Here is a 71,231-nt window from a genome sequence, read left to right on the forward strand (position 1 = left end):
TCTAAAACTAAGAGCATTGTATTTGGTACAAATCATTCCCTAAGTTCTAGACCTCACCTGGATCTGGTAATGCATGGTGTGGCTGTTGAACATGTTGAGGAGACTAAATTACTTGATTCTAAACTGTTATGGTCAAAACATATAGATTCAATGGTTATACAGATGGGGAGAGGTCTGTCCATAATAAAGAGATGCTCTGCTTTTATTGACACCACACTCCAAAAAGCAAGTCATGTGTCATGTGTCAAGTCATGTGTGGTCAAGTGCTGCAAAGAAAAACCTAGTTAGCTGCAGCTGGCCCAGAACAGAGAAGCACATTTTGCTCTTCATTGTAATCAGAGAGCTATTTTAAATACTATGAATGCATTATTGCATGGAACTGCCTTCTATCTCATATTCCTCAAATGAACAGCAAACCTGGTTTAAAAAAATAGATGACGTAACATCTCAAGGCACAACGCCTCTCCCCTATTTGGCCTAGATATTTTGTGTGTATGTATTGATTTGTAGGCTTCAGTATGTGTGCCGTTTTAAAAAATGATGTAGTTCTGTCCTCAAGCTGTTCTTGTTTATAAATGTTCTGTATTATGTCATGTTTCATGTTTTGTGTGGACCTTAGCAAGAGTAGCTGCTGCTTTCGCAACAGCTAATGGGGGTCCTAATAAAATAGAGATTGACTTCATCACTACTTGTTTTTGTAAGAAGTGTTGATATGCCAAATGCACCAAATGCACATGCCAAGATGCCTGTTTGAGCTACTAGTTACATGATGTATTGTTTTTCCATATCTCCATCCATGGCTAATTTAGGAAAGGGCCAACTTTAGCTAGCCAGCCACCTGAGGACAACAACACAAGATGCAACAAGTCAAGTTGTTTCTGTCAATGAAGTATGCTCTCAATGCGATTTGATAGGAGTGAGGACAAATCCAAACTGGCTTCCCCCTTGACACTTTTTTTTGGTGTGTCAGGGCCTGTCACATTTGAGCTCGTTCAGTTCAGCTCGATACTGATTGGCTATTATTTTACACCTGTTTCTTTTTAAAGAAAGGCCAAATGTTTGCTGGCTTCCGTTACATTCAATGCTAGGGGTGGCAACAATGTCATAGTCTTTTGGACCAGACAGCATCAGATAGATGGCCTACACATACAGATGGGCTCTTGTGAATGTAAGGAAAATTATGAAACCCAGAGAGACAAAAGATAAATAATTGTATTTTTTTTTTCTTGGTCATTTTTGGGGGAGGCCTGCTTCCCTTGGCAGCCATGAATTACATGCCACTGTCAATAATGCCACGTTCAAAACAACTCGGAATTCTGAATTGGGAAATATCTAACTTCAGTGCGTTCTCTGGAGAAAAAAATCGCGTTCCGACTAAACTAATATTTGAAAGTCCATCAAACTCGGAATCCCAAGTCGGAAACTCGGGCATCTTTCTATAGCCCCCGACTTCCCGACCTGAAAATCACCGACGTCATGGTTTGACCTCGTTTTTTCCGAGTTGTCTTGAAAGCACCATTAAAGTAGGCGGTGCAAGTAGTAGAAGGTTCTGGAAGTTCATCGCCAGGACGGGGGTGTTCTAAGTTAAACAAGGCCCTTTCTCTCAACGGCCGTCTATTGTAACAGGTAGCTAACCACAATTTAATGGTGTTTTCATTCTGCAAAAAAAGTAATGTTCCTAATTGGTATAGTAATAAACTACTGGCTAAGCTACTACTATCAGTTAGCTAGGTCGTGGATAGCTGGCCAGCTAACGTTAGCCTAGCTAGCTACCAAACCAAGGTAAGTTACCTAGCTGGCTAGATAACTTAACTTTATCATGTTGGATACGGGAAACTAGCTAGATGGGTCTCTTTTGTTGTTTTGTTAGTAATAATGTAACGTTAGCTAGCCACGTCATTAACGCTGGCTAACGTTCGACGCTAGCTAGCGCTTCTAGTATTGGCAAAGACCGTAACGTTAACGTGGAACCATGACTTTATCTTTCATATCAGAGAAATAACGCTAATAGTAAAACATTAATGTTAAATTGATACACACCATTTTATAGAGTTCCCATAAGCCCATGTTACAGCGCTTGTTTACAGACAGAAGACAGTAGACTAACGTTATCTGTGCAAATTAATATCTAGCTATCTGCGTCTGAGAACACCTAACGTTTACCTGTGTGTAAACTGAAGACAAACGCCACAAATGTGTCACTGAAAAATACTATCCTCTGCAACTGTTAAACCCGGTTAAAACGGTATACAGTAATTGTGTATTTAACATTTGAAGTTGATATGAGAGTACAGGGATTTATTTTTCTAGAACCGTACCGCAATTGAGAATCGATTCACGTTTATTTGGTTGTTTCGGCTTCCAGAGCCCTTTAAACCTAACATAATTTAGTCCAATATTGGGCTCCCATAGCTATGTGGATCTGTGCAAAACTACTACAGTAAGTATCTCTTTATTTAAAGATGATTTCTTGCTGATGAAAGAAGAGCCATATGTTTTTAAAGCCGTATCCCAAGCGATGAATATTGATGCTAAAACACAGCGTCAGGATTGTAGTTCACATAAACCCGTCGTGGGCGAAGCTGAAAACAAGGGAGAAAGCAAATGTTTGTTAAAGAGTAGTGTTAATATCACATTGCACATTTATTAGTGACAGAATGCATTTTAAAATTCACGCACAGAAATACTTTTGTTATGACAAAAAAATTTTATCGATAGGAGTGGGGGGGGATACTTGTTGTGCACGTAAATCGGAATTAAGGATAAGAAAGATGACACTTCTATTTCACACCATAGCCTGCCGAATTTGCAAGATAATTTCTCATATTTTTATTTGTGGCATGGAGTTTGACTAGCCATGTACATTTACAAGCCTGCTAGAGTTGGTGGCATTTGGCCAAGCAATAAATACTGTTGTATGATGGAATAAGCCTGATCTGGAATGTGAAGCTGATTTTCTGTAGATACCCTGAGTAGATCTAGCTTGCTTTGTAGTAGGACACCCCTCTGGTCTGTTAAGCATGCGCTCACAGAAGTCTCACGCTGTTGAGCTTCTGGGTTCAGAAACTCTGATGTTAAGCGCTAACCCCTCATGTTGAAAATATGTTGCTTTTCACCAACTTTGTTTCTAATGCTATCTGATTGGGATATTTCTATCATGAAGTTGCAGTGGTGGGGAACTTGTCATACCAATAAGTGGTTTCAAATGCAAATAGAATGGCATTAGTGCTGAGCGATTAACTAATTGACCAACTTCGGTTAAATTATTTAATTTCCATTTTATTTTATTTTCTTTCTGAGTGCAATGCTCAGTTTCTTTTAGATCAGATCAAGCCCGAACTCTTCCCAACAGGCCAATATTCTACATTAAACTGCACTGAACATAATCCATTGAACACCTAGTTGCTTTGTGTGCTATCTACATGAAAATACATCTAAGATTTGATAGTTGGTGTTCAGCAGTCGTAAAGTATGCCATATTTACTTTGAAGAACTACTAAGATAATGATTTTGTAAGACTGCATAGCCCCCCCCAAAAAAAAAAAAAATCAATCAACGTTTTTATATATTTTATATATTTCTGAACCAATCGCACATCGCTCAGCACTATATGTCATACAGGAAGAGAAACTGACACTTGTGTGAACATTTTTTTTCTTCTGCAGACTGTAACCAACAACAATGGTGAAGGAAACCGGCTTTTATGATATGTTGGGTGTTAAGCCCAATGCCACACCAGATGAGCTGAAAAAGGCTTATCGTAAACTGGCCTTGAAATACCACCCTGACAAGAACCCTACGGAGGGGGAGAAAGTGAGTGGAAGTATTCAGGAAACCACTTTGCGTCCATGATGGTCAGAGTTTATTTTTGTCGTGCCACCTTTATCTTTGTGAGCTGTGTATGTTATAAACAAAGTAAAACTCCTATGAACAGGTTCTGATTTATGACTAGTGGTTGAGTGGAGGTAAGTTATTCATGCCAGTGTAGCAGAGTTAAGAGGTACAGTAAGCTCACTCCACAGCTAGCTTGACATTTCGTAGATGGATCTATACAATTGGTTCCTATTGTATAGCTCAAAAGTTTTTTTCACATTATCGAGCGGGTGGTCACGTGTGTTGGCAAGGTAGAGGACTTTGGTTCAAGCCCAGTCAGAGGCAAGTTCAGAGCGGGAGTGATGTATGCTAATCCAGCACATTGATGCCGGTTATGCCAGGTTATTTTTGAGATGAATATGGAAAATACATTGTTTCTACAGTTGTCAGAAAATTCTAGTAAGTTTAATATTTTTGAGTACTACTTGAGATTTCTATTAGTAGTTTGCACTCTGAGAATTGATCGCGTTTGGGCCAGTAACCGAAAGGTTGCTTGATTGAATCCCCGAGCTGACAAGGTAAAAATCTGTCGTTCTGCACCTGAGCAAGGCAGTTAACCCACTGTTCCCCGGCCGCCGAAGACGTGGATGTCGATTAAGGCAGCCCCCCGCTCCTCTCTGATTCATAGGTGTTGGATTAAATGCGGAAGACACATTTCAGTTGTACAACTGACTAGGTATCCCCCTTTCATTCAGTTTTTTTCTTCCCAGTTTAAGCAGATATCTCAGGCATATGAGGTGCTGTCAGACTCCCAGAAGAGAGAGGTGTACGACCGGGGAGGGGAGAAGGCAATAAAAGGAGGGGGCAGCGGAGGTGGCGGAGGTTTTGGATCCCCCATGGACATCTTTGACATGTTCTTTGGAGGAGGTGGCCGACTGCACCGGGAGAGAAGAGGTAAAAACCAAATGAAGTACAGAGACAAATATTACTTTCCACAGAAGACTTCAATTTCTGGCCTTTGTTTTCTGTGGTTCTTCTTAACTTCTCTAAAGCTAATGCTTTGCCCCAATGTGCTCTCAACCTAGGAAAGAATGTGGTTCATCAGCTCACAGTCTCTTTGGAAGACCTCTTCAATGGCGCCACGAGGAAACTTGCTGTCCAGAAGAATGTTATTTGCGAGCGATGTGAAGGTGCTACGTTACTACACATGTTACATTGTTGGTTAACATTGGTCTTGATCAGTCCCTTATTAAAAGGGATGGATGAAAATGACCAGTGTGGTAACCCTAAAGTCATCAGGTTGAATAGCCCTGTGTGTTCATGCATGGATTGGATGTCATTTTTACTTTCTTTACGTATCACATTATGAACAATTAACTGTTAGAGGTAAATGCCTCGCCTAGGGTAGAACATTTTTAAGATTATCATCGTACAATGCCCAAACTGTTTTGTTTGGTTCCATTTTTGTTGCTCTGACTATAAAATGCATACATAGATGTTCTTTCTTACTCCAAGTACATTTATACAGCGGATCATTAATCCACAGAATCGCTATCTGTTGACTAGCATTTACCGCCCTGTCAAACGCAGCATGTGGGGTTCTGTTTAACAGTGATGTAATGAGATTTACTGCTGCAAACGACTGGGGTGATGTGGACTGACATGGCTATGGTTTGGGTAGGTCGCGGGGGAAGGAAGGGTGCGGTGGAGATGTGCATGTCCTGTCACGGCACGGGCATGCAGGTGCGCCTCCACCAGCTGGGGCCGGGCATGGTGCAGCAGGTGTCCACCGTGTGCGGGGGTTGCCAGGGCCAGGGCCAGCGCATCAGCCACAAGGACCGCTGCAAGGCCTGCAGTGGACGGAAGATTCTGCGGCAGAAAAAGATTCTGGAGGTCCACATTGGCAAAGGTGAGGTGGTTGATTAATTGTCCATCAATTGAAGTCTTTCCACAGCTCACAATTGACAAACATATTATAGTTAATATATACAATAAATTAAAATGTTCTACCCTGAATGTTTTTTTTTTGTTGCTATAAGGTCCAACACTACTTTGACTCCTTTGATTTGTGTGGAGTACAAATTGTCAAGAGCATAGACTCTGCCTAAATTGTTCACCATGTTTGTGTAGCGGCGTGGGGGGTTGGGGGTGGGTTAAGCATGTTGACACGGGATGCGCCATGGCCCTGGGCCCTGTTGACACCGTTACCTGACAGACCAAGCTGCCTGTGGATGGGAATGCTAGACGAGTGACTGCCAATTTAACAGGTAAAAGTGTGAAGATTTTCTTTCTCCATTTTGAGGATGTAGGAGGTTTTAGATGTTTGTCCATTTAACCAGATTTTTGGATGTCTGTTATGTGATGTAACCTACATTTTCTTCACTTGTGGTCCTGGAGAGCTACACAGCTAATACATCTGATTCATGTAGTCAAAATCTTGATTAATTGGATCTAGAGGTCGACCGATTATGATACCGATTATTGGAGGACCCAAAAAAGCTGCTTTTATTTATTTGTAATAATGACAATTACAACACTATTGAATTAACTTATTCTAACTTAATATAATATAATTTAGCCTCAAATAAATAATAAAACATGTTCAATTTGGTTTAAATAATGCAAAAACAAAGTGTTGGAGAAGTGAAAGTGCAACATATGCCATGTGAAAAAGCTAGCGTTTGAGTTCCTTGCTCACATTTATTTCAGTGAAATACGGAACTGTTCGGTATTTTATCTAATGGGTGGCATCCCTAAGTCTAAATATTCCTGTTACATTGTACAACCTTCAATGTTATGTCATAATTACGTAATATTCTGGCAAATTAGTTCGCAATGAGCCAGGCTGCCCAAACTTGCATATACCCTGATTGTGTGCAATGAATGCAAGAGAAGTGACACAATTTCACCTGGTTAATATTGCCTGGATTTCTTTTAGCTAAATATGCAGTTTTAAAAATATATACTTCTGTGTATTGATTTTAAGAAAGGCATTGTTTATAGTTAGGTACAGTCGTGCAACGTTTTTTTCCGCAAATGCGCTTTTTACCCCTCTGGGATATGTGGGACGGCAGCGTCCCACTTTGCCAAAAGCCATAGAAAATGCAGAGCGCCAAATTCAAATAAATTCATATAAAAATCTAACTTTCATGAAATCACAATTTGCAAGATAGCAAATTTAAAGCTGCACGTGTTGTGAATCCAGCCAACATGTCAGATTTCATAAAGGCTTTTTGGCAAAAGCAAACGATGCTATTATCTGAGGATGTCACCATAGTAAACAAAAGAGAACATATTCCAACCCTGCAGGCGCGACAAAACGCAGAAATAAAAATGTAAATCATGCCTTAACTTTGACGAGCTTCTTCTGTTGGCACTCCAATATGTCCCATAAATGGTCCTTTTGTTCTATTAATTCCGTCCATATATATCCAAAATGTCCATTTATTTGGTGCGTTTGATCCAGAAGAACACCGGTTCCAACTTGCTCAACGTAACTACAAAATATCTCAAAAGTTACCTGTAAAATTTGACAAAACATTTCAAACTACTTTTGTAATACAACTTCAGGTATTTTTTAACGTAAATAATCGATAAAATTGAACACTGGATGATCTGTGTTCAATACGGGAAGACAACAAACTGACACTAGCTTTCTGGTCATGCATGAAGTGACCCTCGTTCAAGATGGCTGTACTTCATTACACAAAGGAATAACCTCAACCAATTTTCTAAAGACTGGTGACATCCAGTGGAAGCGGTAGGAACTGCAATCAAGTCCCTTAGAAATCTGGATTCCCAATTAACTCATTTGAAAAGAGTGACCTCAACAACAAAATTCTGAATGGTTTGCCCTCGGTTTTGCCTGCAACATAAATTCTGTTATACTCAAAGACGTGATTCAAACAGTTTTAGAAACTTCAGTGTTTTGTATCCAAATCTACTAAAAATATGCTTATCTTAGCTTCTGGGCCTGAGTAGCAGGCAGTTTACTCTGGGCACCTTATTCATCCAAGCTACTCAATACTGCCCCCCAGCCATAAGAAGTTAAACCTGTCTCATCCCCCTCATCTACACTGATTTAGTATCTGACATCAATAAGGGATCATAATTTTCACCTGGTCAGTCTGTTACGGAAATGTAGACTGTTTTGTCCACTGTGTATGCATGCAGTGCTTTCGGAAGGTGTTCAGACCCCTCAACTTTTTGTTACGTTACAACCTTATTCTAAAATGGACTAAATTAAACATTTTCCTAAATCTGCACACATAATGACGAAGCGGATGCACATTTTTAGATTGGTCTTTATTTTTAATATATTTGGGGAAAAAATACTATTTACCTAACTATTCAGAATCTTTGCTGTGAAACTTTAAGCTCAGGTACATCCTGTTTCCATTGATCATCCTTGATGTTTCTACAACTTCATTGGCGTCCACCTGTGGTAAATTCAATTGATTGGACATGATTTGGAAAGGATCACACCTGTCTATATAAGGTCCCATAGTTGACAGTGCATGTCAGAGCAAAAACCAAGCCATGAGGTCGACGGAGTTGTCTGTAGAGCTCCGAGACAGGATTGTGTCCTGCAACAGGTTTCTATCCAGAAGGAGGGTATATTTTCTTGCTCCTCGTGAATCTGTTTTGAAAAAGAACCCCTATTTATTTTCTACAAAATGTTGTGGCTGCTGTTTTCACATGTAGACACTAATATTGTGCTGGAGATGATGGACTTGGGGTGGACTTGCCCATTTAAAAAAAAAAATAATGCTCACTCAGCAAGATCACTAGGTGTAACCTTGAGTTACTAAAGCCTTTGTGAATTTATCCAATGGACAGCCATAGTGAAATCCCTATACTGAAGCAAACTGTAGTGTGTTATTTTACCTGAAATGCACTAGGTCCTCTACTCCGCCAATTAATCCACACACACAATGGTCAACCGAATTGTTTTTTGTCATCTCTCTTCCTTCTAGGCTTTCTCTTGACTTTATATTGCGATTGGCAACTTTCATAAATTAGGTGCATCTGGTTGCCATGGGATAAAATAGAAGTCAGTTCTATTTGTGACGCAGATCATGCTGCAAGTCCTGCCTCTCCCATCTCCTCATTGGTTTATAGAAGTTGGTACCCATGTGCCATCTCCTCCTTGGTTATACCAACGTGGGTGACTAAAAAATGTTCACACGAGCGGTGTCAGCCTGTTAACGTGTAAATATTTGTATGAATATAAGATTCAACAACTGAGACAAACTGAACAAGTTACAGACGTGACGAACAGAAATGGAATAATATGTCCCTGAACAAAGGTGGTGGGGGGGGGTGGTTAAGTCAAAATCAAACGTAACAGCCAGTATCTGGTGTGGCCACTAGCTGTATTAAGTACTGCAGTGCATCTCTTCCTCATGGACTGCACCAGATTTGCCAGTTCTTGCTGTGAGATGTTACCCCACTCTTCCACCAAGGCACCTGCAAGTTCAGACATTTCTGGGGGGAATGGCCCTCACTCTCTGATCCAACAGGTTCCAGATGTGCTTAATGGGATTGAGATCCGGGCTCTTTCCTGGCCATGGCAGAACAGACATTCCTGTCTTGTAGGAAATCACGCACAGAACGAGCAGTATGGCTGGTGGTATTGTCATGTCAGGATGAGCCTGCAGGAAGGGTACAACATGAGGGAGGAGGATGTCTTCCCTGTAACGCACAGTGTTGAGATTGCCTGCAATGACAACCAGCTCAGTCAGATGATGCTGTGACACACCGCCCCAGACCATGACGGACCATCCACCTCAATCGATCCCACTCCAGAGTACAGGCCTCGGTGTAACGCTCATTCCTTTGACGATAAATGCAAATCCGACCATCACCCCTTGTGAGACACAACCGCGACTCGTAAGTGAAGAGCACTTTTTGCCAGTCCTGTCTGGTCCAGCGACGGTGGGTTTGTTCGGTGAGGCAGGTCCTTGTCCGGAGAGGACCTGCCTTACAACAGTTCTACAAGCCCTCAGTCTAGCCTCTCTCAGCCTATTGCGGACAGTCTGAGCACTGGAGGGATTGTGCGTTCCTGGTGAAACTTGGGCAGTTGTTGCCATCCTGTACCTGTCCCGCAGTTGTGAGGTTCGGATGTACCGATCCTGTGCAGGTGTTCTTACACGTGGTCTGCCACTGCAAGGACGATCAGCTCTCTATCCTATCTCCCTGTAGTGCTGTTTTAGGCGTCTCACAGTACGGACATGGCAAATTATTGCCCTGGCCACATCTGCAGTCCTCATGCCTCCTTGCAACATGCCTAAGGCACGGCACGTTCACGCAGATGACAGGGCGTCTTTCTTTTGGTGGTTTTCAGAGTCAGTAGAAATTCCTCTTTAGTGTCCTAAGTTTTCATAACTGTGACCTTAATTGCCTACCATCTGTAAGCTGTTAGTGTCTTAACGACCGTTCCACAGTTCATTGTTTATGGTTCATTGAACAAGCATGGGAAACCGTGTTTAAAACCTTTACAATGAAGATCTGAGGTTATTTGGATTTTTACGAATGGTCTTTGGTCCTGAAAAAGGGACTTTTCTTTTTGAGTTTATGAATTTGGTACCCTGGAGCATTTCTTGAATTCTACAAATGCTTTGACAAGAATGGAAATTAACTGAACTGGATATAATTTCTGTAACTAAATTTCATGCGACTAGTACTAATGGATCACATCTCTGGACCAGGACAGCGTGGATCTGGTTACCAAACGCTCTAGGATCCAAATCATCTAGGGATATGTGAATGTGCCCTAAATGTTCCCCATGGCATGGTTGCGTGTGAACGCCATTACCAGAATTCTGATCAGTCTTTTCTTAATGCAGTTAAATACGGGCCAGTTGCGTTAAATTAATCCTAAATTGTTGCAGGTATGAAGGATGGGCAGAAGCTAGTTTTCCACGGGGAGGGAGATCAGGAGCCAGGACTAGAGCCTGGTGACATCATCATTGTCCTGGATCAGAGAGTCCATCCCGTCTTCACCAGGTAAAAGATTAAACCTCTCATGCCAGTTCTTATTCACTACCTACCTCTCTACCCTATGTCTACATCACATTGTCTGATTGGACCAACAAATGTGTGTTTGTGCACATATTTGGCAGTGCCAATGTTCCACATGAGACCTTTTTATATTCTTCAGTATTGTATTGATCTGTTTTCTGTACTAGCCTATAGACTCCTTTCTGTGTTTGCAAACATTGCTTTTTATGAGTGCTTTTCACACTACTTTTGGATTATAATTGGGTTTTAAGGCTCGTATGAATGTCCTGCTTAATGCAAATCAACAGCATTATAAGTAAACATTTCAACCAGTAAAATGGATCTTTGGCTAGTTTTTGCTACAGCCTATCAATGAGCGTTCACATTCTAGCTAAACTGCTGCATCAAAGTTATTTAGCAAAAACCAAATATAATCTTAGCAACTGTTCACGCAATAATGAAAATATCATTGTAAACGTATGAGAACCCAAAAAGGTAATAAAAGTTGTATGTTACTGTGTGACATCAGTGTGTCGTGTACTGGAAAAAGGTCTATCTAGGCTTGTAACAAAATGAAAATTTGGCCAATTTCAAGAACTGAATGGAAATTTTCAGCAACAAAAAATCCCCATTTGAGAGCCAGTCACTTCTCAGTTCTTGATTTTCACTTCCTGAATTGAAATGCAATTGATCGCAGTCCGGTTGGTATTGACTGTGCTCTATTCTACAGGCAAGGGGACAATCTGATCATGACTATGGAGCTGCAGCTGGTGGAGGCCCTGTGTGGTTTCCAGAAGCCTTGTCAAACTCTGGACAACCGAAGCCTCCTCATCACCTGCCACCCAGGTACACTTCCTAGATTATTTCACTTAACAGAAACCTTGTACAACAGTGCACATTTTAATGCATTTAAAAAAAAACAATTGTGGTGTTGCACGGTATACTGGTACCATCGTAACGGTATCTAAATGTCATGATACTTATACCGTAGTACTGTTTCATATGATGCTACCAAATTTGTCCGTCCTACCAATCTAAAGAACCTGCTGGCGCCTGTCATAAAAAGTTCAATTTAAGCAACAGCAACTAGGCTCTTGTATGTTCAATGTCCACTTCACTTTCATGCGCACTTTCATCTCATGTGGCAGCTGTGATCAGCCAGCCATCACCTACTTCTCTCTGTCCACTCTTTCTGCGCATCTATTCCTCCATCAGTTTAAAAAATATAGGTTAGTGGTGATAGTGAGCAGGTACACAGACTCTGATGACTCTTCTGTTACATTTGGTACATTGGAGCATTTTATTGCCTGGTATAACCAAGAGCACAGGCCAGTCTAAGTAGACTTTGCATGTGCAAGTTTGCGGTCATGCAGCCTCTGAGTGACTGGAAATGCACAACTTAATGACAGGCATTTTTGCAGCATTACAGCCAAGAAAACAGCGTCTCTCTAGCTCAAATGGTTAAAGATATGACCCATATTACCAGCGCTACTTTTTTTTTTTTTTCTGCATCATTTTGCGTGCATTTGATATGAGTTCACAACCATGTTGTGGGCCATTTTAAACTAATCCCGGTTCGTTAATTATCGGTTTGATAACAAAAAAACATTCATGTTGCCTACTAGCTAGCTAACAACCTGCTCACTTGACAGTACAGTGGTTCTTCCTTTAAAAATTACGAGCTTACACCGCAGTAGGTACCCAGCATCACGGCTTCATTGCTCCAGACCACCAAGGAGGAGTTAATGCACTCATTATGCATTTGGGTCCCAAGGTTTTTATAGGACCAATCATATCGAGTGGTTCCAATGACGAATTTGACGCGAGACACCAGTTCCTGGTGACTTTCTTCAGCAAAGATGGCTGACAAAACAATACAGCGGAAGCTAATTTAAGGAATTAAAACGTCATAACAGGTCAAGCAAAAAAATTTACAATTGAGAGGAAATCTTAGTTAATGTAGACAATTGTACATGTTTTTTTTGTCTATGTTAATTCACGAAAATCGTTATTTGGCAAGTTATTTTTCTCAGTATTATCCAAAACCAGGTGTATCAAAAGCCATTCTTTAAATGATGCTGTGTCTGCATGCATGTATGTATTACAATTATACACTGCTCCTGGGACATCAATGGTTACACATTGTAACTATGCAATAGACTAGAAACATGACTTAAGTGAAGGCTGATTTTGTAATTCGTATATACAGAATAAAAAACAGTACATCCTGCCAGCACGCCCACAAGCGATCCACTCAGGTGGAGAATGACGCGTGGAAGCGAGCAGGAGCGAGATGGGAGTAACAATCCAGGTTATTTGCGCTGAGACCAGCATAATAATGTAATGAAACAAGCAGGGAGCAGGTTTTGAACTCAAAACCGCCCGAAGTCCAGCACGCTTTCAACTATGCCCAAATTTGTTGGTTGGGGACAATTGTGGCTAAACACGCTTTATCAATTGGAACCTTTTAATACTTAGCGGAACAATAGATTATTTAACCTTCACTAAAGAATTGTCTAATAGAATTGTCTAATAGCCGAGCTAGGTGGGAATCTTTTTCCCTAACTTGCATCCTTCCACATCTACCTACACCCGGTTAAGGTTCTGAAGAGAAAAATATATACGTGTGTGTTCATGGCTCTCTAAGGCACTGCATCTTGGTGCAAGAGGCTTTTACTACAGTCCTTGGTTCGAATTCAGGGCGGCGCACAATTGGCCCATAGTCATCTGGGTTTGCCGGGGTAAGCCTTCATTGTAAATAAGAATTTGTTCTTACCTGACTTACCTAGTTAAAACAAGGTTCAATTTAAACTGGCGACAACTGCAGTGCAATCAATATTAGGTGAACAGTGACTGGTGCTAAAAATATAACTAGCTTGTTATGCAAGTGTTACACACCAACAGATGGTGAGAACCTACACCAGACGAGCAATTAATTTCAACAATGTTCATTTTAATTTGACTTTACAAACAAGAGGGCTTAATTGGAGTCTAAACTTATATAAAATAGTAGTTAAAAAAAAAAAATAGGCCTACTTACAATTACAACCGGTCTCCCGTCCGCACAACACAGGGATTCTTTAGCTAAATAGCCCAGTACTGTACTGCCGACCATCACTTTGTACAGCGCCTGTTAATTTGTCATTGAATCACAGCCTACTTCACCAAACGGGTGATTTAACAAGCACATTCGTGAAAAGCGCTGTCGTTGTACCAAAGCATAAACATCAATGCCTTTCTTAAAATCAATACACAAGTATATCATTTTAAACCTGCATATTTAGTTAATATTGCCTGCTAACATTAATTTCTTTTAACTAGGGAAATTGTCACTTTTCTTGCATTCTGTGCAAGCAAAGTCAGCAGTTTAGGCCGCCTGGCTCGTTGCGAACTGTGAACCATTTCTTCCTAACAAAGACTGTAATTTAATTTGATAATTTTTCATAATTATGACATAACATTGAAGGTTGTGCAATGTAACAGCAATATTTAGACTTATGGATGCCACCCGTTAGATAAAATATGGAACGGTTCCGTATTTCACTGAAAGAATAAACGTTTTGTTTTTGAAATGATAGTTTCTGGATTTACCTTATTAATGATCTAAGGCTCATATTTCTGTGTTATTATAATTAAGTCTATGATTTGATAGAGCAGTCTGACTGAGCGGTGTTATGAAATACAAATGGTATAGAGATAAATAGTCCTATAATAACTACACCCTAAAACTTCTTACCTGGGAATATTGAAGACTCATGTCGAGCGATTATGATTTTTCAACACCGATGTCGATTTATTGGAGGACCAAAATAGCTGATACCGATTTAATCAGACTTTTTTTGTTTTGTTGTAATAATGACAATTACAACAATACTGAATTATCACTAACTTAATATAAAACATCAATAAAATCAATTTAGCCTCAAATAAATGAAACATGTTCAATTTGGTTTAAATAATGCAAAAACAAAGTGTTGGAGAAAAGTAATATGTGCCATGTAAAAAAGCTAACATTTAAGCAAGGTTCCTTGCTGAGAACATATGAAAGTTGGTGGTTCCTTTTAACATGAGACTTCAATATTCCAAGGTAAGAGGTTTTAGGTTGTAGTTAATATAGTATTTATAGGACTATTTATCTCTATACTAATGGTATTTCATATACCTTTGACTATTGGATGTTCTTATAGGCACTATAGTATTGCCAGTAACAGTATAGCTTCCGTCCCCCTCGCCCCTACCTGGGCTCGAACCAGGAACACATCGACAACAGCCACACTCGAAGCATCGTTACCCATCGCTACGAATAACTACTCCAAATCTAAAAGCGAGTGACGTTTGAAACAGTATTAGCGCACACCCAGCTAACTAGCTAGCCATTTCACATTGGTTACACCAGCCATTAGGCTGATAGGCTTGAAGTCATAAACAGCGCTGTGCTTGCGACGAGCTGCTGGCAAAACGCACGAAAGTGCTGTTTGAATGAATTATTACGGGCCTGCTGCTGCTCAGACTATATCAAATCAGACTTAATTATAACATAACACACAGAAATACGAGCCTTTGGTCATTAATATGATCGAATCCGGAAACTATCATTTCGAAAACAAAACGTTTCTTATTTCGGTGAAATACGGAACCATTCGGTATTTTATCTAACTGATGGCATCCCTAAGTCTAAATATTCTTGTTACATTGCACAACCTTCAATGTATGTCATAATTACGTAAAATTCTGGCAAATTAGTTCGCAATGAGCCAGGCTGCCCAAACTGTTGCATATACCCTGATTCTACGTGCAATGAACACAAGAGAAATGACACAATTTCACCTGGTTAATATTGCCTGCTAAACTGGATTAGTGGTTATAACTAGTAATTATGATTGATTGTTTTTTATAAGATAAGTTTAATGCTAGCTAGCAATTTACCTTGGCTTCTACTGCGTTCGCATAACAGGCAGGCTGCTCGTGGAGTGCAATGGTTAGAGCGTTGGACTAGCAACCCCCGAGCTGACAAGGTGAAAATCTGTCGTCCTGCCCCTGAACAAGGCAGTTCACCCACAGTTCCTAGGCAGTCATTGAATATAAGAATGTGTTCTTAACTGACTTGCCTAGTTAAATAAAAGGTATATAAAAATAATAATTGGAAATCGGCGCCCAAAAATACAGATTTCTGATTGTGAAAACTTGAAATCGGCCATAATTAATCGGTCGACCGCTATATCAAATGCGGATGTTTATATGAACTACATTTTAGTCGCACTTCCACCCAGCTCCACGACCACAGGTAAAACCTTGCTGAGACAAATATATTCATATCGTCAATTTCTCTAGCCAAACATCTTGATGGCCTTTGCCTGTCAGCTTGGCAGAGTTATGGGAAAATGTTTTCAGTTGATGCCGAACAAGTTCGATCAGGTTTAAATCAGGAGACCTACATGTAGAGATGAGAAATACTTCTAGATATACTGTAGGCCTACCGAAGGTGTTGTAAGTCTTTATTTTTATTTAACCTTAAAGGTCTACTTACTCTACTGGCGTTTTGACCCAGTTTACGCCCTCATTTGAAATGCAAACCCTGGCGGCATTGTGTGTTTGGTCATTGTCTGCATTTGGAGAGAATTTTTTTTTAGTCTAACAGCTAAAATTAGTACAATAATAGAAATATACATGTAAATGGGCCTAAATGTATCACAATATTGCTATAATCCTACCTTGAAAGAAACAATATGTACCCAGAAACACCTTTCTGACATAGGGTCCAGCATATCGCTATGATTTCTTCATCAATGAAATCTCGAGCCATGATACCTGAAAAAGTAGGCAACAGGGAATTATTGTGGAACAAATAACAGTCCGTCAGGGGTAGGCTGCAATATTTTGTAACTTTTGCTTTGTAAATGGTCAAACTTACCATCAAATATAGGCCTGGTCCCTGGCGAAAAATTGCCCCCCACACATGGAGTTTGAGCGGATGCTCGGGACTCTGCTTACTTGATCTTCCTCCTTTTTTTTTCTTTAGCAATTTTGAGCAAATTTACATTATTGAATGTCTCACCAGCTTTGATCCATGCCTGGGCCTGCAGGACGCAAAGCTCTTTGTCAGATGAATCATTGGGTCGAAACTACAGAACAGTACAAAACAAGCGAACACACATGGTTAGTGTTCTGATAATTAAAAGTAAATATGAAACATTTCTTACAGAGCCTTTCTAGTAGGCCACGCAAGTTTGTTCAACTGTCTGACTGTAATTAGAGCGACGTTGATGACGTGCCATGATGCCAGCAGATTAGTTTGCCATTGTCGATCGCGCATCCTCTTCATGAATATAAGCAAAAGTTTTTAATCATTTTTTATCACGAGGGACATAAACAATAACTAGTAATGCTGCATACTCAACAAAAAAAAAGTTAATCTCACCTTTCTGGTAAAATATTTTTTATTTTACTTTTGAACTAGGCAAGTCAGTTAAGAACACATTCTTATTTTCAATGACAACCTACTGTTCCTAGGCAAACTGTCTTGTTCAGGGACAGAACGACAGATTTTTACCTTGTTAGCTCAGGGATTTGATCTTAACCTTTCAGTTACTAGTCCAACGCTCTAACCACTAGGTTACCTGCTGCCCCAAAAGAGAACAAAATTCTAAAAGTATTAAATATATATTTTAACGTAGTTTTGACAACTGTGAAATGAGGCTTGAAATGACTTGTTTCTAAATAGTGTAATCAATTTATAAAATGCCTAACTATGAGATTTCTCCTTCCTTATAACTGTAAAATGGGGCGCCTGAGTGGCGCAGTGGTCTAAGGCACTGCATCTCAGTGCTAGAGGCGTCACCTAAAGACACCCTGGTTCAAATCCAGGCTGTATCACAACCGGCCGTGATAGGGAGTTCTATAGGGCGGCGCGCAATTGGCTCAGCATCGTCCGGATTTGGTCGCTGTAGGCCGTCATTGTAAATAAGATTTTGTTCTTAACTGACTTGCCTAGAATAAAATAAATACACATTTGTATATTTAGTGTTAGAATGTAGAAAATATGCAAAGGTCTCTCTTGATCAAAATGTCTGCCCCCAACGCTGTGAACGTCTGGCTAGGAACTCTCCTTTCATCTCATATTAATCTTGTCTGTCTGACTGTTTTGTTTAAAATCTAAAATTTTTGATTACTGGCTATAAATCGCTCAATGTGCTACAGCAATGAAACCATTCTCCTGCTGTTACGATTTCAGGCATAGGGGTTTAGCCACTAACATTAAACGCTATGACGTAGGGTTCAGCCATGAGTTGATGGACAGTCTGAAGAGCGAATTAAATCATAGGAGGGACATCCCCGCTTCAAGTGGTCAGATTTCACATCCTGCTTCACACAGGCAACAGACATACTCCTTCCTGTGTCCGTAAGAATGCTCAATGCTTGCCATTTCGATCTATGGTGTCCACCGATCGATTTCAACGAAAATGTCGGTCGGAACCCTTACAGAACCACGTAGGTCCCCTAAACAGGGGACTTTACAACGTTTGTTGCCTAATGTTTTTAAAGTTGGGAGTCGTGCGTTTGTTTTGGGGGAGAGAGGTGTGTGTTTGAGAGGGGGATCAGGAGGGAGGGAGAGTGTTAACTGAAGCGTAAAGATTTCATGCAGTGTTTTCCCCTTACTGCCACAATGACATTGTAATGGTGCCGGAGGGGATGGCTGCCGTTTTTATGGGCTCCTATCCAACTGTGCTATTTTGTTTTTTCCCCCTCATTTTTGTAACTTGTTTTGTACATAAAGTTGCGACTGCCATCTCTTATGACTGAAAATATTTTCTGGACATCAGAACAGCGATTACTCACCTTGTACTGGACGAAGATTTTTATTTTAATGAGTCCGACGTAAAGGATATACTGCTCTCCGCAGACCAGGCCCAAATCCTCGTCATTTGCGTGAAGAAAAGGCCACAGAGATGCAGAGGGAGAAAAGGTTGGGGTGCCTCGTTAGGATTCGTGAGTGAGTAAATCGTCATTACCATCGGTTTTATTGGCTAACGTACAATCGCTGGAAAACAAACTTGATGGTCTGGACGGTAGATCATCTTACCAATGGGCCATTAACTGTAAAATCTTTTTCACCGAGTAGTGGCTGAATGACAACACGGTAATATAGAGCTGGCTGGGATTTCCGTGCATCGGCAGGACCAAGCAACTACGTCTGGTAAGACGAGGGGTGGGGTTGTGTATATTTGTCAATAACCCCACGGGTGCACGAGGTCTTAATATTAAAGAAGTCTCGAGGTATTACTTGCCTGAGGTAGGGTACCTAAGCGGTAGACCACACTTTCTACCAAAAGAGTTCTCATCTATATTCAAAGCCGTCTTTGATACTTGGCTTAGTAAAATGTTGGTGTCATGACAGCACTAGTTTATAGTCTCTTAAAATATTTTTTACCTTCGCAGGGGAATTGATCAAACCTGGCGACAAGAAGTGTGTCATGAATGAGGGGATGCCCATGCACCGCCGGCCGTTTGAAAAGGGACGCCTCATTATCCTCTTTTCGGTATGTTCTCTGAAACACACCTTTCAATGTGTTCCACCATTCAGGACTTGATACTGTAGTTCAATATCTATCTTTGTATTTATTCTGAACAAAAATATAAACACAACATATAAAGTGTTGGTCCCATGTTTCATGAGCTGAAATAAAAGCTCCCAGAAATGTTCCTAAATGCACAAAAAGCTTGATCCTCTCACATGTGCACAAATGTGTTTACATTCCTGTTAGTGAGCATTTCTCCTTTGCCATGATAATCCATCCATCCTGACAGGTGTGACGTATCAAGAAGCCTGATCATTACACAGGTGCACCTTGTGCTGGGGACAATATAAGGCCACTAAAATATGCAGTTTTGTCACAACACAATGCCACAGATTGGCATGGTGACTGCAGGGATGTCCACCAAAGCTGTTGCCAGAGAATTAAAAGTTATTTTCTCTACCATAAGCCATCCCCAATGTCATCGTAGAGTGTGGCAGTACTTCTGACTGGCCTAACAACCGCAGACCAGGTGTAACCACGCCAGCCCAGGACCGCCTCATCTGGCTTCTTCACATGCGGGATTGTCTGATAACAGCCACCCGGACAGCTGATGAAACTGGGTTTGCACAACTGAAGAATTTCTGCACACACTGTCAGAAACCATCTCGGGGAAGCTCATTTGCATGCTCGTCGTTCTCACTGGGGTCTTGACCTGACTGCAGTTCGACGTCGTAACTGACTTCAGTGGGCAAATGTTCACCTTCAATCACCACTGGCACGCTGGAGATATGTGCTCTTCACAGATTAATCCCGGTTTCAACTGTTCCGGGCAGATGGCAGACAGTGTGTATGTGTTGTGTGGGCAAGGGGTTTGCTGATGTCAACCTTGTGAACATGGTGGTGGTAGGGTTATGGGATGTGAAGTCATAAGCTACGTACAACGAACACAATTGCATTTTATCGCTCACAATTTGAATGCACAGAGATACTCTGAGATCCTGAGGCCCATTGTCCTGCCATTAATTTGCCGCAATCACCTCATGTTTCAGCATGATAATGCATGGCCCCATGTTGCAAGAATTTGTACACAATTCCTGAAAGCTGAAAATGTCCGTTCTTCCATGGCCTGCATACTCACCGGACATGTCACACATTGAGCATATTTGAATGCTCCGGATCAACTTTTACGACAGCGCTTTCCAGTTCCTGCCAACATCCAGCAACTCCACACAGCCATTGAAAAGGAGTGGGACTACATTCCACAGCCTGATCAACTGTATGCGGAGATGTCATGCGGCAAGTGGTGGTCACACCAGATACCGACTGGTTTTCTGATCACGCCCCTACTTTAAAAAATAAAAGTAAAGTTATTTGTATTTACAGTCATGTGAAATTCTATATTTCTATGGACTGATTTCCTTGTGAAATGTAACTCAGTAAAATCTTTGAAATTGTTGCGTTCATATTTTTGTGCCGTGTGAATATATTGGGAAATGGTGTCCTAATTCGCCCGCGACCCCCACGGGACGGCGCACAATTGGCCCGGCGCCGTCCGGGGGAGGATTTGGACGGTGGGGCTTGCCTTGGCTCATCGTGTCCTAGCGACTCCTTGCGCTTGCAAGCTGACTCCGGGCAGTCAAACAGTGTTTCCTCCGACACATTGGTGTGGCTGACATTTGGGTCAAGCAAACAGTGTGATAAGTAGGCGGCCAGGTGGGACATATTTTGGAGGACTCATGACTCGACCTTCACTTCTCCCAATCACATTGAGGAGTTGCAGAGATAGCCAAGGGACCTAATTCAGGGAGAAAACAGGGTCTGGTTAGTATTGGGATGGGAGACCATCTGGGAATGCCAGGTGTAAGCTAATTTAAAAAAATGTTTTTTAAGTAAATGGTGTCATTCATTCCCTCAGTTAAAATGTATTAAATTGCTTGACTAACTGCTGCAGACTACTGCTGTTTTGTTAAACCACTGGAGACTTAGTCAACCATACCAACCTTATGGCCATTTTGTAGTATAACTTTTATTGTGATTATGTAATTGAAGTCTGCACTGTAACTCGTAACGTGGTTGCTCTACTGTTTCAGTTGGTTCTTAATTTCATGACATTTTTTAAAGAAAAGGTTACGACGTAGAAATTAAACCCTTTTTCTTTTTGCCTAAGGTGGTATTCCCCGAGGCCAACTTCCTCCCCAAGCACAAGCTGAAGGAGCTAGAGCACTACCTTCCTGCCAAGAGGGAAGCGGAGCAGCCTGAGAGCATGGACGACGACCTCTACATATACACCGACCTGGAGGACTGCGACCCGGCCAGAGTAAGACGCAGCCAATACCATTACATGGAAGAGGATGACAACCCGTCCGCTGGCGGGGTCCAGTGCCAGACCTCATAAGACCCCGTCACATCACTCCAACCTCAACCCAGCCCCCTCTGGAAACGTGCACAAACCGCATCTTACATTTTATTCTCTTAACTTACAATGCTAACTGTGGTGCCGAAGCAGTCCTTTGGGCTGGATACCCGGATCTACGTTCCAAGGTGACTTGGCTGTCTTTTAGTTGGATCGTGTGCCTGAGTGGAGGAAATGGATTTCTGGTTAAGTTCCTTAGATGACCAGAAATGAAGATTCTGAGATTTTGGAAGCGCTATGGATGCTGTCACTGACATTTTATATATATATATATATATATACACACACACACACACACGCACACACCTCTGTCTGCTTTGATGTCACGGTTAGTACCGTTTGGGATTTTGTGGTGTCCAAAGGTCATGAGAGAAGATAGTTGGAAGCTATAATTAATGTTGCCAAATTGAATCCTCACAGCGAAGAACCATAGGCCTATTTCCATTTTAGAATAAATGTTTTTGTATACCACATCAGCATAGTTTAGAAGATACTTGCCAATTATTACACCAATGTTTTTGTTTAATTAATTTTGAATGATGTAATGATATGTTATCTACATTTCATAATGCATATTGACCTTTTTCTGGTTCTTCATCTGTAGGATTCAATTGAATCCTATCTGCTGTAATATGGTATACTTCGTTATGTTCAACTGATGATGAGAAGTTATTTACCCCATTTTTACTATCAAGAGTTGTCTTTTTAATTCCTCAATTCTTCATGGGAATTAGTCAAACTAAAACTTTCCATAGACCTCTCAAGAAGTTCTGCTACTGGTATCTATGTGCTGTGACTGTCATAATTGTGTTGGGATTAAAATAAACTTAATGGCTAGTCTTCTACTGCCAAGTTGAAATGATTAAACTCTTGAAGTCTCATACCTTTTACCTCAGTGAATGGTGTGCTTGTTGTGAAGCCAAAAGGCGCAATGTTCCTGCGTTCAGAGACCAAATTCACAGTAAACGCTGCATACAGTGCATTTGGAAAGTATTCAGACCCCTTGACTTCTTCCACATTTTGTTACCTTAGCCTTATTCTGAAATATTTTAAGTCATCAATCTACACACAATAGCCCATAATGACCAAGCAAAAACAGGTTTAGACAAAACATTTTTGAAATATCACATTTACATAAGTATTCAGACCCTTTTACTCAGTACTTTGAAGCACCTTTGACAGCAATTACAGCCTCGAGCCTTCTTGGGTATGACGCTACAAGCTTGGCACACCTGTCTTTGGGGAGTTCCTCCCATTCTTCATTGCAGATCCTCTCAAGCTCTGTCTGGTTGGATGGAGAGTGTTTCTGCACAGTTAATTTCAGGTCTCTCCAGAGAAGTTAGGTTGCATTCAAGTCCGGGCTCTGGCTGGGCCACTCAAGGACATTCAAAGACTTGTTCCGAAGTCACTCCTGTATTGTCTTGACTGTGTGCTCAGGGTTGTCCTGTTGGAAGGTGAACCTTCATCCCAGTCTGAGGTCCTGAGCACTCTTGAGCAGGTTTTCATCAAGGATCTCTCAGTACTTTTCTCTGTCCATCTTTCCCTCGATCCTGACTAGTCTCCCAGTCCCTGCCACTGAAAAACATCCCCACAACATGACGCTGTTACTACCATGCTTCACAGTAGGGATGGTGTCAGATTTCTTCCAGATGTGACGCTTGGCATTGAGGCCGAAGAGTTCAATCTTGGTTTCATCAGACCAGAGAACCTTGTTTCTCATGGTCAGTCCTTTAGGTGCCTTTTGGCAAACTCCTTACGGGCTGACGTGAGTCTTTTTATTGAGGAGTGGCTTCCGTCTTGCCGCTACCATAAAGGCCTGATTGGTGGGGTGCTGCAGAGATGGTTGTCCTTCTCGAACTCTGGAGCTCTGTCAGAGTGACCAATCGGGTTCTTGATCACCTCCCTGACCAAGGCCCATCTCCCCCGATTGTTCAGTTTGGCCGGGCGGCCAGCTCTAGAAAGAGTCTTGGTGGTTCCAAACTTCTTCCATTTTAGAATGGAGGCCTCTGATATTCAATGCTGCAGACATTTTTGGTACCCTTCCCCAGATATGTGCCTCGACACTCCTGTCTTGTAGCTCTACAGATAATTCATTTGACCTCATGGCTTGGTTTTTGTTCTGACATGCACTGTCAACTGTGGGACCTTTTACATAGACAGGTGTGTGCCTTTCCAAATCGGGTCCAATTAATTGAATTTACCACAGGTGGACTCGAAGTTGTAGAAACATCTCAAGGATGATCAATGGAAACAAGGCACCTGAGCTCAATTTCGAGTTTCATAGCAAAGGGTCTGAATACTTAGGTATTTTTGGTTTTCAATACATTTGCAATACATTTCTGAACTTTTTTTGCTTTGTCAATATGGGGTGTTGTGTGTAGATTGAGGTGTTTAATCCATTTTAGAATAAGGCTGTAACTGGGAAAAAAGGTAAAGGGTCTGAATACTTTCCAAATGCACTGTCATCATGACCTTTTACATGTCAATCGCATTGTGGTCCAGATTTAATCTAGGCCTTACTATCTATGACTACTGTTGGAACAAGATTGTGAATATAATTATTCAGTACGTTAAGTTTTGTCTGGTCCTAATACAACTGATCCAATAATTCCCCATGTTTGTCTATGGTCATATTTATAATTAAATGCTATGATGTTTCTCAGGTGTTACTGGTGACCTTTTTGTTGTAGTTGAAGCTCTGGTGTGTGTAACAATTTAATTTCCAATGGCCTTAGAGCCATTATAGGAAAATGTATTCATTGTATACACAGGGTACAGCGGGGTGTAAACTATGCAATGAAATGCTACTTGCAGGCTACCTCAAAAGTGCTGTGAAATATCAAGAAAGTACACATTAAAGTTACTGATGCCCAAATACACGGAATTGAACAGGAGTGAGTAGTAGCGAGCACTGATAGCACAACTTTTCAAGGTACTTGTATCTCTCATTAGTTTACATATATAGCAGTCATACACATCTGTCTGTATATAAGTGTCCTTGTACACATAAATACAGGACGGAATACATAACATTAAGCAAGGTTACAAAATTAAACAAAAAAATGTGATTTTGATTTAAGAAATTTGTTCCCAAGTATTCCCATGCATAATAGAGAGCTGTGATCGTATACAAATTTAAGCAAGGTTTGAAATTCTTTGTTTTAGTCAAACATACAGTGGGGGGAAAAAAGTACTTGATCCCCTGCTGATTTTGTACGTTTGCCCACTGACAAAGAAATGATCCGTCTATAATTTTAATGGTAGGTTTATTTGAACAGTGAGAGACAATAACAAAAATAATCCAGAAAAATGCATGTCAAAAATGTTATAAATTGATTTGCATTATAAAGGAAATAAGTATTTGACCCCCTCTCAGTGAGAAAGATTTCTGGCTCCCAGGTGTCTTTTATACAGGTAACGAGCTGAGATTAGGAGCACACTCTTAAAGGGAGTGCTCCTAATCTCAGTTTGTTACTTGTATAAAAGACACCTGTCCACAGAAGCAATCAATCAATCAGATTCCAAACTCTCCACCATGGCCACCATCACTCAGAAAACAATTGATAACACACTATGCCGTGAAGGACTGAAATCCTGCAGCGCCCGCAAGGTCCCCCTGCTCAAGAAAGCACATATACATGCCTGTCTGAAGTTTGCCAATGAACATCTGACTGATTCAGTGGACAACTGGGTGAAAGTGTTGTGGTCAGATGAGACCAAAATGGAGCTCTTTGGCATCAACTCAACTCGCCGTGTTTGAAGGAGGAGGAATGCTGCCTATGACCCCAAGAACACCATCCCCACCGTCAAACATGGAGGTGGAATCATTATGATTTGGGCGTGTTTTTCTGCTAAGGGGACAGGACAACTGCACTGCATCAAAGGGACGATGGACGGGGCCATGTACCGTCAAATCTTGGGTGAGAACCTCCTTCCCTCAGCCAGGGCATGGGTCGTGGATGGGTATTCCAGCATGACGTTGACCCAAAACACACAGCCAAGGCAACAAAGGAGTGGCTCAAGAAGAAGCACATTAAGGTCCTGGAGTGGCCTAGCCAGTCTCCAGACCTTAATCCCATAGAAAATCTGTGGAGAGAGCTGAAGGTTCGAGTTGCCAAACGTCAGCCTCGAAACCTTAATGACTTGGAGAAGATCTGCAAAGAGGAGTGGGACAAAATCCCTTCTGAGATGTGTGCAAACCTGGTGGCCAACTACAAGAAACTGTCCTCTGTGATTGCCAACAAGGGTTTTACCACCAAGTACTAAGTCATGTTTTGCAGAGGGGTCAAATACTTATTTCCCTCATTAAAATGCAAATCAATTTATAACATTTTTGACATGCATTTTTTCTGGATTTTTTTGTTGTTATTCTGTCTCACTTCAAATAAACCTACCATTAAAATTATAGACTGATCATTTCTTTGTCAGTGGGCAAATGTACAAAATCAGCAGGGGATCAAATACTTTTTTCCCCTCACTGTATCTGTTTGGGGTTTTTTGCTGTCAATTTGCCGTCTCAATTATTAGTAATTATATTCCGGCCCCCGACCATCCAATCCAGAAATATCGGCCTGCGGCTGAATCTTGTTGATGATCCCTGATATTAAGTGTGCATTCTTGACATGTAAATCTACAAATGTCTGCAGCTGAGAAATATTCAAAGTGCCTACATATTCTTGTGTACTGATACCTACATGTAATGAAGCACTGTGCAAGAAATGCATTTAAATAGCTTGAGGTAACATGTTTGCATGACAATTCTATATGTACATAATACAGAAGATATGATCTACAACAAATGTATTTGTTTTGCATTAAAACTGTCCACAGAGGTCTCTGAGAAGGTATATCACAATGAAAGAGATGGAAGTCTCACCAGAAATCTCTAACAAAATCTCAACCAGCCCCAACTGAAATATGGTCACAAAAATATATTTTATTAATTTTAGAATAATGCTGTAACGTAACAATGTGGAAAAAGTCAAGGGAGTCTGAATACTTTCCGAATGCACTGTGCATGTAATTAAACTGCGGAAATAGAACTGAGCTGATGTTCTCAGTCTTATAAGAGCTTACTTTACTTCACCACTGATAGGACAAGAGTTAAGCAAATAGGGGCAGCAAAAACTTTAAGGTCTGTCACCCAGAGCCTCATTTACCATCAGACATAATGATGGAAAAAGGAGACGGAGAGGATAACTTAAGGGTATTGGGAGCCGCTCGTGCCACACCACAATCACAGCGAACCTGGCTTAGCTAGTTAACATGCTACATGGCAAAAGAGCTAAGCTTACTCTCAAGAGTTTATCTTCAGCTTTCCTGTGACAGTTACATTCCCCAGCAAGAAAACCAAAGAATTTCGCTAGGCCTTATGTGTGATAAACTTCAAGAACTATCTGAATTGTCACTCGAGCTCCAAAAGAGAGACTGAAAAAGTATTACTGCACACAGGGCAGTCACCAGGGAAGCGAGGGAATTCAGTGCAATGGCAGAGCAGCCAGGCCGACACACAACTCAGCTAGGAGAGGGATTCAGGAGAACTCTTTCCAAGTCGTCAAACCTAATGGTGGAAGTCCAAGCGACAGAGTCCTTAATCAGAGGGAATTTTTCAAGAGTTTGGCAAGGAACATGGAGGCTAGAGTGTTCTCTCAAGGAGGACGAGCAGTGGACAATACAGGTTACAGCCAGTTCATAGAGAAGCTGAAGGTGCTTTGCCTGCAATACTGGCCGGAGGACGCAGGAGCCCTGTATGGAGAAACAGATAGAATCTCTCTACCAGCGGTTTGGCATTGACAGTCCACGTATGGTCATACTCATACGGGCCTACAGGCAGTACAGGGACACTAATGGTAATGACAAAGGATACATTCCAGATGGACGTAAAGAGCTGTTAATGACGGTCAGCACCATCCCCATCTCCAGTGCAGAATGCGAGCAGGGATTTTCTCATGGATTGCTAAAGGACACAGATGTGTCACCGACACCAGGAGCAAAACAAGAAATATGGAGGAGAAGACACATGAGAAAATGGCTGTGTTCTGGGAGGTTTTGGAAAACTAAGGTAGGAACATCTTTTTCCCTTACAAACTTGTTCTGTACTGTGACGTTAATCTGAATATGCGCTTCAAATCAAATCATTGTGATATGTTTGTTCTACTGCTACATTGATGTCTTGAAAACTATATGAAATTCGAGTCTTGTAAGCCCCACATCTATGTGTGCATATGCATGGCGGGGGTTTCTGCAGTGATGCCTAAAAATGTTGCTGGACATTGATGTCTTGAAAATTAGGCTATAAGAAATTCAGACTTGTAAAGCCCCACAGCTAAGTTAGAGTATGTGGGCATAGTATATGTTTGAGACCGGTGGCTGCGTGAGAAGTGCGCCAGTATCTCTCACATAACTAGAATGAGATTAACTTTCTATGATCTCTTTCCCTCTCTGCTCCAATAGACATGAGCCTGAACTCTCATCTCTCAAGCGTTGCACTTAACATTTATTTAGTCTCTGTCAAAGTAACCTGCCATTTCAATAATTTGCGTGGTATTGACAAAGATTCTTCCAAAGTCTCCAGTCATGTAAATTGACGTAGAATTGCATGAAATGCATTTATAAAAGGACAACATTTTCTGAACGTTATGCTACTAAAAATGTACCCCATGTGTGCAACTTCTGTAAGTGTGTCTACTCTACTGCTCTATGGCACTACGCAAATGCGATGATATGAATGCAATGCTTCATTATAAAGTATTGTTTATTTCATGCATTCCGTTATCTCAGAACTCCCCAGGTAACCCCCCTCTCATAAGAGCTGTACATATAGAAGTGGCACATTCATTGGACACTGACTCATAGATGCTATCAGAAGGTTTGTTGCCAGGAGAGGACAAGTGAAGGTTATACCTGCTCGGATAAATCAAATCAAATTAAATGTATTTGTCACATACACATGGTTTGCAGATGTTAATGTGAGTGTAGCGAAATGCTTGTGCTTCTAGTTCCGACAATGCAGTAATAACCAACGAGTAATCTAACCTAACAATTCCAAAACTACTACCTTATACACACAAGTGTAAAGGGATAAAGAATATGTACATAAAGATATATGAATGAGTGATGGTACAGAACGGCATAGGCAAGATGCAGTAGATGGTATCGAGTACAGTATATACATATGAGATGAGTAATGTAGGGTATGTAAACAAAGTGGCATAGTTTAAAGTGGCTAGTGATACATGTATTACATAAAGATGCAGTAGATGATAGAGTACAGTATATACATATACATATGAGATGAATAATGTAGGGTATGTAAACATTATATTAAGTAGCATTGTTTAAAGTGGCTAGTGATATATTTCCATCAATTCCCATTATTAAAGTGGATGGAGTTGAGTCAGTGTGTTGGCAGCAGCCACTCAATGTTAGTGGTGGCTGTTTAACAGTCTGATGGCCTTGAGATAGAAGCTGTTTTTCTGTCTCTCGGTCCCTGCTTTGATGCACCTGTACTGACCTCGCCTTCTGGATGATAGCAGGGTGAACAGGCAGTGGCTCGGGTGGTTGTTGTCCTTGATGATCTTTATGGCCTTCCTGTGACATTGGGTGGTGTAGGTGTCCTGGAGGGCAGGTAGTTTGACCCCGGTGATGCGTTGTGCAGACCTCACTACCCTCTGGAGAGCCTTACGGTTGTGGGTGGAGCAGTTGCCGTACCAGGCGGTGATACAGCCCGCCAGGATGCTCTCGATTGTGCATCTGTAGAAGTTTGTGAGTGCTTTTGGTGACAAGCCGAATTTCTTCAGCCTCCTGACCAGTCCTCTTCTGGCTGTGCCGGGTGGAGATTATAACAGAACATGTTCAAATGTTTATAGATGACCAGCAGAGTCAAATAATAATAATCACAGTGGTTGTCGAGGGTGCAACAAGTCAGCACCTCAGGTGTAAATGTCAGTTGGCTCCTTCTGTCTCTAGAGAGTAGAAAACAGCAGGTATGGGACAGGTAGCACATCCGGTGAACAGGTCAAGGTTCCATAGCCGCAGGCAGAGCAGTTGAGACTGGAGCAGCAGCACGGCCAGGTGGACTGGGGACAGTAAGGAGTCATCAGGCCAGGTAGTCCTGAGGCATGGTCTTAGGGCTCAGGTCCTCGGAGAGAAAGAAAGAGAATGAGAGAGAGAATTAGAGAGAGCATACTTAAATTCACACAGGACACCGGATAAGACAGGAGAAATACTCCAGATATAGCAGACTATCACTAGCTCCCCCTACACATAAACTACTGCAGCATAAATACTGGAGGCTGAGACAGGATAGCAGTCAATAAATCAAATGCAGTTACAAATAAATGTTACTGCAGACCTGCAGTGCAGTTCACAAGTCCAGATTCAAACATTATTTTTATTTGCTCTGCATATCTGCATTCTCTGATCTTGTGTAAAAGCCTGCATTATCTGTTGCATATTTAAACTTGGCTACAGGTTTTACTATTTACATTGTTCGCTATAGTGTTCCAACTCTAAATGCATCGCCAGTTAAGATAGGGAATAAGCCACAGTGACATCCAGTGGTGTAATGCAGGGTCAATGCCGTTTGCACACTTATCTTGCGCCAGCCTTTACTCACCCACCTATCGCAGAAAAATGCATTGAAAATATATGTTCATGTGAACAGCATTTACCTATCTCTGGTGTTTTCTCTACCTAGCATGTTAGCAGCGGTAACATAACAAAGCATTGGCCAACTCAATGCCTATTGCCTTGAGAAATATGTACCTTAAACATAAAGTCATTGGGAGCATCATATTGCAATTTTGCCAAATTGAATTTAAATTTGTTCTTGGCCTCTTAAGCCTTTTTTATTTAACCTTTATTTTAACAGGGAAGACATATTGAGCCCTGTATAATACTACATATATATATAATGTATATGTAGTATTATACAGGGCTCTATATATATATATATATACACACATTAAAATACAAAAACACAGTCATTGGCAAGCACAAATAAAACATCTTAAATATCCCAGAAATACAGTGTATTCGGAAAGTATTCAGACCCCAGCCTAATTATGAAATGGATATTAAATAGTTTTCCCCCCTCATCTATCTACACACACCCCATAATGATTAAGAAAAAACAGATTTTTAAATTTTTTTGCAATTTTATTTTAAATAAAAACCAGAAATATCACATTTACATAAGTATTCAGACCCTTTACTCAGTACTTTGTTGAAGCAATCACAGCCTCAAGTCTTCTTAGGTATGATGCTACAAGCTTGGCATAACTGTATTTGGGGAGCCACTGAAGGATATTCAGAAACTTGTCCCAAAACAATTCCTGCATTGTCTTGGCTGTGTGCTTAGGGTCGTTGTCCTGTTGGAGGATGAACCTTCGCCCCAGTCTGAGGTCCTGAGGATCTTCCTGAGCTATTCAAGATACAACATTTGGCGACAAGGAAAAATCAGAAGAAGTTTTCGGTGAGACTACAGAGTTGTATGAGTTATGAATGGTGAAACTACCGTGAGTGAATATTAGCATGCTAGTTAGCTAGGAAAGGCTAAGCTAAGTAAGTGAGAGCTATCGACGTGGGGAAGCTAGCAAATACTTCACCCTCTCTTTGGCAGCAGTGACCAGATGACAGACAGGATGGCAGGCACAGTAGGATCGGTGGCACCATCTGAAAACAAGACACAGTTGTGGGAAGAATATTGCGAAATTCTCAACCATTTTTTTGTTGCAAATGAGATCGCCGATGCGACACAGAAAAGGGCCATTCTACTGAGCTGTGTGGGTGTGCAAACCTCCATCTTGATGAGGAATTTACTGAGCCAGGCAAAGCCAGGAGATAAATTATTTGAGGACTTGGTGAGTCTACTGAAAACACATTTCAATCCTAAACCGAGTGAAATAGTACAAAGGTGAAAATTCAACTCAAGACATAGGAAACCAGAGGAAAGTGTTATTGAATATGTGGTGGAGCTAAGGAAGCTAGCACAGGACTGTAACTATGGAGACACCCTCACAGTGATGCTACGTGACAGATTAGTATGTGGGGTAGATGATAAGATACAGCGGAGCCTTTTATCTGAGGAGTTTTTGACATTTGAAACAGCGCTAAGTAAAGTGCAGGCCATTGAAGCAGCCAAAAAGAACATGAAGGATTTGAACTGCCTGAGCAACCTCTACAGGAAGTGTTAAAGAAACATGAGGAAGTGTTCAAGGATGAGTTGGGCACGTTGAAAGGATTCACAGCAAAGATACATGTATCAAGTGATGCCACACCCCGTTTCTTCAAACCAAGGTTAGTACCATTTGCAATGAAAACTAAGATAGAGGCTGAGTTAGCTCGTTGCCAGGACAACAAAATCATGGAACCAGACTGGGCAGCACCGTTAGTTCCAGTGTTAAAACCGGTACAGTGAGATTGTGTGGTGACTATAAAGTAACTGTAAACAGAGTGTCATCACTAGAACAGTACCCCATTCCTAAAATGGAGGACATGTTCACGTCCTTAGCTGGAGGAGAAAAATTCAGCAAACTAGACATGAGTCATGCTTACCAGCAGATTGTGCTAGATGAAGATTCAAAGAAATATGTCACAGTGAACGCACAAGGGACTGTTCACCTATGCCAGGTTACCCTTCCGCATCAGCTCCTGTCCCGCTATCTTCCAGTGCACTATGGAGGAGATTCTACAGGGGATTGCGCAGTGTATCTCAATGATATTCCCCTGACAGGAAGAAATGATCAGGACCACATCTGAACACTGGACAGAGTGTTACAGTGACTGGAGGAGGCTGTGCTACGCTTGAAATGGAGTAAGTGCAGCTTCATGGAGAAGGAAATGACATTTTTAGGACACAGCGTGGATGCTACTGGACAGCACAGCGTGGATGCTACTGGTATTGTCTCATCGCATGCCAGATGGGGGGGGCAATAGGGTTTGTATCATGCACTCTCACCGTTAGAGAAGAACTATTCACAACTTGATAAGGAGGGGTTACCTATCATATTCGGGTGCAGATGTTTCATAAGTATCTATATGGGAGAATGTTTGAAATCTGTACAGGCCATAAGCCTCTTATCAGTCTGTTGAATGAAATGAAAGCAGTGCCACAGATGGTATCTCCTAGAATATTGAGATGGGCAGTAACACTACGAGCATATGAGTATGTTATTACTTACAGAGCAGAGCAGGCAAGGACAATGGTAATGCAGATGCTCTCAGGCGCCTCCCTCTCCCAGAGTGTCCAAGCAGCCCACTGATGACCTCCCAGCAAATCCAGAGCTGGACAGCGAAAGATTCAGTCCTGTCGAGGGTCCGTGAGTACACACTGAGGAGGTGGCCAGATCACAATGTGGGACCAGAGTTTGCTCCATACTTACAGAGACAGAACGAGCTCAGTGTCCAGGACGGCTGTGTGCTGTGGGGAGCCCATGTCATCGTTCCAGAGAGAGGACATACAGCAATGATGGAGCAACTACATCAGAGTCATCCCGGCATGACCAGAATGAAAGGCTTTGCCAGGAGCTACATGTGGTGGACTAATATGGACTCTGACATTGAAAGGAAGGTAAAGTCATGCACCACATGTCAAGAGCAAAGGAAAGCACCTGCTAGTGCACCACTACATCCATGGGAGTGGCCCATAAGCCCTGGAAGAGGCTACACATAGATTATGCATGTCCTTTCACGGGGAAGATGTTTTTGGTGATAGTAGACGCTCACTCAAAATGGCTGGATGTATATTCAGTGAGCTCAGCTACATCTGCTGCTACCTTGGAGTGCCTCAGGAACAGTTTCAGTATTCATGGCATTCCAGAGATGATTGTTTCAGACAATGCTCAGTGTTTTCTTTGTGAGAACAGTAAGGAGCTCATGACAAAGAATGGAATCACACGTCACTTCGGCACCACACCATCCTGCATCGAATGATTTGGCAGAGAGAGCCATTCAGACGTTCAAAGAGCTAATGAAAAAGAGTGCAGGCGACTCGTTGGAGACAAAACCGAGTAGAGCGTTGGTTAGCTATCGTGTCACACCACAGTCAACCACCAGACTTTCACCGGCTGAGATGATGATGGGGGGGGAAGTTGATGTGGACGTTAGACTTTTTACACCCAGACCTAAAGAGTAAGGTTCAGGCTAAGCAAGCAGGGCGGAACATTTACCATGACAAACATGCAAAAGCTCACAGTTTTGTAGTCGGAGACTCAGTGTATACCAAGAACTTTGTGTATAGACCTAAATGGATACCAGGGCTGGTTCAAGAAATCACAGGGCCCGTGTCGTACACTGTGCAAGTGGTGATGGTAGAGGAGTACGTAGGTACGTTGATCAGCTGTTCAGCAGACAGGAAACAGATTATGCAGAGCCAGTGACAAGACAACAGAGACGAGGATAGCAGACAGGAACAGGACTATTGCAGAGCCAGTGACAGACAACAGAGACGAGGACAGCAGACAGGAACAGGACTATGCAGAGCCAGTGACAGACAACAGAGACGAGGACAGCAGACAGGAACAGGACTATGCAGAGCCAGTGACAGACAACAGAGACAAGGACAGCAGACAGGAACAGGACTATGCAGAGCCAGTGACAGACAACAGAGACGAGGACAGCAGACAGGAACAGGACTATGCAGAGCCAGTGACAGACAACAGAGACGAGGACAGCAGACAGGAACAGGACTATGCAGAGCCAGTGACAGACAACAGAGACGAGGACAGCAGACAGGAACAGGACTATGCAGAGCCAGGGGGGAGATCCAACTCTTTTAAATAATTAGAGGCCAATCTCAAAGCTGTCACCCCTGGTGAAAATACTTGAAACCCTTGTAAGTGAACAGCTAAAATAGTTTTTATTTACTAACTCTATTTTATCAATGTACCAATCGGGCTTCAGGAAGAAACATTGCACAATTACAACAGCCGTGAAGGATTTCAATGATATCACTGAAGCCATTGACAAAAAACAGCACTGTGTCTCACTTTTTCTTGATCTCTCTAAGGCTTTTGATACAGTTGATCATGCTATACTAAGGCAGAGATTGTCGAGTGTAGTTCTTTCGGAGCATGCAGTTGCATGGTTTGCTAACTATCTGTCTGATAGAACTCAGTGCACTCAATTTGATGAGCTTATGTCTGTTAAATTGTCTGTATTGAATGGTGTGCCCCAAGGCTCTGTACTTGGTCCTCTCTTATTCACTATTTATATAAATAATTTAGACAAAAATGTCCAAAATGCACAACTTCATTTTTATGCTGATGATACTGTTATTTACTGTTGTGCCTCGTCTCTTACAAAAGCTTTCCAGAACATGCAAAACTGCTTTTTCAGCTACATTTATGCCTTTACTAGACTATGGGGATATTTTATATATGAATGCTTCCGCTCAGTGTTTGAGATCAATTGACACTCTTTACCATGCCACTTTGAGATTTATTTTAAACTGCAAAACCCTTACGCACCACTGCACTTTGTATACCATGGTTGGCTGGCCTTCTCTAGTCACTCGTAGGCTTAGTCACTGATATTCTTTTATCTACAAAGCCATTTTGGGTTTATTACCTTTTTATTTGTGCATTTTTATTGTTCAGAAATGTGGTGGGTACTCTCCGTTCGCTTGACTTTATCCTGCTAACTGTTCCAAATGTCCGAACTGAATTTGGTAAAAGGGCTTTTATGTACTCTGCGCCATCGTCTTGTAACACCTTACAAAATACTTTTTAACTGGAAGAACTTGTCCCGATTGGTGATTTTAAATCACTGATGAAGGATTTTGAGGCTGATTCCCTGACCTGTCAATGTTTTTAATTTGCTGTTTTATACTCTTGTGAATTCAATGGTTTTTACTAGATTACAGGTTGTTTTTCATGTTGTCTGTCTGTAAAAAAGAAATTATGACTTGGTGCTGCCTATCTTGGCCAGGGCGCTCTTGAAAAAGAGATTTTAATCTCAATGAGCCCTTCCTGGTTAAATAAAGGCTAAATAAAATAATAATAAAAGTTCATTTTGGAGAGTTTGGAAAGTAAAGGAGATATTTTTTTTCTCATGTGCCCTTATCTCTTTGGCATCAGTAAAGTGAAGACTTATTTTATCAAATCAATTCTCTGTCATTATTATTACATTATTAAACTAATCATGTAAATGTAATTAACTAGGAAGTCGGGGCACCAAGGAAAATCTTCAGATTACAGTTGTAATTTTCCTAATATAACTTTTCAGATATTTTAATATCTGATCAATTAGTCTGCTAATGAATGAATTATTCTTTACCTCACCTTAGTCTCAATCCAAACGTCGTAAATTGTTGGTTATCTGCAACGAACCCAGTCTTTGCTATGAATCATCCACACGTCAATTGTCTTCATTATTTATTTACTAACTAACTAAATAATCACAGAAATGCAAAACAAACAAACAGTAGGTATGGTTACAAGGAAATGATAGGGACTGTTCCCTAGTGGCTAAACCGATATGGCAGCTTGGTGGACAAAAGGAGAAGTGGGTGTGGCTGAGAAGGCTGGGAAAGACAAAATACACTACACAGTTGATCATTATAATAATTGAAATGCTAATCCTTTGCACATGAACGCTCACTCATTCGGGAATAATTGCAATCAATATATATATTTACGCTCAATGATCTCTGTTGGACGTCCCTGGAGTCTTTGGTTAGAATGGATACTTCAGAGTAACATTCAGAAATGTTGTTATAGGATAGATGTTTCGGCGGTTGTCGGTCTTCGTCAACCTAAATTGTAGCTGCAGACTAGTATTGACTAATTTGCTGTTAAAAGGGTTGGAGGTCTTTTATTTCATCCTTTTTTTTAAGCATTTTTTTTTCTTCATTATTAGCCCTACAGTACAGTATTGTCCCTGATCATTTTCCTGGGCTTTCGCGTTCGGCGTAACACAGGCATCTGATGATAGTGTTTGCGAATAGCGCTGTCCGTGACCATAATCCCCAAGACTAACAGTAATTCAGTATTTTACTAAATAAACCTTCCAACCTTGATGGGCTATCAGCAGGACAATAGACTCTTACCGAGTCCACCAAATGCACTGTTTTCTAACCATATCTGGATGGATCCATAACGAATTACTATGGGAATAAATATCACTGAATAACAGAAACATTTGAATAAAGTAGGCTAATGAAGGCAACATATTGTTGCTTACTGAAACTACCGAAGTCATCCATTTGTTATAATACATATGCGTTTGTCCCAGGAGAATCTAGAACAGCCCGCTGTGTTTTACCATTGGATTTCATGAACTATGTCAAATGTAGACGACAGCCCGCAATGATTGAAACGGTTACACGTTGATAGTCACAGTCATATGTAAAACATATTTATGCAGCGTTTGGCGACGTGCATCTCCGACATCTACTAAAGATTAATTCGCCAACTGAATAATGAGGAAATTAGCAAATGATGGTGCACTGCACCCAGACCTCTTACAGAAATGCCCTAAACTGTTTTTCTGGTCTGTCCTCTCTCGAGGTTATGGCAATATTGACTCCAGATGGTATCTAGATGCAGGGAAAATTTGACTGAGAACCGAGAACAACCCCCTCTAACCGGCTGAAGTAATGGCAACAATGGCATTCACTATGGCCCTGTTCTTCACCACTTCTACCTGAAACCTGAGTCAGAGTCAGCAACCTTTTCTCTCATGAGTGTGGCATGAGTCCTGAGACAGTACATGTGGAGTGACCATCACGTCCAAACGCTTCTAATGCTGCTGGTGCACTGGTCGGAAAATGGACTAGACAGAATGGACCGTAAAGGATGGTGGTGGCAGCTCAGGTGAGACATTTGTCTGCATGGGAAAATCTGATTATTCCCCAGATATTGAAATCGAAATATTATCGAGGGCCATCCACTTTGACAGGCATGAGTTACATGTGTGCCATAGGCAGGATTAACTGTAAAACTATCTGAAGAAGAAAATGAAGAGACGCCAGAAGAATGAGTGCAGAGAGGGAGGGGGGTGGTCAACCATGCCAGTAATTGAAAGGGTTGCCCAAAATAGTTTATTTGGTGTATCAGGTTGACTTTTGGGGTCAGCACACTGGGAAATAAATAATAATTTAGTCAACAAATGCATTGAGATACCGATCTGTCATTAACATGCCACTTGCGACAGTGTAAGACGGGAAAAACGGGCCGTGCTGAGAAATGTTACTGCTGGAAATACAAGATAAATATACTGTATGTCAACGTTAGTAGCACATACTGTATATATATGTCCCCCTGTCTGCAAATATACATTTTGCTCGTGCCAGTGTGTGAGAGTCTTAAAGTTGAGAGTCTTAAATTATTTGAGTGACAGACTCAACGTGAAGCACTAGGGACTGTCATTCTAATTTTCGGGTTGGATAATTTATCAATAGTTGTAATTATGATTTTGGATAGGCGAGAAGGAGAGACAGAGCATTGTCTCTAAACTGTGAGAGCACAAAGTGAGGGGACGGTGCACTGCTCATCCTGCATGTGATTTCTGAAACGTATTAAATATTTCAACGGCCTTGTTGTAGCCTGTAGATTAGTTACAATACCTTCTCAAATGCTACTACAGCCTCATCTAGAACATGGGGTTTGTACATGTGCACAGTTATAGTGCGGAAGTTATTTTTCTAAAGCCATGTCACAGTAAGAAGTGACAGCGGCCTTGCATTTCCCTGGCATACAGTCCATTGCAGTGTGACACTTTGCCTACATGTAAAACGTTACATCATCGGACTCAAGTGAGTTGCCTTGCAGGCTAAAGCTTCCACCGACCTGGCAAATATGTCTCTGGGCATGATCATTGGACTCCTTGTCCTTCCAAGAAAAACTAACCGTGTTGTTGGCCATACACCCGGCATCTCTTGTAGAAAGGTGGCTGCCAGGAGTAGAAATGGGTACCTCTGTAGCAATTACCTGATCGACTCGTCACCCTAATGTCTCTAAGGCCTGGTATTGAAAAGTGTGTGGACGAGTGGACACATGAGATCTGCTGTCATAACTGTTATTCTGACACCAATTCAGAAATTCACAACTCTACTGCCGAGGTAATTGCCTAACGATGTCCTGAAAAGTGCATATATTTTCTGTAAAAGGGTCCTGTTTGAAGAGTATTACCTCCTCCAGACACCTTGAGCTAGCTGGAAGTTAGCCAAATGGCTATGCATGCATAATTGTGTGAAACCATATCGAAGCCAATCAAAAACCTTGGCTCCCCATTCCTCTTTTCTTCTTCTGTGGGTGTTTTGACAATTTGCAAACTAGGAGACAGGGTTTTCAAATGGCTTTACTGATTGACATAAGTCCACCTTGCATAAGAGGAGATTACCATGACTCAACGGTCACATAGAATTTTACTCTGGTCATGACCCATGACTGTCGGTGTGGCGGTAATACTGTCACCGCAACAGCCCTAGAAGCCATGCTACTAGCATCATCCCATGATTATGCATTGCCATCTCGAGACATAACGTTTATTTATTTGTGTCCTACTTATATCAATATACTCTTAACAACTTAACTTCTTTTCGATCAAATAAACCTCACAAACAAGCCATACATTTTTTGTTGACCAAATTAAACACTCTCTCATTGACTTTCACACAAAAACTCCTTGCCTGGTAGGCAAAACAACGAAAAATGCCATCTTCTGCATCTTCTTTAACGGCGGTTGACATCCAAAATGTTGCATTGCCACCCCCAACTGGACTTTCATATAAATTCATTATACTTTGTGTTACATTGTTTTTTAAATTATAATAATAATTTAAAAATGTAACAAAAAAAGTATACCAAAAAAATCGCCCAACTAACCCTACACTCCATCCCACTACTTTGACTCTATCTGCTCCTGTGGCCTGGGAGGATGGGACACCACCACTCAACACACCTAAACACTTATCTGCAGCCGGCACCACAACATCTATTTTCTGTGATTTACATTCCATTTCTGCGGTACAACCATTGCTATGAACGCTAAGAAGCCAACCTTACTGAAGCATATAATCACTCGTTGGCCTATCCCTGTGGGATGGCACAGATATACTACTCACACTTTGACCCATCATCCTCTACTTTCTTCACTGACGACAACACCTTCTGCACTACTCTGACTCTAGCCACCTCCACCTGTCTCTCTCGCACCGGACACAACCCCAGCAACATGGGCACCCCTACAGTTGACTCACACAACTTTATCCACAGAAGCTACACAATCCTCTATCCCATGCCCTCCTGCACACTTCCCACATCTTGGAATCTCCATCCTATAAACTGCTGCGACATGACCATAAAGTTTCTCTTGAAACAGAGCAGTGGATTCAGCACAAAAGCTCTAACAGGATAAAAACGCTACCTACTGAAGGGAGACAGATTTTCTGCCAAGTTGGGACTCTCTTCCTCTTCCTCTCTGTCCTCTTGAAAATAAACCAGTAAATGGACCTCCCCCCATACAATTGTAGAATTTCAATTATATTCTCCTCGCATCCTCTCTCATCACCTCCTTCTCAAAACCCATTGGATGAGAAAGCCAGAGGTTCCACCCCTCTGACCTTCTCCTTCAATGGGTTTGAGAAGGAGGCAAGGAGAGCAGAGAAAGGACTTGAGAAGTAAACTCATCAACAAAAGAAACGTCCTCTAACTGTCAACTGCGTTTATTTTCAGCAAACTTAACATGTGTAAATATTTGTATGAACATAACAGATTCAACAACTGAGACATAAACTGAACAAGTTCCACAGACATGTGACTAACAGAAATGGAATAATTTGTCCCTGAACAAAGGGGGGTTCAAAATCAAAAATAACAGTCAGTATCTGATGTGGCCACCAGCTGCATTAAGTACTGCAGTGCATCTCCTCCTCATGGACTGCACCAGATTTGACAGTTCTTGCTGCGAGATGTTACCCCACTCTTCCACCAAGGCACCTGCAAGTTTCCTGACATTTCTGGGGGGAATAGCCCTAGCCCTCACCCTCCGATCCAACAGGTCCCAGACGTGCTCAATGAGATTGAGATCCAGGCTCTTTGTTGGCCATGGCAGAACACTGAATTTCCTGTCTTGCAGGAAATCACGCATGGATGCTGGAGGGTCATGTCAGGATGAGCCTGCAGGAAGGGTACCACATGAGGGAGGAGGATGTCTTCCCTGTAATGCACAGCTTTGAGATTGCCTGCAATGACAACATGCTCAGTCCGATGATGCTGTGACACACCGCCCCAGTCCATGACGGACCATCCACCTCCAAATCAATCCCGCTCCAGAGTACAGGCCTTGGTGTAACGCTCATTCCTTCGATGATACACATGAATCCGACCATCACCCCTGGTGAGACAAAACCGCGACTCGTCAGTGAAGAGCACTTTTTGCCAGTCCTGCCTAGTCCAGCAACGGTGGGTTTGTGCCCATAGGCGATGTTGTTGACGATGATGTCTGGTGAGGACCTGCCTTACAACAGGCCTACAGGCCCTCAGTCCAGCCTCTCTCAGCCTATTGCAGACAGTCTGAGCACTGATGGAGGGATTGTGCGTTCCTGGTGTAACTTGGGGTGTTGTTGTTGCCATTCTGTACCTGTCCCGCAGGGGTGATGTTCGGATGTACCGATCCTGTGCAGGTGTAGTTACACAGGGTCTGCCACTGCGAGGACAATCAGCTGTCTATCCTGTCTCCCTGTAGCGCTGTCTTAGGCGTCTCACAGTACGGACATTGCAATTTATTGCCCTGGCCACATCTGCAGTCCTCATGCCTCCTTGCAGCATGCCTAAGGCACGTTCACACAGATGAGCAGGGACCCTGGGCATCTTTCTTTTGGTGTTTTTCAGAGTCAGTAGAAATTCCTCTTTAGTGTCCTAAGTTTTCATAACTGTGACCTTAATTGCCTACCATCTGTAAGCTGTTAGTGTCTTAACGATCGTTCCACAGGTGAATGTTCATTAATTGTTTATGGTTTTTTGAACAAGCATGGGAAACAGTGTTTAAACCCTTTACAATGAAGATCTGTGAAGTTATTTGGATTTTTACTAATTATATTTGAAAGACAGGGTCCTTAAAATGGGACTTTTCTTTTTTTGCTGAATTTATGTAATTGAGATTCTCCCAATGAAATGTTGGCGATACACTAGGCAGGTTTCCAATGACATATGAGTTATTAGAACATGGCAAATATTTGTCAATTATTGTATTTTATCCATGCTGGCTTTTGCGGGCTACCTGAGACAATAAACAGTCAATTTATTAATGCCAATTTGCCTAAATGGGTCATGGAAACACTTCACCCACCACATTTTTATTTGACACTTTAGGTGTTACTTCATTTAGTCCAGCTGTTATTATCGACACAAGATAGTTTAAAAAAAGTTTGCATAGAAAATAGATGCAACAATTGCCTTATAGGGTGCATTTCAGAGGAGGATGGTGAGAGGAGCTGTAGAAGGACAGACACATTGTAATGGGTGGAGTGGAATATATGGCACACATGTCTCCATTACATTTATTCCATTCTAAACATTACAATGAGCCAATTCTCCTGTAGCTCCTCCCACCAGCCTCCTCTGAAATGCACCCTAGAAGGCAATTGTCGCAACTATTTTCTATGCCAACTTTATAAATGTCGACAATAAAATCACTGGACAAATTAATGGAAACATAGATATTGTTGCAAGGTTACCCCCAAACACCCATATTCGTATCACAGACATTGGCCTGTTGAAGTGTGGGCATCCAACCCGTGCATGTGTGGTTCCATTTTTCCCATACATATAAATAATGAAACTTGTGAAGCTATAATGGATATTAGTCTAGGAACATCATTAATCCAGAAATGTTTGACAGGATTACAGTTGAAAACACATATTGTAGACTACTGTAGGCCAAATAATCTGTTACCTTCTAACAGGATGGCAGCACACTTCCACTTTGAAATAAGTATTGTTTTTATCAGGAACTAGTGTTGGTAATACGGCTTTAGAGTTGTCAGGACTTGCCCTCCTGGATGGAGATCAAAGGTGCCAGCTAACCAAAGGTTTCAAGAGCCCCCCTCTCTTGCGGGAGTTGGACAGTTTTTGACGGTCGTAAATACCTCGCAGGAACTCTTTCTCCCACTCTGCAGAAATGGAAATAAAAAATCCTTGTTGCAACAGAGAGAGATTTTGCAGTGCTGTAACATCAAAAGGTTGGACATTAAAATAATATTTCTAATGGAAATAATGTGGGAAATGGTTGGTGGGACTTAAGCTATAATCATATCAGTTGTTGTTTTGTGATATCGTTAAGGACGATATAATGAAATAACTATCTCTGAAAGTGTATGCATTCAAGGGGTCAGGTTGTCTAAATGTTGTAATATATTAAACTATTTGTGAGAAGATGAAATGTGATTGTATCCTTCTAAATGAGATAATGTTTTTTTATATAGACTTTTGCCAAGTCAGTAACCATGCACACGTGAGCACAGACATTGGTGCAACGTGATGGAACCGCCCTCCAAGGCAAGTGCTTAAAAGGACGCGCTGAAGAATTAACATATTAGACAGTGGCTACACGGCTGAGAAATGGTTTAAAACTAAAGACCAGTGTGACCGACAGCGTGAGCTGAAAAGTACGAAATGGTTAGAAACTCTGAAACTTTCAACAGAGAAGAAGAAATCTCTATAGACCAGTACATTGCCAGGTTGCTACTGGCATGTCTAGCTGTACCATAAATAATCAACCATTGAGACCAGTATATGGACGGTGTTGAGCCGGACGTCATGAATGGTTGGACTCTACTAGACCAGAAAATGGTAAGAATCAAACTCTCGAGTTAAGAAGGTAAAGACGACATTGGAACATTCAGTCTGCATTTGTTTAAGTACTTTAGTCTAGTAAGCTCGACCGAGGACCACCGCGAGTGTAACTTTGAAGGAACCAATCTAATGAAGACGAGAGGGGAAGAACATTTCCCTCACACCACCGTGTGGTACTCTGATGGATCCAGTCTAATGAACACTTCCAGAACAAAGAAAGCCTACTACCATAACTACTAAGTAGTTCAACCAGAGACTTACACAACCAGAGACTTCTGTCAAACTACTCTCCACAGACTCAAATGATTTCAACTGTCACGATATTCTTCCTGGGAAGAAGAGGAGGACCAAAATGTGGCGTGGTTTGTGTTCATCTTGATATTTAATGATGAAAACACTGAACACTGAAACACACTATACAAAACAATAAATGACTGTGAAGCTAAAAGAGAACTGTGATTGACACAAGCAATCAACATAGACAATCACCCACAAACAAACAGTGAAACCCAGGCTACCTAAGTATGATTCTCAATCAGAGACAACTAATGACACCTGCCTCTGATTGAGAACCATACTAGGCCGAAACATACAAATCCCCAAATCATAGAAAACAAAGACTGCCCACCCCAACTCACGCCCTGACCATACTAAATAACCATACTGGTGGGCATTCTTGGCAGTGTACTGGGAGAGGAAGGTGGTTCGATGAACTTAGGCCTACATACAGCATGGATGCCGCACCATAACCCTTCTGCAAGACAGCACACAAACTCATTCCAGACCCTGAATGTATAAGGAGTACATACTCCTTGTGCCAATTGAGTGTAGTGCCTTCCATGGAAGTGGTTTTGGCATGATTCCATATGGCAAGGGCCTACAAAATGAACACTATAGCTTTTACTGTGTAGACCGAATAAATTGCCTGAAACTAACCTGAAGGTGGTGGTATTGGACATGTCACCATCCAACGGCTTGAACTCATTGTTAACTTTTTTGGACGCCTGAGGAGCCACAGTTCCTGTAAAGTGGAACTTGTCACTGTAATCTGTGTGCACACACGCTGAGTCAGAGCAGGAGGTGGGGATGACAGCAGGTGGGGATATGGACATTAATGCCGACTGCAAGAAAAAAAAAATATTTTCAATTTGACAAGAACATGAATAAGTATGAAAATAAAGAAAGACACACACATGCTCCCAACAATTTAATGAGTAAACCTAATAACCAAAGAATATGAACAATAACATGAACTACAAAATTCTAATTGGACTACGATTGCATAAACAATTATCAGCTGTAGCCGTGATTAGGCTGTGTTAGGAAGTGATGTCACTCCTAGGAAATTATGCAATTAGAAACATTTTCTTTATGGATGTAAATGTAAATTTAACGGCATGACAATAGTAAACAATTTACTCGTTCCACGACACAGAATTGTAATTTGCCAAAGTTGATAGCTAGCCTACCATGAAGCCTTCACTTTTTCGGCAAAAGGCTACTTGAAAAAAGTCTTATCTGCAGGCGCAGATCTGGCATAAGCACTGGGTCATCATGTTTACACCATCTGATTGATAATTTAAGTGGCAAGCAAAAACAAACACACACAGTTATCCTTCAAAGTGTAATTGACATCGCTTGTGTGCATGCGCGCGCATCTCAAACGTCTTCCTTTCCTCGTCTACACTGATTCATAGTCACTAATTATGGGGTGAAACAACAGGTGACGCAATAGCCTAATGAATATATATCAGGAATTGGGTTTCACCTGTCGCATTTCATTCATAGGACCGATAAGGCAAAGGAGAGGACACCACTTCATACTATAGAGATCCACCCTGTTTGCGGTTTCTTTGCGATTAGCCTTACGATTAGCCTTAATTAACATATTATTTTTGCTGACCAATTCTATCGTCATTACGCCATGGTGCAAGGGACATCGCAAGAAAGAATGTGGTTTTACGAAGAACATGCAGGTAAAAGTTTGGCAGGTGAATAGACAAAGCTATAATTTATAAAGCAAAATATGTAATTTCTCAGGTAGCATATGCGATACAGTTATACTTTGAACCATCTCTTTTCTCATGTAAATTTGAAATGAAATGTATTGTAAAATTATATACATTTTAAATCACCTAATCTAATAGGGCCAAATATGATGCCTGGGAATCTTAACTCGAGTCAGGTTGGTTAACTTTACATTCTTGTCCCCAGCCACTAGGCCTAGACAGCACATGTTCCCTATGCTTTGTATTCCTACTACTCAACCATGTTCTAGCTATATTAACTGCTTGCTTAATGTTAGTGAGAGCACTGACGATCTAAAGTAGCCATACCCAGTGAAAGTGTTTTTTGCATTGGTCATAGGTATTTTTATTAGTCATGACTTGTGGTTACAATTTTTGGTTTGTTCCTTGACAGAATGTGGTCTTTCGTTTGGCTAACCTCCCCATGGTTAGTTCAGCGTGTGCACTCGTATCTGTCTTGTATTGTGACACCAAGCACAACCACCCCTACATCCGATCGTTGTGTAAAGTGGTGGAGATTAGTGTGACGACCTTATCCTCCGTAGCCTGTAACAGTGCCACCCCCATCATCATTAAGCTAGAGCCCCAAAGTAAGTACTTTGATGCTCTGTCACCTTTCAAGTTTTTCCACTTATGGAATCACTTTGGGCCAAACCAGGGCTTGAACTGTGACAATTCTCTCACCAAATCCAACCCCTATGCTGTGCTCCCACAGTTTCTGTTGTGAATGATCTTGCATGCAAAGGCCTGGATAAGCTTGAGAGTACGTTGCCAGTGCTTCAACAGCCTTCACAGCAGGTGAATTCAATCTTCAAATATGTCCCAATCCTCTATTGGCTGTCTTTTGTGACAAATATATTTTTATATTATTGTAAGAACTATTTCTGTTTATCATTATCACCCAGATTGTTTCAGATGTGAAGAATATAATGATGGAGGCCAAAGATGCTGTAGTCATTGCTGTCTACGGAGCAAAGAACTGCATGTATTACACCCTGACTGGCATGGTTGCGATGACAAAAGGAGCAAGTGGTGGGAGAGCCAACATTGTGTCCCTGGAACCTGCTGTCCAGCTGGTTAGTATGGGACTGAAAAATGCACTGAGCCTGTCAGAAACCCTGGTGGACCAAGCCCTTCCTCCGACCGATGAAGAGATGGGTGAGTGATGCTAATGCTGGGGTGTATGCATTAGTGGCACACCATAGCGAAATGTAGCAAAATATTTCGTAATGGAAGTGAGGGGCTATTTACACCAGCATATCAAAGTGTACCCAACAATGTTTTGCATCTTAACTATGGTTTTCCAAGGCCTCTGGAAACTTATACTGGCACAAATGAAAGGCAACTGAAAGCTGTGTTCTCTTCTAATCTCTCATCACACTTACTCTTCTGTCTTTAGAAGATGAGGTCAAGACTGTGAAGGGCTTTGATGTTGTTGCCGCCGCCAGGCCCAGCTCTCCTGTCCGACTGGTTTCCCTCACGGTCAAGCTGTGTCGACGAGCATACCACCAGGCAGAGGAGAAGATGCGCTTTGTCAAAGTCTGCTGTCAGAAATCCCTCAACTTGCTTCAGCACACCATGCACTTGGTAATAAGCCTGGTGGATGCTTAAACCAGTTTCTCTAGAAGTCCATTTGGGAGAGGGACCCACTGATAGGATTTGGTAGCCTAATAGTTTCAGGTCAGTTTGGGGTCCTGTTTTGATTTGGTTTGCTGGTGTCAATGTTGTGAACAGTGCGTCCCATGGTGGCTGTGGGGTTATGGTATGAGCAGGCATAAGTTACAGAAAACGAACGCAATTTAGTTTTATTGATGGCAACTTGAATGCAGATGCATGACGAGATCCCGAGGCCCACAGCCATCACCTCATGATACTGCACGGCCCCATGTCGCAAGGCTCTGTACACTTCCTGGAAGCTAAATGTCCCAGTTCTTCCATGGCCTGCATACTCACCAGACATGTCACCCATTGAGCATGTTTGGATGCTCTGGATCAACATGTGTGGCAGCATGCTCCAGTTCCTGCCAATATCCAGCAACTTCGCACAGCCATTGAAGTGGGACAACATTCCATAGGCCACAAACTATTTGATCAACTCTGTGAAGGAGATGTTGTGCTGCATAAGGCTGGTGGTCACTAGATACTGACTGGTTTTCTGATACACCCCCTACCTGTTTAAGATATCTGTGCCCAACAGATGCATATGTCATGGATTAGGGAATAATGAATTTATATCAATTGACTGACTACTTTTATATTAACTCGGTTATCTTTGAAATTGTGTTCAGTATAATCCATGTTCTTGAAATAGAAATGCTACTTTGAGTCCAATGTCCATTATGCTTCTGATGGAATTAATGTGTGCAGGACAATCTTGGCGCCTTGGTGGAATGGACTAGTAACCTTCAAGAGAAGGAAGACAAGGAGACCGAGGTATTATCAAATCTATTTACTAATGTACTGTTGGTGGAAATGGGTCTTAAAAGCTGTTAAGATTATTACTGTTACAAGCTTGCTCTAGGGGTTCTCAAATTCTTTCCCTAAAATTGGCTCATATTCAAGTGGCTAATTGAGAAATCCTTACTGAAAACTTTTCAGTACCTGAATTAACATGTTAAATAAAACAGAATTGTGGTCAACCATGCTGTTGCTTTTCCCAGACCAAGCATTGGTTGTGTTTGCTTGCATGGTTCAGCAGAGTACCATATATAAAGCAGTACATAACCTCTGTTTCTCCAGCGGGTGGTTATCCACTGCCTGAATGTCTCTCCCAGTGTGAGTCACCAGCTACAGAGAAACTGTCTGACCCTGGCCTGCAGCCTACAAAATCTCCCCGCTACCTCCAGCAGCAGGCTGTGTGTGTGCTGCTTTCTGCCTCACAGATCTTAAACAACTTTAGTTCCACTGACCCCCACCTGGGCATCAGACCTCAGGGCAAAGTGAGCGGTTCTCTGGATGCCATCCTGGACTACCTGGTCCACAACATGTCCCTCAATTGTCTGGTGGGGCCCTGGTGTCCTCAGATGCCCCCCATTACTCCAAGGGCCCAGACCAATGGTCAGAGGAAGAGGCCTGCCAAGAAAACAGGTGTTTTTGACCTTGGGTGTACTGTCTCACCCTATGAACAATATTGATGTGGTTTGTGTTGGGAGTCGGTCATCTCAGATCTGTGTAGGCTTCTGAAATGCAGTGGTCGGTTTTTATTAATATTGGCCTAACACAGCATGTCAATGCATTTGACTTGTGGGCATATAATGTTTAATGGACTTTGGTCAATAGACTGTTTGGGGTTTCTGTTACTGCAGTACTGCAAATCGATGTGTGAATGGCCCTAGAAATTTTTTGTATGCTTCATGCTGTGGAAAGAATCTGTTAAACCACAATAAATTACAATGCAAGTTACTTCCTTTGGCCTTGTCATTCATGGTTGGGTGTTGTTCCTAAATGTTATATCAAGATTACATATAGCAATTAAATTAACAAATGCCCTGGTCTAGGTTGACAGCAAAGACATGACCCAATGTGAGTGCCCCAGTGTAATAGAGCACAATTTGTTTGCCTTTTTTGTCATTGCTAAACCTGTTTTGCTTGACAATGGCAAAAGTACAAAGATCTGGGAACAAATCTGTGACCAGGCTAGGTTTCTTGTGCATCTTAAGGGGGAAAAAAATAGGCCTTGATCAAGGTCATTGATCAGTTAGGAACTTTCCTCACCTGGTTGTAGAGGTCTTTATTGGCTACTAATTGAAAGGAAATTACAACTAGCAGACTCATGCCTTCCAATTCAGTTTTACACCCCTGCCTTAATGCCACAGTGGCCCTTCCAGTAAAGTATACTGTATTAAACCTTATACTGCTACCTGGGTAATATTCTGAGTCTTACTCGGCGCTCCCAGAATGTGAAGTGTTGATGGGGTACTGTGACTGTAAACATGAATTTCAGTTCACAACAGTTAACCATATGATCATCGGTGAGAAATGTGAAACTTCTGACAACTTTGAGGAGCTTCCTTGTCCAGATTAGTTAGTGCCAGAGCTGGTCTGAGATGGAGACTGACTGTGTTACAGATGGGAAGAGTGATGGCTGACACCCCAGTTGCGATAGTCTTACCGTCCATGAGATATCCGTTAAGTCATGATGGCGGGTTCTAATAAACTAACATATGGAATTGGTTTTAAGATGGTCATACCAAGGATCATTTAGCTTGTGATTTGAGTTTACGACCCCTTTAGGGATCAAAAACAATTATTTGATGACACATTGCATTTGGCCTTGTGTGCAGGTGGTCACCCCTACAAATTTGGCTATTTTGCCCACACCCTTTTCTGACAGGTGTAAAATACACACATTGGCAGTAGAATGGCCTTTATTTTATTTTACCTTTTATTTAACCAGGTAGGCTAGTTGAGAACAAGTTCTCATTTGCAACTGCGACCTGGCCAAGATGAAGCATAGCAGTGTGAGCAGACAACAGAGTTACACATGGAGTAAACAATTAACAAGTCAATAACACAGTAGAAAACAAAGGGGGAGTCTATATACAATGTGTGCAAAAGGCATGAGGAGGTAGGCGAATAATTACAATTTTGCAGATTAACACGAGTGATAAATGATCAGATGGTCATGTACAGGTAGAGATATTGGTGAGCAGAAAAGTAAATAAAAACAGTATGGGGATGAGGTAGGTGAAAATGGGTGGGCTATTTACCAATAGACTATGTGCAGCTGCAGCGATCGGTTAGCTGCTCAGATAGCTGATGTTTGAAGTTGGTGAGGGAGATAAAAGAATCCAACTTCAGCGATTTTTGCAATTCGTTCCAGTCACAGGCAGCAGAGTACTGGAACGAAAGGCGGCCAAATGAGGTGTTGGCTTTAGGGATGATCAGTGAGATACACCTGCTGGAGCACGTGCTACGGATGGGTGTTGCCATCGTGACCAGTGAACTGAGATAAGGCGGAGCTTTACCTAGCATGGACTTGTAGATGACCTGGAGCCAGTGGGTCTGGCGACGAATATGTAGCGAGGGCCAGCCGACTAGAGCATACAAGTCGCAGTGGTGGGTGGTATAAGGTGCTTTAGTGACAAAACGGATGGCACTGTGATAGACTGCATCCAGTTTGCTGAGTAGAGTGTTGGAAGCCATTTTGTAGGTGACATCGCCGAAGTCGAGGATCGGTAGGATAGTCAGTTTTACTAGGGTAAGCTTGGCGGCGTGAGTGAAGGAGGCTTTTTTGCGGAATAGAAAGCCGACTCTTGATTTGATTTTCGATTGGAGATGTTTGATATGAGTCTGGAAGGAGAGTTTGCAGTCTAGCCAGACACCTAGGTACTTATAGATGTCCACATATTCAAGGTCGGAACCATCCAGGGTGGTGATGCTAGTCGGGCATGCGGGTGCAGGCAGCGATCGGTTGAAAAGCATGCATTTGGTTTTACTAGCGTTTAAGAGCAGTTGGAGGCCACGGAAGGAGTGTTGTATGGCATTGAAGCTTGTTTGGAGGTTAGATAGCACAGTGTCCAATGACGGGCCGAAAGTATATAGAATGGTGTCGTCTGCGTAGAGGTGGATCAGGGAATCGCCCGCAGCAAGAGCAACATCATTGATATATACAGAGAAAAGAGTCGGCCCGAGAATTGAACCCTGTGGCACCCCCATAGAGACTGCCAGAGGACCGGACAGCATGCCCTCCGATTTGACACACTGAACTCTGTCTGCAAAGTAATTGGTGAACCAGGCAAGGCAGTCATCCGAAAAACCGAGGCTACTGAGTCTGCCGATAAGAATATGGTGATTGACAGTCGAAAGCCTTGGCAAGGTCGATGAAGACGGCTGCACAGTACTGTCTTTTATCGATGGCGGTTATGATATCGTTTAGTACCTTGAGTGTGGCTGAGGTGCACCCGTGACCGGCTCGGAAACCAGATTGCACAGCGGAGAAGGTACGGTGGGATTCGAGATGGTCAGTGACCTGTTTGTTGACTTGGCTTTCGAAGACCTTAGATAGGCAGGGCAGGATGGATATAGGTCTGTAACAGTTTGGGTCCAGGGTGTCTCCCCCTTTGAAGAGGGGGATGACTGCGGCAGCTTTCCAATCCTTGGGGATCTCAGACGATATGAAAGAGAGGTTGAACAGGCTGGTAATAGGGGTTGCGACAATGGCGGCGGATAGTTTCAGAAATAGGGGGTCCAGATTGTCAAGCCCAGCTGATTTGTACGGGTCCAGGTTTTGCAGCTCTGATCTCTCTTTACTGAAGAGTTCAGTGACTTCCAATGTGCCACCTTTCCAACAAGTCAAATTTCTGCCCCGGTCAACTTAAGTGCTCTTATTGTGAAGTGGAAGTGTCTAGGAGGAACAACAGAAAAAACGCAATGTGGTAGGCCACACAAGCTCACAGAACGGGACCGCAGAGTGCTGAAGCGAGTACAAATGATATGTCCTGTTGCAACACTCACAGAGTTTCCAAACTTTGTTGGGAGCTTCATGAAATGGTGTTTCCATGGCCGCATACAAGTCTAAAATAACCATGCGCAATGCCAAACGTTGGTGTAAAGCTTTCCTCCATTGGACTCTGGAGCAGTGGAAACATGTTCTCTGGAGTAATGAATCGCTCTTCATCTGGAAGTCTGACGGACGATTGGGCTTGGCGGATGCCAGGAGGATGGGGCTCTTTTTCATGGTTGGGCTAGGCCCCTTAGTTCCAGTTTAGGGAAATCTTACCGCTACAGCATTCACTGACATTCTAGACAATTCTGTGCTTCCAACTTTGTGGCAACAGTTTGGGGAAGGCCCTTTCCTGTTTCAGCATGACAATGCCCCTGTGCACAAAGCGAGGTCCATACAGCAATGGTTTGTCAAGATTGGTGTGGAAGAACTTGACTGGCCTGCAGAGAGCCCAGACCTCAACCCCATCGAACACATTTTAATGGCATCGGACCGAGGCTCTGCATCTGTCCTCGTGCTCCTAGACCTTAGTGCTGCTTTTGATACCATCGATCACCACATTCTTTTGGAGAGATTGGAAACCCAAATTGGTCTACACGGACAAGTTCTGGACTGGTTTAGATCTTATCTGTCGGAAAGATATCAGTTTGTCTCTGTGAATGGTTTGTCCTCTGACAAATCAACTGTAAATGTCGGTGTTCCTCAAGGTTCCGTTTTAGGACCACTATTGTTTTCACTATATATTTTACCTCTTGGGAATGTCATTCGAAAACATAATGTTAACTTTCACTGCTATGCGGATGACACACAGCTGTACATTTCAATGAAACATGGTGAAGCCCCAAAATTGCCCTCGCTAGAAGCCTGTGTTTCAGACATAAGGAAGTGGATGGCTGCAAACGTTCTACTTTTAAACTCGGACAAAACAGAGATGCTTGTTCTAGGTCCCAAGAAACAAAGAGATCTTCTGTCGAATCTGACAATTAATCTTAATGGTTGTACAGTCGTCTCAAATAAAACTGTGAAGGACCTCGGCATTACTCTGGACCCTGATCTCTCTTTTGATGAACATATCAAGACTGTTTCAAGGACAGCTTTTTTCCATCTACGTAACATTGCAAAAATCAGAAACTTTGTCCAAAAATGATGCAGAAAAATGTATCCTGATTTTGTTACTTCTAGGTTAGACTACTGCAATGCTCTACTTTCCGGCTACCCGGATAAAGCACTAAATAAATAAATAAATAAATACGGCTGCTAGAATCCTGACTAGAACCAAAAAATTGTATCATATTACTCCAGTGCTACCCTCCCTACACTGGCTTCCTGTCAAGGCAAGGGCTGATTTCAAGGTTTTACTGCTAACCTACAAAGCATTACATGGGCTTGCTCCTACCTATCTCTCTGATTTGGTCCTGCCGTACATACCTACACGTACGCTAATTGTCCCTAGAATTTCTAAGCAAACAGCTGGAGGCAGGGCTTTCTCCTATAGAGCTCCATTTTTATGGAACGGTCTGCCTACCCATGTCAGAGACGCAAACTCTGTCTCAACCTTTAAGTCCTTACTGAAGACTTATCTCTTCAGTGGGTCATATGATTGAGTGTAGTCTGGCCCAGGAGTGGGAAGGTGAACGGAAAGGCTCTGGAGCAACGAACCGCCCTTGCTGTCTCTTCCTGGCCGGTTCCCCTCTTCCCACTGGGATTCTCTGCCTCTAACCCTATTACAGGGGCTGAGTCACTGGCTTACTGGGGCTCTCATGCCGTCCCTGGAAGGGGTGCGTCACCTGAGTGGGTTGATTCACTGATGTGGTCATCCTGTCTGGGTTGGCGCCCCCCTTGGGCTGTGCCATGGAGGAGATCTTTGTGGGCTATACTCAGCCTTGTCTCAGGATGGTAAGTTGGTGGTTGAAGATATCCCTCTAGTGGTGTGGGGGCTGTGCTTTGGCAAAGTGGGTGGGGTTATATCCTTCCTGTTTGGCCCTGTCCGGGGGTGTCCTCGGATGGGGCCACAGTGTCTCCTGACCCCTCCTGTCTCAGCCTCCAGTATTTATGCTGCAGTAGTTAATGTGTCGGGGGGCTAGGGTCAGTTTGTTATATCTGGAGTACCTCTCCTGTCCTATTCAGTGTCCTGTGTGAATCTAAGTGTGCGTTCTCTAATTCTCTCTTTCTCTCTCTCTCTCTCTCTGAGGACCTGAGCCCTAGGACCATGCCCCAGGACTACCTGACATGATGACTCCTTGCTGTCCCCAGTCCACCTGGCCGTGCTGCTGCTCCAGTTTCAACTGTTCTGCCTTATTATTATTCGACCATGCTGGTCATTTATGAACATCTTGGCCATGTTCTGTTATAATCTCCACCCGGCACAGCCAGAAGAGGACTGGCCACCCCACATAGCCTGGTTCCTCTCTAGGTTTCTTCCTAGGTTTTGGCCTTTCTAGGGAGTTTTTCCTAGCCACCGTGCTTCTACACCTGCATTGCTTGCTGTTTGGGGTTTTAGGCTGGGTTTCTGTACAGCACTTTGAGATATCAGCTGATGTACGAAGGGCTATATAAATAAATTTGATTTGATTTGGGATGAATTGGAATGCTGACTGCGAGCCAGTCCTAATTTCCCAACATCCGTGCCCAACTAATGGTCTTGTGGCTGAATGGAAGCAAGTCCCCGCACCAATGTTGCAACATCTAGTGGAAAGCCTTCCCAGAAGAGTGAAGGCTATTATAGCAGCAAAGGGAGGACCAACTCCATATCAATGCCCATGATTTTAGAATGAGATGTTAGATGAGCAGGTGTACACATACTCTTGGTCATGTACTGTATTAGCCCATAGAAGTTAATTGAACAACAGATTCATACATGGAAAAACAGAGAAATTAATCAAGAGATAAGAAAATGTACACTACCGGTCAAAAGTTTTAGAACACCTACTCATTCAAAGGTTTTTATTTTGACTGTTTTCTACATTGTAGAATAATAGTGAAGAAATCGACTGAAATAACACACATGGAATCATGTAGTAACCAAAAAAGTTTAAACAAATCTACATCTATTTTATATTAGAAATTCTTTCAAATAGCCACTCTGCCTTTGACAGCTTTCCACACTCTTGGCATTCTCTCCAACCAGCTTAATCTGGAATGCTTTTCCAACGGTCTTGAAAGAGTTCCCACATATGCTGAGCACTTGTTGGCTGCTTTTCCTTTACTCTGCGGTCCAACTCATCCCAAACCATCTCAATTTGGTTGGGGGGTTGTGGAGGCCAGGTCATTTGATGCAGCACGCCACTCTTCTCCTTGGTAAAATAGCCCTTACACAGCCTGGAGGTGAAAATGAAAGGATAGTCCCACTAAGTCCAAACCAGATGGGATGGTGTGTCGCTGCAGAATGCTGTGGTAGCCATGCTGGTTAAGTATACTTTGAATTCTAAATAAATCACAGACTGCATCACCAGCAAAGCACCCCCACACCATAACACCACCTCCATGCTTTATGATGGGAAATACACATGCGGGGACCATCCGTTCACCCACACCGCATCTCACAAAGACACGGCAGAACAAAAAATCTCAAATTTGGACTCCAGACCAAAGGACAAATTTCCACCGGTCTAATGTCCAGTGCTTGTGTTTCTTGGCCCAAGCAGGTCTCTTATTGGTGTCCTTTTAGTAATGGTTTCTTTGCAGTAATTTGACCATGAAGGCCTGATTCACATGGTCTCTGAACAGTTGATGTTGAGATTTGTCTGTTACTTGAACTCTGTGAGGCATTTATTTGGGCTGCAATTTCAGAGGCTGGCAACTCTAAAGAACTTATCCTCTCCAGCACAGGTAACTCTGGGTCTTCCATTCCTGTGGCGGTCCTCATGAGAGCCAGTTTCATCATAGCTCTTGATGGTTTTGACTGACTTTCATGACAAAGTAATGATGGACTGTCGTTTCTCTATGCTTATTTGAGCTGTTCTTGCTATAATATGGACTTAGCCCTATTTGCTAAAAGACGTTCTTCTGTATACCCCCCTACCTTGTCACAACACAACTGATTGGATCAAATACATTAAGAAGGAAAGAAATTCCACAAATTAACTTTTAACAAGGCACACCTGTTAATGTAAATGCATTCCAGGTGACTACCTCATGAAGCTGGTTGAAAGAATGCCAAGAGTGTTCAAAGCTGTCATCCGGCAAAGGGTGGCTATTTGAAGAATCTCAAATATAAAATATGTTTTGATTTGTTTAACATTTAAATTTGTTAATACATGATCCCATATGTGTTATTTCAGTTCTGATGTCTTCACTATTATTCTACAATGTAGAAAATTGTCAAAATAAAGACAAATCCTTGAATGAATAGGAGTTCTAAAATGTTTGAATGGTAGTGTATATTTTTTTACCTATATTTAACCACTTTTTTTGGGGCACTAAACTACTTCCATATACTTTTTTAGTTTTTTACTAGTACCGGGCTACCTTCAGATGAGTTGTGAGGCTTGTGGGTGTCCTAGAGCAAAACAACCAATGTGTTCATGAGTCTCGCCTTTCCGTAGAGGTGTGTGTGTGTATGTGTGTAGCCTAAACCTTCAGACACTACAGACAGAAGTTGGCAGATTGACAGTACCATGCGGCTAGGCTGTGTGAGTTGTCTGGTCTACATGACGAGATAATTATGGATAAGAGCGAGAACATTTGTATTTGTCAAGCATCGGTCAGCATGTCACCAGGATTAGACCCTAAAATATTAATTGGAAATTAGCATCTAGCTCATCACTGTGCACTTTCACCAACCTGTGAAGTTCATAATTTATTTACTATTTGGCCTAATAAACTGCATGGTTTCCCCAGTCATAGTGGGAGGATCACACCATATCATCGCTCCAAATTTACTTCGATATGATAGTCGTTTCCACCGCCATTTCCCGCATGATTATACCGAACAAAAATATAAATGCAACATGCAATCATTTCTATTTTACCGAGTTACAGTTCCTATAAGAATCAGTTAATTGAAATAAATTCATTAGGCCCTAATCTATGAATTTCACATGACTGGGCAAGGGCACAGCCATGCAAAATGATTTTTTTCCCCACCCAAAGGGCTTTATTACAGACAAAAATACTCCTCAGTTTCATCGGCTGTCCGGGTGATTGGCCTCAGACGATCCCGCAGGTGAAGAAGCCAGATGTGGAGGTCCTGGGCTGGCATGGTTACACGTGGTCTGCGGTTGTGGGGCCGGTTGGATGTACTGTCCAATTCTCTAAAATGATGTTGGATGTGGCTTATGGTAGAGAAATGAACATTCAATTCTCTGGCAACAGCTCTGGGGGACAATCCTACAGTCAGTATGTCAATTACATGCTCCCTCAACTTTAGACATCTCTGGCGTTGTTGTTGCACAACTGCACATTTGAGTGGGCCCCAGGTGCACCTGTGTAATGCTTACTAACATGGATGTAAACAAATTTGTACACAACATTTGAGAGAAATAAGTTGTAACATTTCAGGGATCTTTTATTTCAGCTCATGAAGCATGGGACCAACACTTTACATGTAATATTTTTGTTCAGTACCATAACAAACATCCCACCATGTTGAATGGACAAATGATCTGTCGGAAATTATAAAATTACACCGAAACTTCCTGTTTCTATCACAGCTGTTGTGATAAAAAAAAAAATATGATAAGACTTTATTCTCATAACTGTGGATGGAAATGTGGTCAGTTGATTTGGTGCTTCAGAAGTGTCCTTTTTGCTGATGGAATTCACAGGATGGATCTTACTTTTTTTTTTAAAGTAAACAGCCATGACTCCAACAACTAAACCACTACTGATCAAATCAAATGTATTTATATAGCCCTTCGTACATCAGCTGATATCTCCAAGTGCTGGACAGAAACCCAGCCTAAAACCCCAAACAGCAAGCAATGCAGGTGTAAAAGCACGGTGGCTAAGAAAAACTCCCTAGAAAGGCCAAAACCTAGGAAGAAACCTAGAGAGGAACCAGGCTATGTGGGGTGGCCAGTCCTCTTCTGGCTGTGCCGGGTGGAGATTATAACAGAACATGGCCAAGATGTTCAAATGTTCAAAAATGACCCGCATGGTCAAATAATAATAAGGCAGAACAGTTGAAACTGGAGCAGCAGCACGGCCAGGTGGACTGGGGACAGCAAGGAGTCATCATGTCAGGTAGTCCAGAGGCATGGTCCTAGGGCTCAGGTCCTCCGAGAGAGAGAGAAAGAAAGAGAGAATTAGAGAGAGCACACTTAAATTCACACAGGACACCGAATAGGACAGGAGAAGTACTCCAGATATAACAAACTGACCCTAGCCCCCCAACACATAAACTACTGCAGCATAAATACTGGAGGCTGAGACAGGAGAGGTCGGAGACACTGTGGCTCCATCCGAGGACACCCCCGGACAGGGCCAGACAGGAAGGATAACTGACAACTGAACCTGCAACTACTGTACTACTGACAGCTAAACCTACAACCACCACTGCTGACAACTGAACCTACAGCCACTCCAGTACCAACAATAACCTCAACTGAACAAAACCACTGCACTACTGTATTCAGACCCCTTGACTTTTCCAAATGTTGTTTTGTTGCAGCCTTATTCTAAAATTGACATTTTCCATTTTCCTCAGCAAGTAACATTTTCCTCAGCAATCTACAACACTATCCTATAATGACAAAGTGAAAACAGGTTTTTAAATAAACATATACTTATTTACATAAGTGTTCAGACCCTTTGCTATGAGACTCAATTGAGCTCAAGGTGCATGCTGTTTCCATTGATCATCTTTGATGTTTCTACAACTTGATTGGAGTCCATCTGTGGTAAATTCAATTAATTGGACATCATTTGTAAAGGCACACACACCTGCTCTGTAAGGTCCCAGAGTTGAAAGAGCATGTCAGAGCAAAAACCAAGCCATGAGGTTGACGGAATTATCTGTAGAGCTCCGAGACAGGATTGTGTCGAGGCACAGACCTGGGGAAGGGTACCCCAAGAACTGCAGCATTCAAGGTCCACAAGAACACAGTGGCCTCCATCATTCTTAAATGGAAGTTTGGGAACCACCAAGACTCTTCCGAGAGCTGGCTGCCCGGACAAAATGAACAATCAGGGGAAAGGGGCATTGGTCAGGGAGGTGACCGAGAACCCCATGGTCACTCTGACAGAGCTCCAGAGTTCCTCTGTGGAGATGGGAGAGCCTTCCAGGACAACCATTTCTGCAGCACTCCACCAATCAGGCCTTTATGGTAGAGTGGCCAGATGGAAGCCACTCTTCAGTAAAAGGCACATGACCGCCCGCTTGGAGTTTGTCAAAAGGCACCCAAAGACTCTTAGACCATGAGAAACAAGATTCTCTGGACTGATGACACCAAGATTGTACTCAGCCAAGACAACGCAGGAGCTGCTTCAGGAAAAGTCTTAATGTCCTTGAGGGCTCCAGCCAGAGCCCGGACTTGAACCCAATCGAACATCTCTGAAGAGACCTGAAAATAGCTGTGCAACGATGCTTCCCATCCAACCTGACAGAGCTTGAGAGGATCTGCAGAGGATAATGGGATAAACTCCCCAAATACAGGTGTGCCAAGCTTGTAGTGTCCCACCCAAGAAGACTCGGGGCTGTAAATGCTGCCAAAGATGCGTCAACAAAGTACTGAGTAAAGGGTCGGAATTCTTATGTAAATGTAATATATCAGTGTTTTTTTGGGGGGGGGTTTTGCACAAATTTCTACATCTGTTTTGCTTTGTTGTTATGGGCTATTGTATGTATATTGACGACGGAATAAAACTATTTAAACAATTTTAGAATGAGTCTGTAATGTAACAAAATGTGGAAAATGTCAAGGGGTCTGAATACTTTCCCAAGTGCACCGTATAACAACAGCCATGTTCCCAACAACTGAACCTACAACCACTCAAGATGGAACAACTGCACCTTCATCTTCAAGTGGTGAATATGTATTTTCTACATTATTGACTTGAATCAGCACTGTCACACTTCAATACAATAAACAGTCTTATCAGTATTACACTGAACTGCAATGACAGTTTCCCTTTTGTCTGCTACAGTGGTGAGTTGATATTGTGTCTATGATGGTGGTCAGCAGGGTAATAAGTTGTTCTTGCTGTAGTATGTTGAGCACAAGACAAAGTCTGTGGTCCAAACAAGTAAAGATAGCGCCGACAGACATGGCAGCTCTGCCTCTAGCTCCGAAGCAACTTTGCTGGATTTAGTTTTTTGTCTGTGTTATTTCTTACATTAGCCCAGAAGGTTTTTTTGTTATTACATACAGCTGGAAATAACTTTTGGATATCAGAGCGGCGGTAACTCGCCAGCATTACAACCAGGAATACGACTTTCCCGAATTGAATTCTTAGATCATACCCCCCAAGGCAATTTAACTTATTCCACATTTTCAGAACACATCTTTTATTCTTCCACTTTGAAATAAGTATTGTTTTTATCAGGAACTAGTGTTGGTAATACGGCTTTAGAGTTGTCAGGACTTGCCCTCCTGGATGGAGATCAAAGGTGCCAGCTAACCAAAGGTTTCAAGAGCCCCCCTCTCTTGCGGGAGTTGGACAGTTTTTGACGGTCGTAAATACCTCGCAGGAACTCTTTCTCCCACTCTGCAGAAATGGAAATAAAAAATCCTTGTTGCAACAGAGAGAGATTTTGCAGTGCTGTAACATCAAAAGGTTGGACATTAAAATAATATTTCTAATGGAAATAATGTGGGAAATGGTTGGTGGGACTTAAGCTATAATCATATCAGTTGTTGTTTTGTGATATCGTTAAGGACGATATAATGAAATAACTATCTCTGAAAGTGTATGCATTCAAGGGGTCAGGTTGTCTAAATGTTGTAATATATTAAACTATTTGTGAGAAGATGAAATGTGATTGTATCCTTCTAAATGAGATAATGTTTTTTTATATAGACTTTTGCCAAGTCAGTAACCATGCACACGTGAGCACAGACATTGGTGCAACGTGATGGAACCGCCCTCCAAGGCAAGTGCTTAAAAGGACGCGCTGAAGAATTAACATATTAGACAGTGGCTACACGGCTGAGAAATGGTTTAAAACTAAAGACCAGTGTGACCGACAGCGTGAGCTGAAAAGTACGAAATGGTTAGAAACTCTGAAACTTTCAACAGAGAAGAAGAAATCTCTATAGACCAGTACATTGCCAGGTTGCTACTGGCATGTCTAGCTGTACCATAAATAATCAACCATTGAGACCAGTATATGGACGGTGTTGAGCCGGACGTCATGAATGGTTGGACTCTACTAGACCAGAAAATGGTAAGAATCAAACTCTCGAGTTAAGAAGGTAAAGACGACATTGGAACATTCAGTCTGCATTTGTTTAAGTACTTTAGTCTAGTAAGCTCGACCGAGGACCACCGCGAGTGTAACTTTGAAGGAACCAATCTAATGAAGACGAGAGGGGAAGAACATTTCCCTCACACCACCGTGTGGTACTCTGATGGATCCAGTCTAATGAACACTTCCAGAACAAAGAAAGCCTACTACCATAACTACTAAGTAGTTCAACCAGAGACTTACACAACCAGAGACTTCTGTCAAACTACTCTCCACAGACTCAAATGATTTCAACTGTCACGATATTCTTCCTGGGAAGAAGAGAGGGACAAAATGTGGCGTGGTTTGTGTTCATCTTGATATTTAATGATGAAAACACTGAACACTGAAACACACTATACAAAACAATAAATGACTGTGAAGCTAAAAGAGAACTGTGATTGACACAAGCAATCAACATAGACAATCACCCACAAACAAACAGTGAAACCCAGGCTACCTAAGTATGATTCTCAATCAGAGACAACTAATGACACCTGCCTCTGATTGAGAACCATACTAGGCCGAAACATACAAATCCCCAAATCATAGAAAACAAAGACTGCCCACCCCAACTCACGCCCTGACCATACTAAATAACCATACTGGTGGGCATTCTTGGCAGTGTACTGGGAGAGGAAGGTGGTTCGATGAACTTAGGCCTACATACAGCATGGATGCCGCACCATAACCCTTCTGCAAGACAGCACACAAACTCATTCCAGACCCTGAATGTATAAGGAGTACATACTCCTTGTGCCAATTGAGTGTAGTGCCTTCCATGGAAGTGGTTTTGGCATGATTCCATATGGCAAGGGCCTACAAAATGAACACTATAGCTTTTACTGTGTAGACCGAATAAATTGCCTGAAACTAACCTGAAGGTGGTGGTATTGGACATGTCACCATCCAACGGCTTGAACTCATTGTTAACTTTTTTGGACGCCTGAGGAGCCACAGTTCCTGTAAAGTGGAACTTGTCACTGTAATCTGTGTGCACACACGCTGAGTCAGAGCAGGAGGTGGGGATGACAGCAGGTGGGGATATGGACATTAATGCCGACTGCAAGAAAAAAAAATATTTTCAATTTGACAAGAACATGAATAAGTATGAAAATAAAGAAAGACACACACATGCTCCCAACAATTTAATGAGTAAACCTAATAACCAAAGAATATGAACAATAACATGAACTACAAAATTCTAATTGGACTACGATTGCATAAACAATTATCAGCTGTAGCCGTGATTAGGCTGTGTTAGGAAGTGATGTCACTCCTAGGAAATTATGCAATTAGAAACATTTTCTTTATGGATGTAAATGTAAATTTAACGGCATGACAATAGTAAACAATTTACTCGTTCCACGACACAGAATTGTAATTTGCCAAAGTTGATAGCTAGCCTACCATGAAGCCTTCACTTTTTCGGCAAAAGGCTACTTGAAAAAAGTCTTATCTGCAGGCGCAGATCTGGCATAAGCACTGGGTCATCATGTTTACACCATCTGATTGATAATTTAAGTGGCAAGCAAAAAACAAACACACACAGTTATCCTTCAAAGTGTAATTGACATCGCTTGTGTGCATGCGCGCGCATCTCAAACGTCTTCCTTTCCTCGTCTACACTGATTCATAGTCACTAATTATGGGGTGAAACAACAGGTGACGCAATAGCCTAATGAATATATATCAGGAATTGGGTTTCACCTGTCGCATTTCATTCATAGGACCGATAAGGCAAAGGAGAGGACACCACTTCATACTATAGAGATCCACCCTGTTTGCGGTTTCTTTGCGATTAGCCTTACGATTAGCCTTAATTAACATATTATTTTTGCTGACCAATTCTATCGTCATTACGCCATGGTGCAAGGGACATCGCAAGAAAGAATGTGGTTTTACGAAGAACATGCAGGTAAAAGTTTGGCAGGTGAATAGACAAAGCTATAATTTATAAAGCAAAATATGTAATTTCTCAGGTAGCATATGCGATACAGTTATACTTTGAACCATCTCTTTTTCTCATGTAAATTTGAAATGAAATGTATTGTAAAATTATATACATTTTAAATCACCTAATCTAATAGGGCCAAATATGATGCCTGGGAATCTTAACTCGAGTCAGGTTGGTTAACTTTACATTCTTGTCCCCAGCCACTAGGCCTAGACAGCACATGTTCCCTATGCTTTGTATTCCTACTACTCAACCATGTTCTAGCTATATTAACTGCTTGCTTAATGTTAGTGAGAGCACTGACGATCTAAAGTAGCCATACCCAGTGAAAGTGTTTTTTGCATTGGTCATAGGTATTTTTATTAGTCATGACTTGTGGTTACAATTTTTGGTTTGTTCCTTGACAGAATGTGGTCTTTCGTTTGGCTAACCTCCCCATGGTTAGTTCAGCGTGTGCACTCGTATCTGTCTTGTATTGTGACACCAAGCACAACCACCCCTACATCCGATCGTTGTGTAAAGTGGTGGAGATTAGTGTGACGACCTTATCCTCCGTAGCCTGTAACAGTGCCACCCCCATCATCATTAAGCTAGAGCCCCAAAGTAAGTACTTTGATGCTCTGTCACCTTTCAAGTTTTTCCACTTATGGAATCACTTTGGGCCAAACCAGGGCTTGAACTGTGACAATTCTCTCACCAAATCCAACCCCTATGCTGTGCTCCCACAGTTTCTGTTGTGAATGATCTTGCATGCAAAGGCCTGGATAAGCTTGAGAGTACGTTGCCAGTGCTTCAACAGCCTTCACAGCAGGTGAATTCAATCTTCAAATATGTCCCAATCCTCTATTGGCTGTCTTTTGTGACAAATATATTTTTATATTATTGTAAGAACTATTTCTGTTTATCATTATCACCCAGATTGTTTCAGATGTGAAGAATATAATGATGGAGGCCAAAGATGCTGTAGTCATTGCTGTCTACGGAGCAAAGAACTGCATGTATTACACCCTGACTGGCATGGTTGCGATGACAAAAGGAGCAAGTGGTGGGAGAGCCAACATTGTGTCCCTGGAACCTGCTGTCCAGCTGGTTAGTATGGGACTGAAAAATGCACTGAGCCTGTCAGAAACCCTGGTGGACCAAGCCCTTCCTCCGACCGATGAAGAGATGGGTGAGTGATGCTAATGCTGGGGTGTATGCATTAGTGGCACACCATAGCGAAATGTAGCAAAATATTTCGTAATGGAAGTGAGGGGCTATTTACACCAGCATATCAAAGTGTACCCAACAATGTTTTGCATCTTAACTATGGTTTTCCAAGGCCTCTGGAAACTTATACTGGCACAAATGAAAGGCAACTGAAAGCTGTGTTCTCTTCTAATCTCTCATCACACTTACTCTTCTGTCTTTAGAAGATGAGGTCAAGACTGTGAAGGGCTTTGATGTTGTTGCCGCCGCCAGGCCCAGCTCTCCTGTCCGACTGGTTTCCCTCACGGTCAAGCTGTGTCGACGAGCATACCACCAGGCAGAGGAGAAGATGCGCTTTGTCAAAGTCTGCTGTCAGAAATCCCTCAACTTGCTTCAGCACACCATGCACTTGGTAATAAGCCTGGTGGATGCTTAAACCAGTTTCTCTAGAAGTCCATTTGGGAGAGGGACCCACTGATAGGATTTGGTAGCCTAATAGTTTCAGGTCAGTTTGGGGTCCTGTTTTGATTTGGTTTGCTGGTGTCAATGTTGTGAACAGTGCGTCCCATGGTGGCTGTGGGGTTATGGTATGAGCAGGCATAAGTTACAGAAAACGAACGCAATTTAGTTTTATTGATGGCAACTTGAATGCAGATGCATGACGAGATCCCGAGGCCCACAGCCATCACCTCATGATACTGCACGGCCCCATGTCGCAAGGCTCTGTACACTTCCTGGAAGCTAAATGTCCCAGTTCTTCCATGGCCTGCATACTCACCAGACATGTCACCCATTGAGCATGTTTGGATGCTCTGGATCAACATGTGTGGCAGCATGCTCCAGTTCCTGCCAATATCCAGCAACTTCGCACAGCCATTGAAGTGGGACAACATTCCATAGGCCACAAACTATTTGATCAACTCTGTGAAGGAGATGTTGTGCTGCATAAGGCTGGTGGTCACTAGATACTGACTGGTTTTCTGATACACCCCTACCTGTTTAAGATATCTGTGCCCAACAGATGCATATGTCATGGATTAGGGAATAATGAATTTATATCAATTGACTGACTACTTTTATATTAACTCGGTTATCTTTGAAATTGTGTTCAGTATAATCCATGTTCTTGAAATAGAAATGCTACTTTGAGTCCAATGTCCATTATGCTTCTGATGGAATTAATGTGTGCAGGACAATCTTGGCGCCTTGGTGGAATGGACTAGTAACCTTCAAGAGAAGGAAGACAAGGAGACCGAGGTATTATCAAATCTATTTACTAATGTACTGTTGGTGGAAATGGGTCTTAAAAGCTGTTAAGATTATTACTGTTACAAGCTTGCTCTAGGGGTTCTCAAATTCTTTCCCTAAAATTGGCTCATATTCAAGTGGCTAATTGAGAAATCCTTACTGAAAACTTTTCAGTACCTGAATTAACATGTTAAATAAAACAGAATTGTGGTCAACCATGCTGTTGCTTTTCCCAGACCAAGCATTGGTTGTGTTTGCTTGCATGGTTCAGCAGAGTACCATATATAAAGCAGTACATAACCTCTGTTTCTCCAGCGGGTGGTTATCCACTGCCTGAATGTCTCTCCCAGTGTGAGTCACCAGCTACAGAGAAACTGTCTGACCCTGGCCTGCAGCCTACAAAATCTCCCCCGCTACCTCCAGCAGCAGGCTGTGTGTGTGCTGCTTTCTGCCTCACAGATCTTAAACAACTTTAGTTCCACTGACCCCCACCTGGGCATCAGACCTCAGGGCAAAGTGAGCGGTTCTCTGGATGCCATCCTGGACTACCTGGTCCACAACATGTCCCTCAATTGTCTGGTGGGGCCCTGGTGTCCTCAGATGCCCCCCATTACTCCAAGGGCCCAGACCAATGGTCAGAGGAAGAGGCCTGCCAAGAAAACAGGTGTTTTTGACCTTGGGTGTACTGTCTCACCCTATGAACAATATTGATGTGGTTTGTGTTGGGAGTCGGTCATCTCAGATCTGTGTAGGCTTCTGAAATGCAGTGGTCGGTTTTTATTAATATTGGCCTAACACAGCATGTCAATGCATTTGACTTGTGGGCATATAATGTTTAATGGACTTTGGTCAATAGACTGTTTGGGGTTTCTGTTACTGCAGTACTGCAAATCGATGTGTGAATGGCCCTAGAAATTTTTTGTATGCTTCATGCTGTGGAAAGAATCTGTTAAACCACAATAAATTACAATGCAAGTTACTTCCTTTGGCCTTGTCATTCATGGTTGGGTGTTGTTCCTAAATGTTATATCAAGATTACATATAGCAATTAAATTAACAAATGCCCTGGTCTAGGTTGACAGCAAAGACATGACCCAATGTGAGTGCCCCAGTGTAATAGAGCACAATTTGTTTGCCTTTTTGTCATTGCTAAACCTGTTTTGCTTGACAATGGCAAAAGTACAAGGATCTGGGAACAAATCTGTGACCAGGCTAGGTTTCTTGTGCATCTTAAGGGGGAAAAAAATAGGCCTTGATCAAGGTCATTGATCAGTTAGGAACTTTCCTCACCTGGTTGTAGAGGTCTTTATTGGCTACTAATTGAAAGGAAATTACAACTAGCAGACTCATGCCTTCCAATTCAGTTTTACACCCCTGCCTTAATGCCACAGTGGCCCTTCCAGTAAAGTATACTGTATTAAACCTTATACTGCTACCTGGGTAATATTCTGAGTCTTACTCGGCGCTCCCAGAATGTGAAGTGTTGATGGGGTACTGTGACTGTAAACATGAATTTCAGTTCACAACAGTTAACCATATGATCATCGGTGAGAAATGTGAAACTTCTGACAACTTTGAGGAGCTTCCTTGTCCAGATTAGTTAGTGCCAGAGCTGGTCTGAGATGGAGACTGACTGTGTTACAGATGGGAAGAGTGATGGCTGACACCCCAGTTGCGATAGTCTTACCGTCCATGAGATATCCGTTAAGTCATGATGGCGGGTTCTAATAAACTAACATATGGAATTGGTTTTAAGATGGTCATACCAAGGATCATTTAGCTTGTGATTTGAGTTTACGACCCCTTTAGGGATCAAAAACAATTATTTGATGACACATTGCATTTGGCCTTGTGTGCAGGTGGTCACCCCTACAAATTTGGCTATTTTGCCCACACCCTTTTCTGACAGGTGTAAAATACACACATTGGCAGTAGAATGGCCTTTATTTTATTTTACCTTTTATTTAACCAGGTAGGCTAGTTGAGAACAAGTTCTCATTTGCAACTGCGACCTGGCCAAGATGAAGCATAGCAGTGTGAGCAGACAACAGAGTTACACATGGAGTAAACAATTAACAAGTCAATAACACAGTAGAAAACAAAGGGGGAGTCTATATACAATGTGTGCAAAAGGCATGAGGAGGTAGGCGAATAATTACAATTTTGCAGATTAACACGAGTGATAAATGATCAGATGGTCATGTACAGGTAGAGATATTGGTGAGCAGAAAAGTAAATAAAAACAGTATGGGGATGAGGTAGGTGAAAATGGGTGGGCTATTTACCAATAGACTATGTGCAGCTGCAGCGATCGGTTAGCTGCTCAGATAGCTGATGTTTGAAGTTGGTGAGGGAGATAAAAGAATCCAACTTCAGCGATTTTTGCAATTCGTTCCAGTCACAGGCAGCAGAGTACTGGAACGAAAGGCGGCCAAATGAGGTGTTGGCTTTAGGGATGATCAGTGAGATACACCTGCTGGAGCACGTGCTACGGATGGGTGTTGCCATCGTGACCAGTGAACTGAGATAAGGCGGAGCTTTACCTAGCATGGACTTGTAGATGACCTGGAGCCAGTGGGTCTGGCGACGAATATGTAGCGAGGGCCAGCCGACTAGAGCATACAAGTCGCAGTGGTGGGTGGTATAAGGTGCTTTAGTGACAAAACGGATGGCACTGTGATAGACTGCATCCAGTTTGCTGAGTAGAGTGTTGGAAGCCATTTTGTAGATGACATCGCCGAAGTCGAGGATCGGTAGGATAGTCAGTTTTACTAGGGTAAGCTTGGCGGCGTGAGTGAAGGAGGCTTTTTTGCGGAATAGAAAGCCGACTCTTGATTTGATTTTCGATTGGAGATGTTTGATATGAGTCTGGAAGGAGAGTTTGCAGTCTAGCCAGACACCTAGGTACTTATAGATGTCCACATATTCAAGGTCGGAACCATCCAGGGTGGTGATGCTAGTCGGGCATGCGGGTGCAGGCAGCGATCGGTTGAAAAGCATGCATTTGGTTTTACTAGCGTTTAAGAGCAGTTGGAGGCCACGGAAGGAGTGTTGTATGGCATTGAAGCTTGTTTGGAGGTTAGATAGCACAGTGTCCAATGACGGGCCGAAAGTATATAGAATGGTGTCGTCTGCGTAGAGGTGGATCAGGGAATCGCCCGCAGCAAGAGCAACATCATTGATATATACAGAGAAAAGAGTCGGCCCGAGAATTGAACCCTGTGGCACCCCCATAGAGACTGCCAGAGGACCGGACAGCATGCCCTCCGATTTGACACACTGAACTCTGTCTGCAAAGTAATTGGTGAACCAGGCAAGGCAGTCATCCGAAAACCCGAGGCTACTGAGTCTGCCGATAAGAATATGGTGATTGACAGTCGAAAGCCTTGGCAAGGTCGATGAAGACGGCTGCACAGTACTGTCTTTTATCGATGGCGGTTATGATATCGTTTAGTACCTTGAGTGTGGCTGAGGTGCACCCGTGACCGGCTCGGAAACCAGATTGCACAGCGGAGAAGGTACGGTGGGATTCGAGATGGTCAGTGACCTGTTTGTTGACTTGGCTTTCGAAGACCTTAGATAGGCAGGGCAGGATGGATATAGGTCTGTAACAGTTTGGGTCCAGGGTGTCTCCCCCTTTGAAGAGGGGGATGACTGCGGCAGCTTTCCAATCCTTGGGGATCTCAGACGATATGAAAGAGAGGTTGAACAGGCTGGTAATAGGGGTTGCGACAATGGCGGCGGATAGTTTCAGAAATAGGGGGTCCAGATTGTCAAGCCCAGCTGATTTGTACGGGTCCAGGTTTTGCAGCTCTGATCTCTCTTTACTGAAGAGTTCAGTGACTTCCAATGTGCCACCTTTCCAACAAGTCAAATTTCTGCCCGGTCAACTTAAGTGCTCTTATTGTGAAGTGGAAGTGTCTAGGAGGAACAACAGAAAAAACGCAATGTGGTAGGCCACACAAGCTCACAGAACGGGACCGCAGAGTGCTGAAGCGAGTACAAATGATATGTCCTGTTGCAACACTCACAGAGTTTCCAAACTTTGTTGGGAGCTTCATGAAATGGTGTTTCCATGGCCGCATACAAGTCTAAAATAACCATGCGCAATGCCAAACGTTGGTGTAAAGCTTTCCTCCATTGGACTCTGGAGCAGTGGAAACACGTTCTCTGGAGTAATGAATCGCTCTTCATCTGGAAGTCTGACGGACGAATGGGCTTGGCGGATGCCAGGAGGATGGGGCTCTTTTTCATGGTTGGGCTAGGCCCCTTAGTTCCAGTTTAGGGAAATCTTACCGCTACAGCATTCACTGACATTCTAACAATTCTGTGCTTCCAACTTTGTGGCAACAGTTTGGGGAAGGCCCTTTCCTGTTTCAGCATGACAATGCCCCTGTGCACAAAGCGAGGTCCATACAGCAATGGTTTGTCAAGATTGGTGTGGAAGAACTTGACTGGCCTGCAGAGAGCCCAGACCTCAACCCCATCGAACACATTTTAATGGCATCGGACCGAGGCTCTGCATCTGTCCTCGTGCTCCTAGACCTTAGTGCTGCTTTTGATACCATCGATCACCACATTCTTTTGGAGAGATTGGAAACCCAAATTGGTCTACACGGACAAGTTCTGGACTGGTTTAGATCTTATCTGTCGGAAAGATATCAGTTTGTCTCTGTGAATGGTTTGTCCTCTGACAAATCAACTGTAAATGTCGGTGTTCCTCAAGGTTCCGTTTTAGGACCACTATTGTTTTCACTATATATTTTACCTCTTGGGAATGTCATTCGAAAACATAATGTTAACTTTCACTGCTATGCGGATGACACACAGCTGTACATTTCAATGAAACATGGTGAAGCCCCAAAATTGCCCTCGCTAGAAGCCTGTGTTTCAGACATAAGGAAGTGGATGGCTGCAAACGTTCTACTTTTAAACTCGGACAAAACAGAGATGCTTGTTCTAGGTCCCAAGAAACAAAGAGATCTGTCGAATCTGACAATTAATCTTAATGGTTGTACAGTCGTCTCAAATAAAACTGTGAAGGACCTCGGCATTACTCTGGACCCTGATCTCTCTTTTGATGAACATATCAAGACTGTTTCAAGGACAGCTTTTTTCCATCTACGTAACATTGCAAAAATCAGAAACTTTGTCCAAAAATGATGCAGAAAAATGTATCCATGATTTTGTTACTTCTAGGTTAGACTACTGCAATGCTCTACTTTCCGGCTACCCGGATAAAGCACTAAATAAACTTCAGTTAGTGCTAAATACGGCTGCTAGAATCCTGACTAGAACCAAAAAATTGTATCATATTACTCCAGTGCTACCCTCCCTACACTGGCTTCCTGTCAAGGCAAGGGCTGATTTCAAGGTTTTACTGCAAACCTACAAAGCATTACATGGGCTTGCTCCTACCTATCTCTCTGATTTGGTCCTG

The 71,231-nt window shown here is 42.3% G+C and overlaps 3 protein-coding genes and 3 long non-coding RNA genes across 10 annotated transcripts; 4 read left to right on the plus strand and 2 right to left on the minus strand.

Moving 5' to 3' along the window:
• Positions 1-1,109: 1,109 nt before the first annotated feature.
• Positions 1,110-22,606, plus strand: LOC112231652 (dnaJ homolog subfamily A member 1). Of its 3 annotated transcripts, none has more exons than XM_024398347.2 (9): positions 1,110-1,168; positions 3,666-3,813; positions 4,584-4,767; positions 4,899-5,003; positions 5,495-5,722; positions 10,707-10,821; positions 11,546-11,661; positions 19,252-19,352; positions 21,499-22,606. In XM_024398347.2, exons 2-9 carry the CDS (start codon positions 3,682-3,684, stop codon positions 21,724-21,726), a joined length of 1,209 nt encoding a protein of 402 aa, XP_024254115.1. In that variant the 5' UTR covers positions 1,110-1,168; positions 3,666-3,681; the 3' UTR covers positions 21,727-22,606. The 3 variants fall into 3 exon arrangements, with proteins under 3 accessions (XP_024254115.1, XP_024254113.1, XP_024254114.1); XM_024398345.2 differs by lacking the exon at positions 1,110-1,168 and adding an exon at positions 1,468-1,626; XM_024398346.2 differs by lacking the exon at positions 1,110-1,168 and adding an exon at positions 1,640-1,782.
• Positions 17,358-19,127, plus strand: LOC121841771. Its single transcript, XR_006080747.1, has 2 exons — positions 17,358-18,805; positions 18,935-19,127. It is a non-coding gene; the product is annotated as an uncharacterized LOC121841771 (long non-coding RNA).
• A 19,937-nt stretch (positions 22,607-42,543) lies between the features above and the next one.
• On the minus strand, positions 42,544-45,125 carry LOC121841826. The gene is made up of 3 exons (XR_006080780.1): positions 45,011-45,125; positions 44,478-44,662; positions 42,544-42,859 (listed from the first exon to the last, which is right to left on the minus strand). It is a non-coding gene; the product is annotated as an uncharacterized LOC121841826 (long non-coding RNA).
• A 154-nt stretch (positions 45,126-45,279) lies between these two features.
• Positions 45,280-48,970, plus strand: LOC112231653 (perilipin-2-like). 2 transcript variants are annotated; one of them, XM_024398348.2, is made up of 8 exons: positions 45,280-45,532; positions 45,689-45,726; positions 45,963-46,158; positions 46,284-46,366; positions 46,474-46,726; positions 46,968-47,155; positions 47,936-48,001; positions 48,308-48,970. In XM_024398348.2, exons 1-8 carry the CDS (start codon positions 45,466-45,468, stop codon positions 48,455-48,457), a joined length of 1,041 nt encoding a protein of 346 aa, XP_024254116.2. In that variant the 5' UTR covers positions 45,280-45,465; the 3' UTR covers positions 48,458-48,970. The 2 variants fall into 2 exon arrangements, with proteins under 2 accessions (XP_024254116.2, XP_024254117.2); XM_024398349.2 differs by having other exon boundaries at positions 45,283-45,517.
• Positions 48,971-59,631: 10,661 nt separating this feature from the next.
• On the minus strand, positions 59,632-63,014 carry LOC121841825. The gene is made up of 3 exons (XR_006080779.1): positions 62,809-63,014; positions 62,277-62,461; positions 59,632-60,659 (listed from the first exon to the last, which is right to left on the minus strand). It is a non-coding gene; the product is annotated as an uncharacterized LOC121841825 (long non-coding RNA).
• A 106-nt stretch (positions 63,015-63,120) lies between these two features.
• Positions 63,121-66,770, plus strand: LOC121838658 (perilipin-2-like). Of its 2 annotated transcripts, none has more exons than XM_042312133.1 (8): positions 63,121-63,331; positions 63,489-63,526; positions 63,763-63,958; positions 64,084-64,166; positions 64,274-64,526; positions 64,768-64,955; positions 65,735-65,800; positions 66,107-66,770. In XM_042312133.1, the coding sequence occupies exons 1-8, from the start codon at positions 63,265-63,267 to the stop codon at positions 66,500-66,502; spliced, it is 1,287 nt and encodes a 428-aa protein (XP_042168067.1). In that variant the 5' UTR covers positions 63,121-63,264; the 3' UTR covers positions 66,503-66,770. The 2 variants fall into 2 exon arrangements, with proteins under 2 accessions (XP_042168067.1, XP_042168068.1); XM_042312134.1 differs by having other exon boundaries at positions 63,122-63,316.
• The last annotated feature ends 4,461 nt before the right edge of the window (positions 66,771-71,231 follow it).

Source organism: Oncorhynchus tshawytscha, linkage group LG34, assembly GCF_018296145.1.
Source record: "Oncorhynchus tshawytscha isolate Ot180627B linkage group LG34, Otsh_v2.0, whole genome shotgun sequence".
NCBI classification, from domain to species: Eukaryota; Metazoa; Chordata; class Actinopteri; order Salmoniformes; family Salmonidae; genus Oncorhynchus; species Oncorhynchus tshawytscha.

Excerpts from the sequence above, each read along its gene's own strand:
- LOC112231652 (XM_024398347.2), top strand. The coding sequence starts at position 3,682 with ATGGTGAAGGAAACCGGCTTTTATGATATGTTGGGTGTTAAGCCCAAT. Across the intron at positions 5,004-5,494 it reads TATTTGCGAGCGATGTGAAG|GTCGCGGGGGAAGGAAGGGT; the intron begins GTGCTACGTTAC and ends TGGTTTGGGTAG. Across the intron at positions 10,822-11,545 it reads GTCCATCCCGTCTTCACCAG|GCAAGGGGACAATCTGATCA; the intron begins GTAAAAGATTAA and ends TCTATTCTACAG.
- LOC112231653 (XM_024398348.2), top strand. The coding sequence starts at position 45,466 with ATGGTGCAAGGGACATCGCAAGAAAGAATGTGGTTTTACGAAGAACAT. Across the intron at positions 47,156-47,935 it reads TTCAGCACACCATGCACTTG|GACAATCTTGGCGCCTTGGT; the intron begins GTAATAAGCCTG and ends TAATGTGTGCAG. Across the intron at positions 48,002-48,307 it reads AGGAAGACAAGGAGACCGAG|CGGGTGGTTATCCACTGCCT; the intron begins GTATTATCAAAT and ends CTGTTTCTCCAG.
- LOC121838658 (XM_042312133.1), top strand. The coding sequence starts at position 63,265 with ATGGTGCAAGGGACATCGCAAGAAAGAATGTGGTTTTACGAAGAACAT. Across the intron at positions 63,959-64,083 it reads CATTAAGCTAGAGCCCCAAA|TTTCTGTTGTGAATGATCTT; the intron begins GTAAGTACTTTG and ends GTGCTCCCACAG. Across the intron at positions 64,956-65,734 it reads TTCAGCACACCATGCACTTG|GACAATCTTGGCGCCTTGGT; the intron begins GTAATAAGCCTG and ends TAATGTGTGCAG.